Below are 72,089 nucleotides of genomic sequence, written 5' to 3'. Positions count from 1 at the left end.
ATCAACGTAAACAACTTCCTCCTCTAACTTGCAATCAAAACGATGGATCCATGGGAGGGAGACAGATTTGTTTGGGACTGTTAGTTTTGGACTATTAGATGGTGTGAGAGGGAATCTCAGGGTCAAGACCTTAGCTGGAAATGAATCAGGAAAACCAATTGCTACAGTACTTCTGGTACCATTACAATGGATCCAGCCCAGCCTAGAACTGGGCAGTTAGATACTTTATTTCCTTGTGTGCATATTTTGTTTAACTTTTGTGGCTGACACTAACATCTCTGAAAATACTTTTTTCCTAACATTGCTAGGCACCAAATAGTTACCCATATATATTATACTATTTGATACAGGTATATGGCTACAGCACAAAGATTCAGCCATGTAGCTAGTTAGAAAAGCCCTTGGACAATTCTAAGAAGAAAATGTATCTCTCGCTCATGTGTGCGAATGTGTGTAGTTTTCATGGAAATCCAGAACTTTCACTGTACTCTATCATTAAAAAGTGGAACTAAAGTAAGGCACTAAATTGGTCAGATGTCAGCATTTAAAACACATTTTGAAATCTGCCTGTTTTTCAGTCTTATGTTCATGACAGAATGGTTACTCATTTCTCTAACATTATATTTAATGGCCTTCACATTCTGCTCTGCTCAGTAGGGGATATTCACTTACGCAACTTGAAGAGAGAAATGGAAAATAACGACGACAATAAAGTAGCCTTTCTACCTGCCATTGACAGTTTTCTGTTAATTCACATGTGTATCCCACACCATCGCATATGCTCCACCTGCCCTTTTTCTTTCTCTTGCTGGTTTGTAGTCAGTTCTGAAGTACCCATTACGGAACCATTTTCTCACCCAAAGAAGGACTCTTGGTTTGAAATTGTGGTTTATGATTTGGTTTTGGTAAAAACTTGTACCACACCTTTCTACATTCTGCCATTGCATGGTCTTTAACATGCTACCCCTCTGCCATTATATATTCTGCAACTGATACTCTGCCTTTTCTTTTTCTTTTTTAGTACATCACTTAGTTTACACACCTAGGTCAACCTGCACACAACCTCAAGTGCTTCTTCTAGATTGATATCTAGTGATAGCTGCCATGTTTCTGGAGCTACATGAGAGAACCAGGTGGTTATAGATCAGGCATCCCCAAACTGCGGCCCTCCAGATGTTTTGGCCTACAACTCCCATGATCCCTAGCTAACAGGACCAGTGGTCAGGGATTATGGGAAATGTAGTCCAAAACATCTGGAGGGCCGAAGTTTGGGGATGCCTGTTATAGATCATTAGGATGCTTGATAATGTAGCAAGGAGATTGGTAGCATGAAGGTGTAGGCCAGGCATCCCCAAACTGCGGCCCTCCAGATGTTTTGGCCTACAACTTCCATGATCCCTAGCTAACAGGACCAGTGGTCGGGGAAGATGGGAATTGTAGTCCAAAACATCTGGAGGGCCGAAGTTTGGGAGTGCCTGGTGTAGGCCAAAGAGTAGGTGAAATGGAGTGCTGTGGTGGGAAACAGAAGTGGAGGAAGGGTGGAAGAAAAGCTGGCGAGTTGTCTTCTTTTTCTTAGGCGAATACTGTAGCCAAGTGAGATTGTCTTCCATGGACATAGTCTTAACACAGGTAGGTAGCCGTGTTGGTCTGAGTCGAAGCAAAATAAAAAAATTCCTTCAGTAGCACCTTAAAGACCAACTAAGTTTATATTTTGGTATGAGCTTTTGTGTGCATGCACACTTCTTCAGATACCAGGTATCTGAAGGTATTCTTCAGGTATCTGAAGAAGTGTGCATGCACACGAAAGCTCATACCAAAATATAAACTTAGTTGGTCTTTAAGGTGCTACTGAAGGAATTTTTTTTCTTTTACAGTCTTAACAGTGTGTCTGTAAGTGACTGTGGAGGCCAATTCTGGATCCACACGTCCTTCCAAAGTGGAGACATAAGTTTCCGGACAGGAGTTGATCATGGTGAGGGTTTGCCAAACATGCCATCTTCTTAGTACATTTCTCCCTTTCATCCTGAGTTCGAACGTCTTCAAAGTCCATGACATCTTTGGTAAAGGCTGTTCTCCAACTGGAGCACTCGCAGGCCAGTGTTTCCCAGTTGTTGGTGTTTATCCTGCTTTTTAAAGATTTGCCTTGAGAGAGTCTTTAAACCTCTTTTGTTGACCACCAGCATTACACTTTCCATTCTTAAGTTCAAAATAGAGTACAGTGGTGCCTCGACTTACAAATTTAATCCGTTCCGAAGGCACCTTCGTAAGTCGAAAAATTCAAAAGTCGAAAAACGCCATTGGAAATGCGATTTCCCATAGGAATGCATTGGAAATGGAAAAATTCGTTAAGTTGAAGTAACTCTATCTAAAAATTTGTAAGTCGAAAAATCCCTATCTAAAACCACCACGGTTTTCCCCCGGTTGTCGAGTCATTCGTAAGTCGAGGTACCACTGTACTCTATTTTGAACATCTGAACAACATGACCAGTCCAATGAAGTTGATGTTGAAGTATCATTGCTTGGACACTGGTGAACTTTGCTTCTTCCAGTACACTGGCATTAATTCCACTGTCTCCTCAAGTGATATGTATAATTTTTCAGAGACATAATTGATGGAATCTTTCGAAGAGTTGGAGATAGCTTTGTAGAATAGCTTTGTAAACAAGCATCTTGGTTTCCCTGCGAATGTCCTGGTCCTCAAACACTCTGCACTTCAATTGGGAGAAAGCTGTGCTCGCAGAGCTCAGGCGATGCTGGATTTTGGCATCAATGTCGGCCCTTGTGGAAAGATAACTGCCCAGATAGACGAAGTGATTGACACTTTCCAATGTTACACCCTTGAGTTGGATTTGTGGTGCTGCAGAGGGGTTATTTTGTACTTGCTGGTGCAGCACTTTGGTTTTATGGATGTTGAGCGATAGGCCAAACTTTTTGTAAGCTTCTGCGAAGATATTTAGGATGGTTTGGAGGTCATCCTCTGAGTGTGCATCTGAGTTGTCATCAGCTCTATGACGGAAGTTATGGTACAGTGGTGGTGAGAGAAGATGTCATTAAAAGTAGATGGGGAGAGAGAGAGAGAGAGAGAGAGAGAGAGAGAGAGAGAGAGAGAGAGAGAGAGAGAGAGAAGAGATGGAACCCAATGGAAGAAAAGTACAGCTAGGCTGAGGGATATCCCCCCCACTTTAATTTACAAACCACCCTTCATCCGCAGATCACAGGGTAGTTCACAACATAGTGGTTACATGTTTTCCCCACAGGCAACCTAGATTATCTGGTCAAATAATTTCATATAAGCCCCATAAGAATGGGGAAAAGGTTCAGGGAGCATTATTTTCCAGTCCCGTGCTTCTTATATCTTTGTATCTGTTTGTATTTCAAACACTGGCTAGATCCTAATCATGGATTTCCTGTATCCTGTCTCATTTGAACCTAAGGCACCAGCCCTTCTCAGATGTTATCTATGAGGACTGACTCTACAGTGGGAGGATGGCAAGCTCAGCTGCCCACGTGGAGAGGGAACCTCTCCAAACATTCCAATGACTGTGTAAGATAGAGGCTGAAGGATGCTCATCCTCCCCACATGGGTTCAGTATGCCCTGCCTGAAAAAAAGCTACTAGGTAATTCTAAAAAAGGGGGGGAAAGCAGGTTGTAAACAAATCAGTGTTCTCTCTCTCTCTCTCTCTCTCTCGTATTATGAGTTATTAGGTCATCAAGCAGGGATGCATTTCCGCCCTCAATGCTTCTTTGCTTCAGTAGTTATACAGTAATTGGTTTGTCCTTCCACAGGCTCTTCGTCTTCCCCATCAGCCTCTCTTGATGCTGGACATAATAAAAGCTACACCCTGAAGAATCATGTAATCCATGTCACAGAAAGGATATTGGGATGCAGTGACTGAGCAAACACTCGGGTACAAAAGTTCAGGGCCAATTCTAGACAGGCTTTTGAAACATGAAGGAACGGTCAAGCACTTGATAATTAAAATTGGTTGTGGTCTCAGTCTCAACCTTGACTTTCTGTACACTTCCTTGAGTATAGTATTAGTACTTTAATCAAGCCTTTGAGGACCATCCTAGATAATGAAGGAGAAGTGTGAATGAATACATCATTATCTGTAAATTTCCACAGATATAAGCTATGGAATCAGGGCAACACACACATTTTTCAATTGGTAGAATTAGCAGCTGGGTTGTAATCTGTTCCATGCATGTCCAGGTCCATAGCTGCCAAGTTATCCCTTTTTTAAGGGAAATTCCCTTATGCTGAATAGGCTTCCTCGTGAGAAAAGGGAAAACTTGGCAGCTATGTCCAGGTCCCAAGATGGATTCTTTCTTTCTTTCTTTCTCTCTGACACACTTACACACACAGCAGCTTTTTGAATGTTTTAATATGCCTATGTGTTCATCCTGTTTATTTAGTCCTGATAAATAAGCTTTAGAATTCAAAAACCTTATATTTTGATGAGTTGATCCCCCCCCTGTGGATTTATTCTATTAATATTACTTTTGAATACACACCTAATATTATGGCTCAGGGGGTTTACCTGAGAGCCAAATTCTAGGATTTCCCCAGATGTGCTGAGATGTGAGCAAAAGATATACCCAATCAAACACCATTAAGTTTAGTAGAAACTATCATCCTAAAATAATGACAACAGAAAAATAATGTTGTTTACAGTCAAAACATCTATTTCCCTTGAAGTGATAAACTCACTTTGCATCTATTGACTAGGCTATCAACTGATTCAAGAATTTTAGACTGCAATCCAATGCTCACCAACCTGGGAGCAAACCCCAATTGAACTCAGTGGGACATGTACAGGATTTTGCTGTTAGTGGGTTAAACATGTGCCTTTTTATTACTTAATTCATCTCTTGAATTTAAATAAATTTGTACATCTTCTAAACCATGGGTAGGCAAACTAAATCAGCGTATTTTAACATGAGTAGAATGTGTCCTTTTATTTAAAATGCATCTCTGGGTTATTTGTGGGGCATAGGAATTTGTTCATTTCTTTTCCAAAATATAGTCCCTCTGTCCCCCCAACAAGGTCTGAGGGATAGTGGACAGGCCCCCTGCTGAAAAGTTTGCTGACCCCTGGTCTAGACCTTGTTATATATGCCTTTAAAAATATTGATGAAATACACTCTCATCTAATAAAACCAAGAGTTGCCACTTACCTTATCAGAAGGAAACATTTAAAATATTTTGTTCACCGTCTGTTGTAGTCATACAACAAAATAGCCACCTAACAACTAAACAAGTGCTTAATTCAGTGCCGCACCAACTAAATTTTGCTCTCGTTGATTAAGAAAGGCTTATTATTCAGGTGGTTAATCTTCAAATTAAACCAATTAGCAATTGCAACATGGATTTTCCAGAACCGTACGCAAGATTGATTCCACAATGAAAAAGGTAGCCCACTTTGACTTCAACATTTTTGCCAGTATAATTAACTGGCAGTCTGTCCCGAATAATGTAGCAAGATACCCCCATGCATAGTGGCAGGAAATTTGGTCCCAAATGTTTAAATGTTGGCTCAGCTTCATAAATAAATAAATACGTGCAACCAGCTAGTGAAGAGTCTAATGAAACATTCCCATCATCTGATTGTGACACCTCGTTCAAAGGGATAATTGAATTATATCCATTATGCACTTCTGATGGCATGCTGCTGATAACTGTCGGGAGACAAACACCTAGCAGATGAATTGCTTGATTGTGGCCACCCAGTGATGAAACAAACCCATATAACTTATTGTCGCATTAAAAAGCTGCTATTAGACATCACGATATCTGGAAAGGATGGAGAGAAAGGTTGGATGGAGCACAGAAGGCAGAAATCACACCCACTCTTGGTCTCTTTTTTTCAGACTGCATACACACTAAACTTTTAAAGCACCCCTGGGAACTGTAGTTTGTTCAGGGTGATGGGAATTATAGCTCTGCGAGAGGTAAATTACAGTTCCCAGGATGTGTGTGTGTGAGAGAGAGAGAGAGAGAGAGAGAGAGAGTTATTTATACTTTTCAAATTTATACATTTCATTAGATTTACAATTCATTTATCATTTCAAAATTTGACTTCCTTCCCCCTCTTTCTGTGGTTCCTTAAATTTATTTTTTAAATATCTTCTGCATATCCAAATTCATTTAACTTGCTTGTTTTGTTATCTTCTATCAATATATACTCATCTAAAACTGTAGGTTATTACAATTACATCTTGTGTGTGTGTGTTTTAAAAGTCTACACCAGGCATAGGCAAACTCGGCCCTCCAGATGTTTTGGCACTACAACTCCCATCATCCCTAGCTAACAGGACCAGTGGTCAGGGATGATGGGAATTGTAGTCTCAAAACATCTGGAGGGCCCAGTTTGCCTATGCCTAGACTACACAGCCTCAGTGTCAAAGAACAGGCAAAGGAACCATTTTTACTATCTGTGACCTTTTAGATGTGGGCAGGGTGTTTTTAATGCATCTCACTTTGCACTTGGTTTTAATGTATCTGTGTGGGGTTTATTGTCTCATTGGTTGGTTGTAAGTTGCTTTGGGTTGCCTTGGCCAAGATAAAGTGACCGGCACATTTAATAAAATAATAATGAAAATAATCTTTTAAAACTACAAAACTGTTTTGGTAGTAAAGGAAAACTAGGAAATCTACTCATGCAGGAGACTTGAAGTCTATTTCACAATTATAATAACTGTGATCTTTGAGACATGGGAAAGAGATAATAAAAATATTAAATAAATAAATAGGTAACAAAATTCTGTAATGCTTAAAAACACCCAGATACCACAATTGGAATAACAGACACTTTATCTCTGGCCTTAGCAAAGCCCATGTGAATTTGCAGTCTACCCAAAGGCAAACTCCTGGTTGACTGTGAATTTTGTGAGGAAAATTGTATTACATAAGGTAAGAACATTGTTTTATTTATTTATTTGGTTGGTTATTTAAGTTATTTATTATCCTGTTTTTCAGCTAAAGCTCTCAGGAGCTGTCTGTAATAAAAGAATAAAACACAACAAAATAATATACAGTAGGTCAGATAAAACTTCAGGAATAATTCATTGTAAATGAATTACATTTAACAGTGTTCTGTACATTAAATCTTTTACCACCTTTTGGGTCTCTTTCTTTGGGACTGAAAAAAAGATTTTGTGGAAAGCAGAAATGAAAAGGATGCAAGATGTCCAAGATATTTAGTAACTCATATATAATTTTCTAAGGGACCCAGGTGGCCCTGTGGGTTAAACCACAGAGTCTAGGGCAGGCATCCCCAAACTTTGGCCCTCCAGATGTTTTGGACTACAATTCCCATCATTCCTGACCACTGGTCCTCTTAGCCAGGGATCATGGGAGTTGTAGGCCAAAACATCTGGAGAGCCGCAGTTTGGGGATGCCTGGTCTAGGGCTTGCTGGTCAGAAGGTCGGCAGTTCGAATCCCTGCAACGGGGTGAGTTCCCATTGCTCGGTCACAGCTCCTGCCCACCTAGCAGTTCAAAAGCACAACAATGTGCAAGTAGATAAATAGGGACCGCTCCGGCGGGAAGGTAAACGGCGTTTCCGTGCGCTGCTCTGGTTCACCAGAAGCAGCTTTGTCATGCTGGCCACATGACCCGGAAGCTGCCTGCAGACAAACGCTGGCTCCCTCGGCCTATAGAGCGAGATGAGCGCCGCAACCCCAGAGTCGGACATGACTGGACCTGATGGTCAGGGGCCCCTTTACCTTTACCTTTATATAATTTTCTGCATTGGCTTTTAAATCCCAAATCTATGCATTTGGTAAAATTCAGCTATCTGGAAATGATGTGTAGCTGTAGGATTAATCGGCTCCACCTCCTTGTGGGGACGCATTGCAGGCAAGCCAGCAAGCCCCCCACTCAGCGTGGGAGGCGGGACTGTGTCCCGCCTTACACTGGGGAAGCCCAGCCATGCCAATTAGCCAACCAGCCAATCAGGCGGCTTGGGGGGGGGCATGGCCAGGGCCAACTTAAACCACGGCACGACGTTGAATCACCCCTTTTCAGTGTCCTTGTGTCTTTATTCTCATGGGGGTGGCTTGGGGCTTTGACACGCAACTATATGGTCAAGTATATGATCCACCTGCCCCTCAATCCCAACCCCTTTTTTGGAATCTACAAGTTGCCATCTCTATTTCCCTTCGGGGAATGCATTTTGAAACATTAATTTGCACAGGTGCACAATGGGGTTGTCGCAATATGGTGTCCGCAGGTGCCAGGGTGCCCAAGTGTGCCTCCTGTGATGCCCACGAAAGGTCTTAGGAAATATCCACTTCCCAAAATCCACAACGTGCAGGAGGCTGTTTGCTCTTCCTCCTCAGTTCATATGTGCACTCACATTTAACTGGATTCCAGAACTAGACATCCTCCCTCCTTCCCACTCTGAGAGATGCAAAGAGCTTCTCTCTGTGAAGTCCTCTCCTTTGCCATTTTATGTCTAGTCAACTCCCCAACGCCACCCAACCACCACAAGCTCAAATAATGTGTGAATGGAGAATGAGAGAAAGGACCTTTCCCTACCTATCTCATGTGAAGCAGGCCCTGGTATATTGCGGGGGGGGGCAGAGCTAAAGGAAGCTGTACAAAACAGTTAAAAGATAATTCATGCATCCAGAATATTTTATTCCTAATAGATTCAGTGTTGCCCTGGAGCGTGGTTATATATTGACATTCTTTGTTTTTGTGAAGATTGAATCTTTTACTTCAGGCATGCTCTATATGCAATGAATCAGAGTTGCAATAATAAAGCAATATCCATGTCTTTTGATTCAGCTGACTAAACTGACTAAATTATTTGCATTTCTAATTACTAAGCTAAATATACCATAGGAAGCTTAGTAATTGCTCACCTAGGACCTTGGAGGGAAAGGTTCAAATCCACACTCAGCCATGAAGCTCACTGGGTGACTTTTGGACCAGTCACTATCTCTCAGCCTAACCTGCCTCACAAGGTCGTTGTGTGAGGATAAAATACAGGGGAAGGGTGGGGGAGAGCCATATATACCACCTCGAGCTCTTTGGAAGAAAGGTGGGATATCAATGTAATATATAAGTATAAACAAAGAAAAATGAATTCTGAGGTTGTGGAGAGCTCTATAATGTTATGTGGGGTTGCGCTGGGGGTTGTAGGGGAAATCGCTTCAAATCGCCTCCCCTCTGGAAACCTCTGCTAGATCTGGGTCCCTCTTGTGAACAAAATAAAATGGGCTATTGGCTCCAATCCAATATTTTTATTGCATTGCCTCAGCAAACTCATGTTCCCAGAAGGCATTTGCTAATGGAATGAGAACATGGTGGCAGAGAAAGGAAGGGGTGAATTGCCTTGTAACATGTAATTCTGCCATTAAATGTTGCAAGGTCTTTCAAGATCGTAGTGCCTATATCAGGAAAGAATGTCCTTCTGAAGTGCTCTGCGTCTTGTACTGATGTGGTGTATGTGTTCAGTACGAAGGTTAAACTAAAAATACGCTCCTGGAATTACCCTAATCTATACCTGTTGTCCAGACATAGTTGTGCAACTTCCTTGCGCTTCCCTGTGGGATGAGAAAGGGGAAGCTTAGCCTGTACTGTAGGACCGGTTAACATTCTGGGGAGCCCAAGCAAGCTCTTGGGATTTTGCAAGTTGTGTTTTCAGATGACTCAGCAGGGAGTTTCCCCAGCTTTATGCAGTCATGCCTGTAAACAGGAGCCTTGGTTCATTGGAGTCTTAGCTGCAAAGGGTGTGGTGTTACAAAAGCCCTTTTGAACAGGGTGGGGATAATGTGGCTTTAGATTTCACCAACTTGCGGAGGATACGAACTCTTTTTATGGTATTTGGTCAGTCACGCACAACAGTGATGGAAATCTGAATTTTTAGGGAGCAATCTTAACTCCCACCCACCCCTGGCAGAAACCACACTCCCTCTGTTCTTGGACTTTATGCTGTTCCCTACCAACAACAAATACTGTCGGGGGAAGGACTCCTCCACCCAACCCAACACACACACCAACGCTGAATTAGCAAGGTTTGATTGTTCTGCCTGTCTCTGCCTGTCTCTCTATGCGTATTTGTACTATTATTAATTATTACTGGTTTTCTATCCAACAACACATGTCTATTCCGCCCTTCTTCCTGTAGGACCCCAGGGTGGCACACAGCAGTCACAAAACACAAGTGCAATTAAACGACCGTTAAAATAGTAACTAGAGCCTATAGAACAACTCAAAAGCATGAAGTGGTTTGCACGCAGTAATACTTGAGATTAGAGCAGGCGACAAGGTGCACCATCCCATGTGAGAATTTATCCAGCCAATCCCAGTGCTAGTCAATAATACATCTACATGAAAATGGGTGAAAATCTACGATCCTGCACAAATGCGCCTCTACTTGCACAGAGAACACGTTGAAATGGAGAACTGTAGGATGTCAAATGAGCCTCAATTGATACTCCTGCAACTTCCCAGCAGGAATTTCATTGGGTTGCAGGCTGGTAGTAAGAGGAGTTCTGCTCATGCTGGAGGAAGAGGGTGAGCTGAGAAGACAATTTTTGTCAATTTCCTCCCTGTGACCCATTGAAAAGCAGCACTGGAGAGTTGGGGGACCCTCTACAGCAGCACAGGATGTTGCACTGTAGGATGGAGAGGGGTGGGAATGGGAATCAGTAAACATTACCTACCCCACCACTTCTTCCAGTGAGAAGCATCTGCTGGATCCTGGATCCCTGTGCAAATGGAAGGATCCCTTCTAGAGCCATCTTGTTATATGGAACGGATGAAAAAACAGGTCGGAACAATCCTGGATATAATTGTTGTTTCCCTGGAGAATTTGTGTGTTACACACCATGAAACTGACCGACATCGCATTCAGGACAGGCAAGCGAAGATTTCATACAAGGCCTAATGAAATGTATGGGATTCGGTGCTGCTGGCTACCACCGGTAACTTAGATACGCTGATTGTCTCTAGTTTACGTGGCTTTGAAGCAGGATTAGATTACATCGGTGGAGGATAAGTCTGTCTGTGAACAAGTATGAAATAAAAAGGGAGCCTACTGTTTCAGAGGCAGTTTGCCAATGAACACCAGTTGTGGGGAGCATAAGGCTACCTCTGGCTACTAACCATGATGACTATGTTCTGCTTCCACTGTCATAGACAATAAGGTAAAGGTAAAGGTAAAGGGACCCCTGACCATTAGGTCCAGTCGTGACCGACTCTGGGGTTGCACGCTCATCTCGCATTATTGGCCAAGGGAGCCGGCGTATAGCTTCCAGGTCATGTGGCCAGCATGACAAAGCCACTTCTGGCAAACCAGAGCAGCACATGGAAACACCGTTTACCTTCCTGCTGTAGCTGTTCCCATTTATCTACTTGCATTTTGACGTGCTTTCGAACTGCTAGGTTGGCAGGAGCTGGGACCAAGCAACGGGAGCTCACCCCATTGCAGGGATTCGAACCGCTGACCTTCTGATCAGCAAGCCCTAGGCTCAGTGGTTTAACCACAGCGCCACCATAAGCCTTCTCAATCCAAGTTTCTGGAGACCATAGTAGAGGCAAATGCTGTTGCACTCACGGTTCTGTTTTCAGGCTTCCCGTGAGCATCTGGTTGGTCACTGTGAGAACAGGAAGCTTGACTAGATGGGCCCTTGGTCTGATCCAGCAGGACTCTTCTTATGTTCTTGTGACAATCCAGAAAAACAGTACCCTTCATGCTCTACTTGTGGGCTTCCTGGCCACCATGTGAAAGAAGATATTTGCCTTTGGCCTAATTCCAAAGGGCTGTGCTTCTGTTCTTAGATTTCGCTGCACAAGGGCAGTCATTAGACTCATCTCCTGGAGCTCTTTTCTAACATCTGAATCCACCTTAGGAAAACAGGCACACTTTCCACATGAACAGCTAAAGGCTCACCCAACCCAAACTGGAATAAACAAATACGTTCTTTCCTGGGCCTCTCATAGTGACTCTGCAGTCAAGAGGGAAGATTGCACATGAAGGCATTGAGAAAGATTCTCATTTGCACTAATAGCCTCTGATATTATTCTGGGTGTTTGCCCTAAGGAATCAAAGTCAACTTTTATAACTAGTATGGCATTATTAAGATGGTGTTTTGCACATAGGAAGAAGGGAGGGCATGCCTACTCCAAGGATTACAGTTGTCTGAACTGGAGGCAGCCTGGAGATGTATTTATTTCTTTGCATTTCTATCTCTCCTTTTCCTCCAAGTACATGGAGCTGGAGCATGTGGCCTCCTTTTCCTCATTTAATCCCCACAACAACCTTGTGAGGTAGGCTTGGCTGGGAGACCAAGATTACCCAGCAAGCTTCATGGTTGAATAGATATTTGAACCGTGGTCTCCCAGGTCTTTGTCCATCACTTGAACCCCTATCCCACATGGGGTCCCTTTCACTTGCTTCACAGCCACTGCCAGGATTTTGTGGTGGCAGCGGCAGCAATTCTGCAGGACATATCACTTTAAAAAATGTGTTTATTACATTTATACCCTGCATTTCTTCTGAGATGGAACCCAAGACAGCATACATGTGGTTCCTAGGCAGTCACCCATCTAGAGAACCAAACCTGCTTAGCTTCAGCAAGGTGGTGGCCTCATGACCATGCCCTGGGACACCATACAGAGGATGTCCTGGGAGAGGTGGAGGCTAGCAGTCACTGCACAGTGGCTGTTGAGAAGAGTTGCTGCCACCATCTGGGAACCATCCTCCCAATTTCACCTCCTTCTGAGAGACATCTGCAAAATGGGACAGTGAAAATAGTGCCATTTTGGTTCAGCTCTAGGGATGCAAAGACACCTCGTATCTCCCTGCAGATCTACTATGGAACTAATGAAGCTTAATATTCAGGGCCCCTAATCCTGGAAGGGCCCCAGAAACGACTTTAATCCATATTGCTTTAAAAAAACTGGGTCTAGTAGACCCAATTAGAGTCTAACAACTCTAATTGGTTAATTTTTTGTTGTATATATTCCAACCATCCCAAAATTTGAGAGTCAGTAGCACATATATAGTAAAGATACCATGATCTGTTGTGGAACATCCCCACTGAAGAAGATAACAGTGGCTACTCAGAACCTGGTTCTGCTGCATCATATATAGTCACTCATGGCCCTTAGACACTTCCTAATAGAGGTCAAGGTTGCCACCATTCAACATGGCAGATGGCAAGTTCACTTTACAAGTAGGGCAGAATGAGTAGTGGAACAACAGGCTGGTTGTGAACACCCCCTAATCATGGATATCTGATCTTTGTTTTAATAGTTTCATTTGGAGCTGGGAAACAGTTCCGGTCATCATTAGAGTCATGCCTTGCATTGCATAGGATGCATGTTTTAAGAGCGGATGTGACAGATGCACACACAAATCCCCAGGGACTTGGAAGGGGAGGAGCAAGACAATTAGCTGCTAATGATACACAAGAGAACCAGAGATAAAGACCTCAAGAAAAGGCAACCAGCATTGCAAGATCCCCTCCAGCTTCCTGCAAAGAAGCCTTCTTCCAGAAGTCAGAGCCTGGTTTACTCATTGCTACTTTTTATGTGATGGATGCAGCTCAGGGGTGGAAGACATCTTTCAGCTTGATGGCTGTATTCCCTCATGAGCAACCATTCCAGTGATGGGTGTGACAAGAGGCAAAAGTAGGCATGGTCAGATGCAAAAGGGGACATGGCAACAAATGGAACTCTTAACTTTGTACAGTCGGCTACCTTCCAGCCATGCAAAATCTCTGTACCCCTGAATCTCTCCGTCCAGGCATGCAAAAGCCATTGTCACTGTCCACCCAGGGAAAAGTCCTCAACAGGGCTTTGGCGCAGGGGCAATGAGGAATGTGACCTGGGGAAGGGTCTGGAGGACTGAAAAGAGAGGGTTGGATGGCTGCATTCAGCCCCTATGGCTTGAGGTTCCTGGCACTTGGTGTAATGTGTAGCAAGGCTCTGGGGTAGAAAATGCATGACTTGATTAGTGAAACAGCTAATTATTTTCTTGCTTTTGATCTGGAGAGCTCTGGATTGTTTATTGTTTTCTTTCACAGCCCATTCCCCTGCTTCAGCAGCAGGGATTGAAAGAAACACGGCATCCGATAGGGAGAGGGAAAACAAAAGCATGAAGCTGAATTTACATCCTTGCTCTCACGTGTTCCCGTGTTGCAGAGGGTTGGACCAGATGACCTTTGGGATCCTTTCCAATTCTATGAATTCAGTGAGGATCTAAATCACTGGAAGCTACTCTAACCCTCAGTTAAATCACAGGCTCACCCTTGCAAATTTTCATATTGTCTGCATCTTTTCGTATAAAAACAGCACTTTAGAAAGGCACCTTCTCCTATTCATTTCCAATCCATATATATATTAGAGACAAACAGTGAATGGGCGAACCAGCACTGGGGAAAATCATACTGCCGTATGGAAGAAAAACTCCAGAGTTCTACAGAGCTGTAAACATAGTCTCCACTGTGATCACTGAAGAAATACAACAAATTAGAGGGTAAAAAAATGAGAAATGAATTGAATATGACAACAATGAATGGAAAATTAAATGTCAGGCTGTCAGAAGTGACATGGCAAATGGAATGATTTTCTTTTCAATTGCACATCTCTATAATCTAGAGCTTATTGGTGCTAGTCCAGAAAAAGCCATTAGTACTTAAGTCCTATTGAAAGATCAAAGGGAAAATTAGTCACAACAAACTGAAGTCCGATTGATTTACGTAGCATGATCAATTTCAGAGATTGTTTAGCTGGAACTTTAGCTTTTGCTTTATTTGCATTTCATTGAAATTGTGTTGTATGCTTTTATTATTTTATGTAGGCTGCTTTGGAAAGAGTTTTTGCCTTGAAAACCAGCTGACAACTGAATAATGAATAAATAAATGGATGTAATCCAAGCATAACTAAAATTCCATTTTCTTTAAAATAACCTTGCCATCTCTTTGGCTATATACGCACCATACATTTAAAGCACTCCCCTCAAGAATCCTGGGAATTGTAGTTTGTTAAGGAACGGTAGGGGCAAACTACAGTTCCCATGATTCTTTGGTGGTGTGCTTCAAATACACGAAGCGTACATAACCTATTAGGTTTGTTGAAGGAAAGAATTTTTAACTCAATTAACTGTACAGTACATATCACAAATTTGAACTCTTGCCCAATCATGAAGCTCCCATCTAGACTGGGCAGCACACTGCAAACTTCTGGGGTTAGTGATATGCATATAACCTTTCCTGAACACTTGGGATTTAGATGTGGAAGACATTGAATAAGTTGATAGCAATGTAACCTTTTATTTTGATCTACTACGCCAGGGATAGCTCATTCAACTGAACAATAAAATGAACTGCTCCTGGGTCTAAGCAATTAGACTTAGCTTGCAAACTTGCTTTTAACCACCTGGAATAATTTCGCTCATTTATTTCCATTACGATTGGCCTTTGGAATGTTTTCATTACACATTTCAATTGAGATGCTTAATTATGGAGAGTTGTTTTGATTGGTTCTTTTAAAATGTGACATTTAAAGGATGGAACAAACTCCTTCAGAATGGCAACAGAACAGTTTGTGAGTCACTCACCAAACCTCATGCAGCTCACCAGGGTGGCCTACCAATTACTGGATACACCAAATGACCATCAAAAACAGGAACCGCAATGATAGGGCTGCATCTAGTCTATTCATCAGATAATGTAATTGAAAGCCTTTTTTAGTAATTAAAAAGTGGCCTTTTTAAAAAATGGGGGACAATGAGAAAAAGTATATTTTTTTAAAAAAAAATAGAGGTGGCAATTGACATCTTATGAGAAACATGTCCCTTTTTTCTTATACAGAAAATAAAATTCCATTAGGGCTCAGATTCATGGCATGTAGTCGCAAGGAGTTGTGTGTCCAGTACTGTGGACACAATTTTGTGGCACTCCCTTCCAGTGGAGGTCAAACAATCCCTGTTGAACTTCTTGTATTTAACTGAATGCTATTTTATTTCAGCAGGCTTTTTAATCGAATTCTGGTTTTATAGTTTTAACTCATTTTTAGTCTTGCTATACTATACCAGGTCTCCTGCACACTGCTTAAAAATGCCCCTGATTATCTTATTGTTGTTGTTTAGTCGTTTAGTCATGTCCGACTCTTAGTGACCCCATGATTATCTTATAAATGGCTGAAATAAAGATGAAATAAATAGCATGGTACCCACACTCTCTAAAAACAAATAATGATCTCTCTTCCTCAGTGGCTTTCATTGTTTCTCTGGAAATGCCATCCTTTATCTCCCCTCATTTTACAGACAACATTGTTGTCATTCCAATGCATTCTCCATGTTCATAGAATTGTAAAGTTAGAAGGTAACTGGGGGTGGGAGGGGCATTTGGTCCAACCCCATATATTTTTCTATACCCAAGTTATATTGTTATGTAACATACAGGGTGTCTAGTGTGATCAGGCAAAGCATTGTTCGAGCTCTTAAAGGCTTTAAGTTAAACGCATCTTGTGAGAAAATTCAGTCACTGAGTGGCTTCTTGATTAGTGTGTGGAATCAAAGAAGCGGCAAGCAGGAAAAGGTTAAACACAGAGACACCCCACATCTCTGCTTCACCCCCTCCCCAGAGAATTTTGTTGCATTCATTTGTGTAAAATGGGTAGTTAAGCCCTGAGAACTAGGGAGCTCTCCTCGTCTCTATCCTCTCTGTGGGTCGTTGCCTGTCTGGAGCCAGCCATGACCAATCACTTTGTCTCACATAGGCTGAGAATTGGTCTTCATGACACTAAACCATGGTGCATGAGCCTAAACAAACTCTGGTAGGTTTCAGAAGAAGCCAACTTTTAATCATGAGTTATTGGTGCTGGCTTGCTAACCAGTGTGTGTTCTAAACCAGGACCCCCAGTTTGAAGATAACACCAAACTGGGATTCTTTTAAAGTGAAGCTATGCTGTACCAAAATCCTCCCAGTCACACATTGGGAGGAGAGCAGGAAGGAGTATGCAATCCCAATTCACTCATAGTTTAATGCTAAACTATGGTTTAGCACTGTGTGTGAGCATGACCATTATTGCTTACCATGTGGAGGGAAACAAGGAAGAGCCACTAATCAGTGTGCACATTATGGGATGCTAGCGCACGTTCATCTCACACTAACATTCAAAGCTAGAAAGTACTAAAATCATTTAATAAAAAGTTTCTTAGCCCCTTTGTCACTATGCAACATAAATTGTGATGTCTAGGAGAATTGTGGATGTGGGCTTTCTATTATCTAACAAAACTCTGCTATAAATCCTCAGATTCAGAAATAAAGTTCACTTCAGGGGGAAAATACTTTGATGTCTCATTCATAATGTAAGGCTCCCCTTCCCTCCTTTTTGGAGCTGAAAAATCACAAGTGGATTAAGGATGTAAACCAAATAATTGCTAATAAAACCTTTATATCGCCAAACTATGAACAAAACTTCATTTTAATGGCATGGCTTTAAAATTTATTGCTGCATAGTTATGCAAGATGTTATTGGTCTTTTTTTCACATATCTTTTAAAAAAGAGTTTTATACTTTTAAAAAAATGCTAAAGGCCATAAAATACAATTTTTTGAGAAAGCAAGTTGGGGCTTTTTAAGGCCAGCAAGCTCTTGCCTATAAATTCTCATTCTCTAAAGTCTGCCTCCCCTCATCTTTAGATATATACAACAAACAGCAATAACTTAATGGTTTGTTAAACATAAGACTATAATAAAGCTAGTATGAGAATGGGCAGACTGAAATACAGTTGTTCTCTGCTTCCATAAATGAGCACCATCATCATTTTGAAGCAGCTACTATATTAAAAAAGAAAGTGATATGTGGGTTTTCTGATCTGGAGACGGTTGCCTGCAGCAGGATCCAAACACACTAACAATGTATGTGAGCATCTCCTGCACTGAATAGAAAGTGGTTGCAATTATCTTTGAAGGTGAGGGGTATGGCTTAGAAAAAGATACAAAGGCCAGATAGAGAAGCCTGCATTTGCCCCTTAGAGCTGAGGTTCTCCTCTTCTGCGTTATGGACATGTATACTCTCTGACATTAGTCCCTAACTTCTGGTTTCTTTCCCCTAGCCACAGTTTGATGTGATGTCTCAACTGGCCAGCCATAGCTAATGACTTGCCTTTAAACTGTATTTTGAAACCATGGTTTGAGTTGGGCTTACAAACCATGGCTGGGAGCAAACAGTAACAGGGAGTTTGTTTTTATATATTTCATAAAACTTATATACTGCTTGATTGTTTGCTTTTTTAAAAAGCAAAAGTTTACATAACAATAAAACAATAGTTGCCAATTGGGACGCGATGACAAAATATGGTTGGAGAAAAATGGGGGAGCTCATGTATAAGAAAGGAGGAATGGTGAGTTTACCACATTTTTGCGAGCTTCAAGCCATTGTTGGAAGAATCAGGTTTGTGATATTTCAACTGTGCCAATAAAGCATATTTACATCCTGTTGATTTTTATCCAGATTTACCTATCTGCTAGATTGTGCACGTTAACTTAAGCTCATTCTCTTACACTTTTTAAAGGATAGGCTTTCAGATTAATGGCGCCAACTCAAATACTACACTTGTGTTATGGACAACTGCAATTACAGTATTCTCCAGTCATGTGTTACTTTAGCATATGCATACTACTGTCGCTGCATGTGGCAATATACATGTAGCTGCTGCTGAAAATGGAAGCCTAGTGGATATTGTATTGGAGGGGAGCAGCATTGCTTCTTTCGTTTACAAAAATATAGCAAGTCCAGCATTCAGAAAACGGTATATTCCCCCAACAGAAGCGCAACCTTGAGAGTAGACATGCAGACTGCATGTAAAAAAATTAGTAACCAACGAGCATTTATTGTGCATGGAAGCAATTTTATGGAAAGAGTGGCTCTACCTTGCATGTTTTGGCAGGGTTTATAAAAGAATGTTTATTGCCAGCACTGAGGTGAGTTACACCTCAAACGACATAAAAACGCAAATACGTATCAACAGGTCGGATTCCCAAACCTATGCTGAACCAAAGTTATATACATGTATAGCAGTGTTCTAACTCCCGTAGTGATCTGAGTTAAGTTTTACAAAAGCTGTCCATCAGTCTGTACTTAAGTATTTACAGCAGGTATATTTTAAAAAATAAAATTAAAAAAAATCCACAAGTAGGTTTCATTTGTTTTTGTATATAAAATTCCCAAACTTTTGCATAATTCCTCGCAACTTGTTTTCATTTGGGTGCAATGGGTGGTAGACACCAGGGTTGTAATTAGCCACCTGGTTGCTCCTTCCGTAATTATTCCTAGAGGCCTTGCTATTTGTCTCCGGATAGTGAGCGCTGTTTTTCTGGGTGCTGCTTGCTTGCTGAGTTCCTGCTGGCTGAGCAGAGCTTTCAACTTTGCAGAATGGCTCAAAGCGACTGTAAATACGCCTATCACTCAAGCGCGGTCTTATTAGCTCATCGTTTGGCTTGGTGCTCGATAGACGAGGCGCCGCTGCACTGACCCTGTGTGGAGGAATAGCGGCCGCAGTTGGTGGGGGTACCCGATCCCGGCCTGCATTTGCACGCAGCTCCCTGACATCCTGGTACTGAATTTGCTCGGTGTTGAATCTGGGAGCAGATGGGTCCCCTGGAGGTACTTCTAACAGCATATTTTCTATTGGTTTCACAACTGGCCCCCTTTTCATGTTTTCTTCCGATGGAGGTTTTAGAGATTTTTGAGACTTTGGTGATTTTGGAGGCTTGGGAGATTTGGGGGACTTGGGAGATTTGGGGGACTTTGGGCTGACAGCAATGTCCTCTTTACTCTTATGTAGGCTCCCTTGTGAATTAGATGAGGAGTTTCTTTTTTTCCTGGGAGAACATTCCACCTTTATTTCAGCCACTTTGGGTCTTTGGTTTTCTTCACCTTCTGACACCAGAGTGTCAGAACTGCTACACATTCTGTAAAAAGCAGGCGCTTTGTTTTTGGACAGGCTCTCTTTCTTCTCTGGTGTGAGATTCAGCAACGACCTCAGTTTCTGCGACCCCTTTTTCAGGAAACTTGGGGAATTCTTGTTCTCTTTCTTCGGTGAGGCATCCTTCCCAAGGTCATCTTTGCTCAATTCAGCTAGTACAGCCACAGAGATGGACTTTGGGCTGGTGGGGGAGCTGGCCTTTTCACTTTTCAGGTTATTGCTGTCAGGTGCTAGATGATTGGCTACATCGTACAAGCTTTTAGAGTTTTGTAGGTCCTCCTCTAGAGGTGGCTTTAGAGCTGCCGGTTGTCTGAGTCTATTCCTATTTAGCGTGCTGTAGACATAGCTGGCTGCCTCTTTGTTATTCCCAAGATCCAAAGCAGATTTCGAATTGTCAAACATTGGAAAACTTCGCCTTTTCAATACGCTTTCATTCTTTAGAAATTCTACTGGTCTGCTTGTGCTCAGAGTTGAATATAGGTAGGGAGGCTTCTCTCGACCAACTGGTGGAGTTACACTAGGTTTCTTATCTTCTGAAATGGGCAGGTTGTTGTTTTTGACTACCTCAGGTTCCAGTGGGACATATGTGCTTGGTTCTGCCTCAACGTCATCAGCTCCATCTTCTGGTCTGGGAACATGGTTGGGTGTCCCTTTGGGCGTCACACTGCCCTCTGAACCAATGATAGTTGAATTAGAAGAACTGGCACAGCTGTTTACTTCTTTCTGCTCTGGCAAAGTTGGCTTAAAGACAAAGGAGGAGCGCAGGCGAGAGTGAGCATAAAGGGCATGGGCCTTGATATTTTCTGCTGCATCAAAGCCCTCACACCTATCACCTATCCCTGAGCCATTTGAGTCTGCTGGAAAATCTGACTGGTCATTTAAATACGATTCAATGCGCCAGTTGCGCAGGAAAGATTTTGTGGTACGTTCAAGGGTCGGCATTCTCTGCTGTAGGTAGCGGATGTGACTGTCCATTCCATTGAAAGATCTCCGTACAATTGAGTTCCTGTCTGCAATATTCAGCTTCGGCTGTGGAAGCCGGTCAACCAAACTCTGTTGAGGCACATTGAGGTTTTTGTAACTTCCATGCAATGAAGATACAACGCTGAGACTGTCAGATGGCACTTGCCAACCATGCGGTTGATTATTTGCCCGGTTCACTGCCCTGTTGAGCATCATGTACGGAGTCCTTTCTGGTTTCTCTCCTGCATAGCTATGCCTTTTCCAATGTTCATTTACTTCATTGGACTGGTACTGCTGGATTCTACTCTGCATGTGAAAACCTGGAGCAAACTGTGGTTTCTGAAAGAGCTGCTTTCTAGGACCAAACGTGTCATTGTCATTTATTCCATATCTGCCTTGTTTCTTCAGAAAGCTGGTGTCTAAGTTGTGGGTTTTGTTGGCCCTCCCAAAAGGGTTACGCAGGCTAGAAGCTGAAGCTAAGGAAGACTGTGAATGCTGGTAGGCATCGTTCTCCCAGAGTGCTCGGCGGCTATTAATTCTAACTAACTCTGGAGCAAATGAGCTGGGAACAGAAGAACGGGCGTATAGTGTCCTAAACTCTTCATCAAAAGATTCAACCAGTTGTCCTGTAATAACCTGGACCATGCTGAGGTTTGCTTTCTCAAAGGACCACATAAAGCTGAAAGATGAAGAAATGACAATTAGCAATCCAAACCAGGAACAGGCAAACACTTGTTAACCAGTGGTCAAGTTACATAGTGATAGGTTTCTGTATCAGAAGTGAAACCTGTTCTCCTCAGAAATGTGCACAGGGATCGTATTATCAGTGATGAGTCACTGATGATTAAAGCTGAAGAAGCATATTGAGAATGATACATATTTTTACCAACACAAGCTATAAGTAGAGGTAGGTAGCACCTGCCATCTGTGCCTTAATATCTTTAAAAAAAAAACTGACTTCTCTCCCTTCTTTTAGATTACCTATGTTTTCTCTTAGCCAAATATTAGTTCCTCTTATCTGCCACACACAACCTTCATCTCTTCATATTTGTAACCCAATATGCCCTCTCCAGCCTTCTTACATAGGGCAAGGACATTGATTATGCTTGACCAAGCATAGGCAAACTCGGCCCTCCAGATGTTTTGGGACTACAACTCCCATCATCCCTGACCACTGGTCCTGTTAGCTAGGGATCATGGGAGTTGTAGGCCAAAATATCTGGAGGGCCACAGTTTGGGGATGACTGGCCTATCCCTGTGCTTGACCCATCTATTCCATCCCCTCTATAGAGTTAGCCTCACAGTTGCTGGTCTCTGTAAATAATCTTTCACTCCTATAATAACCCTGATCCTGGCTCTTCATTCCCTTACTAGAAAGGTTCAGTTGTCCCCATGACACACCATGTCTCTTGGCCAGTAATGTCTTAAGGGTATCCAGCGCCGTGGTGCAAGAATCCTCCAGCGCCCCCTCACGGCGGCAGTAGCATGCGGCTGAGGGGCGGAGATGGAGGATGTCAGAGCATGGACGGCGCGCACCACCTTGCATGGGGCTGGCCTGGGCGCAGACCCCACCTCCTGCAGAGGGGGCTGCTCAGCCTCCCGCCCTGGACTGGCCCCTCCTTGGCCCCTCCCTCCAGCGGCCGCTCCAGGACGCGGTGGTGGCGCGTGGCCATTGAGCTTCCTCCATGAAGCAGAATCAGTGAAACTCCTGCCTAGAGTGGCAGCAGGCGCATGATGCCACTCTAGGTAGGAGTCTCACTGATTCTGCTTCATGGAGGAAGCTCAATGGCCGCGCACTACTGCCGCCATGGGGGTGGGGGGCACCAGCAGCAGCTGCTCCCAGACACCAGTTGTTTAGCACTCCTTCCGCACCCCTGGTGGCCAGGCGCCCTGGTGCCTTGCGCCACCCAGCCCAGGCCTAGAGACGGCCCTGCTCTTGGCCCAAGACCACCCTAGCACATGTTCCTCCTGTGGACAAGAACACACAGCAACGTTATACTGAAGATATATAAATTATATCTAACATGATGTGCATAGCTTCTTACCTATAGGTACCATACATGACTTTCTTACAGTCAATGAGAAGAAATTTTTGTTCCATTTTTCCATGGAATTTCGCCCCTGACTTGGAGTAATAATCTTGTCCTTTTACTGTGCGCACCCTCATGTTCTGAAAAAAAGATGAGAAATTGTATGAAAAAGTCAGAATGCATTAATATAAACAAATACAGAACAATTTACTGCCTGGCCCTATGCCTAGTTTCAAGTTCTGAGTAAAAATCAAAAGGAGGCTTAACCCCAAGCAAGGACGCAGAGAGTTGCAGCTTTAAACACTACCTGTGCTGAGAAATCCAAAGCATGTTAATTCAGAAAAAAAATCCTAGTTTGTTTAATTGGATTAACTATCTAGTAATTGGATTTAAAACACTTCACAGTTCTTATTACATGTAGAAGGAACCCTAATCTCTTTAATCCAGACAACACCACCACAGAAAGAGGTTTTCATATCCATATTAGTTAAGATGGGACCATAAAAAAGTGTGTGAGAGAGAAAGATTGGGAGAGAGAAAGTGAGAGTGAGAAAGTGTGTCTGCCTACCCAGTGCTTTTTTTCTGGGGGTATGCATACCCCTAAACATTTTGTGAATCTTTGTACTTTTGTCCATTAACTGTATTTATTTTCCCCAATTTGAGCTATAAAATGGTGATTTTCTTGAGTCAAAATGAGAGTACCCCTAAACATTTTTTAAAGAAAAAAACACTGTGTCTGCCTATAGCTGAGGCTGATCACAAGGTTTATCAACACTTATCTTTCCTCTGCTCTTTCCAGGCTGCAATTTAAAACTCTGAGTACAAGTGCCTTCTTTTTTGGCCCCAGAGTTTTCCTCACCAAAAACAAAAACAAGAACGCTCTTCAAAGTTCTATCAGAGGAAACATCAATCTGTGCAAAATCCAAATTGACTTTTGCTCTGATTCAGCTTTAGAGAGTGGGTTTTTGCAGAGAAAGCTTAGGGAAACAACAACAAAAGGACAATGCTCACACACAGAGCATTAAAACACAGATCTCTGCCTGGAAAGAATGGGGCAAAAGGTAAGTGTATATAAACCCACAATGCTCTGGTACTGCATGAATAGAAGCATATTAGAAGAGTCCTGCTGAATTAAAGGTTTCTCTAGGCCAGCAACCCATTTCCCACAGTGGTGAACCCCGTCTATGGTACCCCGTAATCAAGGCATGAGGGCAATAGCATACTGCATCTATTTCTGGAATGGTCCTGACTTGTAGGCAGACTGATAGCTTTACCCTCCATGAATCTGTTTGATTTCTTTTTAGAGCCATCTATTGGTGGTTTCCGCACATCTTGCGGAAACAAATTCCGCAGTTTAACTAGTCACTACGTGAAGAAGTCATGTCAGTCCCACCCTTCAGCTTCATTGGATCACCCTGGGTTCTAGTATTACGAGGAGAGAAACTTCTCTATCCCCTTTCTCCACATCGCACATCATTGTATACACTTCGCTTCCATACCTGCCTCCCCCCCCCTAAACTAAACATCCCTAAACATTATAACTTTCGCCATAGAAGTGTTGCTCCAGACCCCAGATGACTTTGGTTGCCCATTGCTGCCATTTCCCCCGCTCTACGATATCATTTTTTTAATGGTGTGGTGACCAGAACTGACTAGAGTGGGTGATATTCAGAAAAGCTGTACTCAGAGCAGACACACTGAAATAAATGCAGATGAGAAAATCCATTGACTTCTACCTTGATTTAGTCAGATATCACTCATAATTCCAACTGTGGTCACATCATTGATTTATATAATGGCATTATATCACCAGCCTTATTTTCAATTCCTCTCCTAGGGCTCTCTAACATGGAATTTCTCACTGCCACATACTAAACCAACATTTTCAATGAGCTATCCACTGCGACCCTGATATATGCTTTTCCTGGTTAATCACCCCATTATACAGCATATTTTTGACAGGCAAAACATATTTGCTCTTTTGGTTACCATAGGCTTTTGATCAAATGAAGGGATCTTGCTGATGGAAGAGGAGTTGTCACTTTTGCCAATTCCCCCCCTTCCTCAGCAGCTTCAGATAGCACCTCTGACACTATTCTAGAGAGTCTCTTAACCTTATGAGATAGATTTTCAGCGAGTGCAAAGGTGTGATAATTTCTCCCCTATTTTCTATTTTTATTTATTTTTATTTTCTTTGTAAACCACCCTGGAACTGTGGTATGTAATTTTTTGCTGCATAAAATAAAAATAAAAATATTATTTTATTAAGGTTTGCATCACTACTAAGGAGCTTCCCGCAGCAACTAGTGTTGCTTCATGGGTTCCACCCAAATAATTGGTCAACTGCAAGCCTGCCTAAGTCACCCTGATACATTATAATTGTGCACAATTTGCTACAAGAAGCACAACACAAGTGACTTATAGGAGTAAAACCAACACAGCTGTGTGTGAAAAAAACAGGAACCTATTTAAAAAACAAACAGGAACACCCTCAGTTAGGGGAAGTTAGGTCAGATCAGTGCAATGATACCACAGTATCCAATTAAAATTTGCACACATGGAGATACAACCTGTTTTGTCTCTTTGCCAGTATAAAACCTGTATTTGTGAAATGCCCTTGTGACAGCTTGAAGGTGGAATCCTTATGATCCTCCATTTGAAGATCATAAAACATTTCTTTTTAAAAACCAGAGAGCCGACAGAACATGTGGTTTCTGTTCTAATCACACAGCACTGGATTCTGGTTGCCAAAGTTCTTTAAGGAAGGAAATACACCTTCTGCGTGTCTTCAAAGGAATGGATGCAAATGGATGGAAGGGGGCAAAAAAAAAAACCCTCCAATTCTCCTTGCTATTCTCACCCATGTTACTGACTCAAGGTTTTGTTTGGCTCTTGGGCAAGATATCTTTAGGACAGCAGCCGCAGCTCCACTTCAATGGTAATTCTCCTGCCCATTCATTTGCTCTTTCCCTCTGGGCTAAACACACACTACTTCCAGAAGGAAAATGAAGGCTCCTGGCTCCTTCTTTTTGTTCCCATCATTGCTCACTTCCTTGCATCAACAGTTTTAAGCAGCTTGCTCCTTGGAGATCTTAGGTGCACTGTCTGCCCATCCCAGATAAAGCCCATCAGACTGCATGCAATTACAGCTGCGCACCTTTATCCTGCTCATGCTTGCTCAGAAAGAAATCCAATTAATTTCAATGGAATTTACTAATGAGCTCTTGAGAAAGGGTGTTAAGTCACACTCCTTAACCCACTTATTGGAGGGTAAAGCTCAAATTGGACACAGTGTGACTTACTTCCAAGTAAACACAGATAGGATTGTGCTGTTAGAAAAATCTCGCTCTCATGTCAGTATCACTGCAGAGGCAGCTTTTAAGGTGCAGTAGGATATTTGCAAGCCCCATAGAGAGTTTTTCCTTACAGACACTGCTCAATATTCATAGATTGCTGCTGTATTCAGTTTTTGCAACTGACATGTCAATTTATTATTTTGGAGCGCTTGTGTGCTAAATATTTTCCTCTCTCACTGAACAAATTACTTACCCTGAGTCTTTGAACTTGACAGCCTTGTTTCTCTGTCATCTTCAGAAAGTGGTTGAAGTTAGATTCATCAAGTAGAAGATACACTGAAATTCCCCTAGTAGATGCTTCTACAATTTCTTTAAAAATATCCACATCTGTAAACATATCCATAACGATGGCAACAACCTGCGGATAGCAAAAAGTGTTGGTAGCATTTAATGTACTGATGATGATAGCCATTATGAAACATTACAGAATTTAAAATATGCACCCTACACATAGAGCTTATGGTTCATTGCAGATGTCATTAGCAACACTATGTACTGAACATTTCTTTCTTCCTCATACAGGAAAATGGAAACTGGTTGTTTTCTAAATTATTTGGCTTAAATTTCATTCACAAGCAGTGCTTTTTTTCAGCCGGAACTTGCTGGAACTCAGTTCTGGCACCTCTCAGGTGGGTGCCATTGCCATTATAAGAGAACAAGGGAGGCATTCGTGGTGAGTTCTGGCACCTCTTTTCTAGAAAAATAGCGCCATCAAGTATATGTTTACTTAAGTCATAGGACTTTAAACCCCCTCATACTTATTCCAAGAAAGTCCCACAGAACCCAGAAGGCCTGACTTATAAAGACATAAGCATTGCACTTCACACCCAACTGGCAAGTTGATATATTGTGGCACCTTAAAATATTAGCACATTTATTGTGGCAACAATAGTTTTAAGGTTTCGCAAGACTATTTTTTGTTTTGTTTTGTTTTGCTGCAATAAAATACTGCAGCTACTCTTCTGGAGCAAATTGTACTGGTGTCGTAAAATTTTCATTGGAAGACTGAGCTGAGAAAACTTCACGTTAGGGAGTTTTTGCTGTCCATAGCCACCAGGTGGTGGTGATTGTGGGGAAATGGGAAATGCTGAATTTTACAGAAAAAAGCACTAATGAATTCTCTCTTACACATACAACAATAATACACATTATAGGCTGATATGGAGAGAGGTTGGAAGATTTGGGGTGGAGGTCGGTTTTCCACTTACTGCAAGATACACAATCCAAAGAAGGTAAGAAGCTAGATTGCTCCTAAAATCATTGTTTGTATTTTTAAAAAGACTAACGTTGGCAAAAAACAAAGGACTTTGGCTGTGAACAAATCTTATTCAAGGTCTTTTTTCAGGAACTGAGTGGGCAAACCACTTTAGCAAAGGTTGGGTGACCCAACTCTCAGAGCTAGATTGAAAAATGTCTAGACTTGCTTGTCTAAGGATGTAGATTACTGTACTGAGGCTGGAACAATGGGGCTTGGCAACAAATATGGGTGAGGATCATGAGAATAAGTTGGGGCCCCTACAAAGAATTGACATTGGTTGCCTATAGTTGTACATTTAAAGTGCGCCCCCCCAAAACCCTACAACCCTAGGAATTGTAGTTTGTAGCTCTGTAGAGGTTAATTACACTTGCCAAGATTTTTGGGGTAGGTGGTGTGCTTTTGATATGCTTAAAATGCATAGTGTGTACATACCACACTGTCAACACATTCAATGCCCAAAATTTCACCAATGAAAACAGGTTCCGTTTGCCTTCGGCTTTCTTGGAAGAGTGCTACGCGCACTATTTTCCTTTCTCCGCACCCACCCATACCAAAACACATAAATATGAGAGAGAGAAGCTCCACTGGGTACAAGAGGCAGAAGATATTCAGTAAGTGAGGCAGAGAGATTTACTATTAATTTATTAATCCATTATGGTATTGCCCACTAACCAAGCCTTTCAGATAGACCAATCAAAACCATGGACCAAGTTTGAATAGACAATCTAGAAATCCTCTGAAAAAGAACGCTTCAGTGACTCGCAACTTGATTGTGCAGACATATACAACAAAATACTCTGGCAGAGGACGCTGAGCAGACCATCCTGCCAAATGGAGAGCACAACTGCTGCCCTGGCTCTGGCTGTGCTTTGACACCACTGAATCACCGGGCTGAAGCAGCAACTTGTGCAGAGTTTATTGCTTTGTTGAGGAATGCTTTTTGAAAACCCTCGCAAGGCCAGTTTATCAGTAAGCTTATCTCATTCAAAGGCATTTTTCAGATAAGCGACCTGGAAACCTTGTGTGCCTCAGTCTGTTTGGCCTAGTGATGTCAGCCTGAGAGCCTCTCTCGGCTTCTGCTGTGCTTGCAAGCTGCTGTAAACTGAGAGGAGACGGGTTGGAAGAGGAGAGATGAGGAACCTGGAAGCCCTCAAGGAAGAGTTGGGGCCTGTCCTGTGATATTTTTCTAAACTGAGAGAGAATGGGCAGTGACTCATCACTGTAACAACATAGCAGAATTAGGCCTGAGCAAGATGACCCTCATGGGCATTGCATAAATATATGGCAGGTTGCAGAGGTGAACAATAGCCTGGGGGATAGAACAAGCACAAGCCAAGGTCTGTGTCTGACACAGTGATACAGGGATGTTTTTAGTCAGGAAGGGGAAGGAGCGGTTACCTTGCTCTTTCTTTACTCATATGTATGCCCTTCACCACAGAGCCTACAAATACCTGAAGAATAATGCCATACCACATGATGTCTGGAGCTACCCTGATGGCAGTCAGTACTGTAGGCCCAAGTGACTGCAGCATAAAATGAACAGGCATATGCCACCAGCAGAGTTGTACTTAACAGGCAAACTTGGTGAAAACTGGAAAAGCAATGTGTTTGAGAGGTACCAATTTTGGCAGCACTAGTTTGATGAAGCAGCAGGAATAGGTAAGATAGCTTTCAGGATGTTCCAATGGTCCTTGTATTGGTGTGTCGCTGAGTTTCAATCTTCATTGCTGCAAGGGCCACTGGATTATCATCTTTGTTACTGCATAGTCAATAAGAATGATTGACTCCTGTGTAGAAACTGCCACTGATACAGGGTGCAAGCAAGGAGCAAAGAACACTTTGTGTTAATTTGGGGCGACGGATGGGAAATTTGTGAAGCTGGAAAATCCACTTTAAAAACTCTGTTGAAACCTCTTTGGAACGAATGGAGCTTGTTCTTAATCATCTGAAAATCACAACCAGCTAACACAGCATAGATTATTAGTCAGACTTCTGACTGTACAACTGGTTGTTTGTAAACAGCAGGGAGCATATCTGAATGGTTCCCCTGCATCTTTCGCGTGAGTTTGCAATATAAGTCTGCATGGAGGAGTGAGAGAGCAATAAGGCAAAAGATTCAAGCGTTATTCATTTATTTGTGTAATTATCTCCCTCCAAGGAGATTAGAGCAAGATTTTAGCTTCATGTCAACCTGAGGTATAAACTGAGAAAATGACTTGGGTGAAGCAGCTCAGCAAACCCCATTCTTCAGATATGATCAGCAGCCTTGCACCAGATAGATAGATAGATGATAGATAGATGATAGTGCATCTCAGGAAACATGTCATGACAAACCAGGAAGGAAACAAATGAGAGGTTAGGGATAATTAAAACTATTGAACTATTAAACTATTAAAATTCTGCAATTGAATGATTGCAGAGTAACAACATCTCAGCACCCTAGATTTGTCTCTTCATAGCTCCTTGTGGAAATATGTAAAAAAACAAAAACAAAACAATGCTATTGCTTTGAGTCTGAGTGAACAAAATGTTTATGCATCAAGCTCTAAACTATACAAAGCGTTTTGTTAAAAGTTTCTAAAATGAACATTTTTCATCATACCCCCCCTCCTGAGTAGAAACACCAGAACATTCATTGATAATAACAGTTATATATTAAGGAACTTAAACAAGAAAAAAATATACTGCAACTTCTGTTCATAGAGTTCAGCTCTGGTCCGTATAGGAAAGTTCCATTTTACTCATATCTTTGTCATACACAAACAACAAACCACTTCAAATTGCTCCTCTACCAGGTATGGGAAGCCTTTGGCCCTCCAGATGTTGCTGAACTATAACTTTCATCAGCCCATCAAGCATGGCCAATGGCCAGGGATGATGGGAATTGTAGTTCAGCAACATATGGAAGGTCCAATGTTCCTCACCCCTGGCCTATACAGAGAAGCCACAATTCAAAGTTCAACAACTACATTTGGTCCCACTGGAAGGACAGATCCTGAAGCTGAGGTTCTAATAGTTTGGGCACCTCATGAGAAGAGAAGACTCCCTGGAAAAGACCCTGATGTTGGGAAAGATGGAGGGCACAAGGAGAAGGGGACGACAGAGGACGAGATGGTTGGACAGTGTTCTCGAAGCTACCAACATGAGTCTGACCAAACTGCAGGAGGCGGTGGAAAACAGGAGTGTCTGGCGTGCTCTGGTCCATGGGGTCACAAAGAGTCAGACACGACTAAATGACTAAACAAAAACAAAGCAGTATGTTTGGACCCAGAAAAAAAAGTATCAATTTTCATCACATTATGGACTCACCAACAGAAGCTTCCATATATGATGGCAAACATTCTCAATGGGAGTTAAGGTCATTTGGTGTCCTATTTTCATCATTTGATGATACTGAGAGTCAGAACATTGGTTTATTGATCCCAGTATTGCCTACCCCAACTGGCAGCAATTGTCTCTGGTCTCAGATAGGCTTCCTGGGAGCTAGTCTTTGGAAATGCCAGTGACTGAACTTGCACATGTAAAGCTTCTCCTGGCCTTTTCCTCCATGATATTTATTTTGAGAAGGGCCTGATTCGAGGTGGAATGGACCTTCCTACAGCTTTAACACCTTTGGTCATGATCAGCTGATAGCAAATAATAACCATGGCACGTGTGTAAGAAAAGGATGCAGGTGGCGCTGTGGGTTAAACCACAGAGCCTAGGACTTGCTGATCAGAAGGTCGGCGGTTTGAATCCCTGTGATGGGCTGAGCTCCCGTTGCTCGGTCCCTGCTCGTGCTCGTCGGGAGATATGGCTAACCCGTACCATCACCTCCGACCCCCATGGGGAATTTGGCAGCTGCTAGGGGAGTAAAGCAGTCTCCCCACCCTCCTGGGTTGACGGGAGGGGCTGCCGCTTAACCCACCCCGATCTTTCGAGGGGTGGGGGGCCTGTGCGGAGCACCCATGGGGGCCGGAACTCCTGGAGACCACCCTGTTCAAGTGTGAGTTCCATGATTTAAGAGGAATAATTAGATTTAAATTAATGGACATGCTTCAAAAGACGGGGGAGAAGATACTGCCGGAAATTCCGGCCTCTGAGAATCGAGGGAACACCACATTAAGAAAAGAAGCGGCTTTGTCATGCTGGCCACATGACCTGGAAGCTGTACGCCAGCTCCCTCAGCCAATAACGTGAGATGAGCGCCACAACCCCAGAGTCAGTCACGACTGGACCTAATGGTCAGGGTTCCCTTTACCTTTACCTGTGTAAGAGGTTGGAATTGTTTGCCTGTGTGTGTCTATAACTATGCAGTGCCAATGCAATTGTTCTTGTACTAGTAATAATTCTTGCTGTTACTGTGCTTAGCTGTAGAGCAGCCTCCCCCCCTTTGACCTTACAGAATAGTGCTACAATAAGGTGTAATTTGCAATCGCCAACTGTAGGTTCTAACCATATTCATTTGCTTCTTATTTTCAGGAAACCAGTAAGGGAAAAAATTGTAAACAAAACAAAATAATTTACAAGGGTTGAAATCAGTGTTCACTGCATGACTGAGTGTCGGTCATGACTCACAACATCAAGAAACCAATGATCTCTAAGTCCTTGGGACAACACACAGATCAGTCAAAATCCTATTATCTTACTCATTCAACTTAGTCAAGCAAAGCTGCTGACCTTGTCTTCTACCTGTAGCTACCATAAAGGAGTAACATTCCACCTAGAGAATCTGTAAGATAAAAGCTGAAATGTGGGCTGCTACTGGAAAAGCCCCTGGTCTTCAGGCATGCAAATGTGCTTGTAAGCACATTGTGGAATTACTTCTGTAATCATGTAGCACGGTGGACTGATTAGCCAAAGAGGGGGAAAGAGACAGCATAAAACCCCAAGGAAATACAGAGCTTGCCATGCTGATTTCCCAATATTTAACAGGAAAGACTGTAATCTTTAAACAAGGATCTAATCTTCTGTCAAATGGCAAAAAGTTGTGGTGCTTCTGCCCTCTAGAAACAGAACATAATTCTGAAGTGTGGTTCTGCCAAATACAATGACAGACCCTCCCCCAAGTGTCCCTATTTTCCAGGAACAGTCCTGGATTCACAGAAGCCATCCTGGTTTCTTATCCCTGAAAGTCCTGCTTTTCTTTAAAGGTAAAGGGACCCCTGACTATTAGGTCCAGTTGCGGATGACTTTGGGGTTGCGGCACACATCTCACTTTATTGGCCGAGGGAGCCGGCGTACAGCTTCCAGGTCATGTGGCCAGCATGACAAAGCCGCTTCTGGCAAACCAGAGCAGCACACAGAAACGCTGTTTACCTTCCCACTGTAGCGGTACCTATTTATCTACTTGCACTTTGACGTGCTTTTGAACTGCTAGGTTGGCAGGAGCAGGGACCGAACAACGGGAGCTCACCCCCTCGTGGGTATTCGAACCGCCGACCTTCTGATCGACAAGCCCTAGGCTCTGTGGTTTAACCCAAGATAGGCATTAGGCTTACTGAAATAGGCATTGCTTGTTACGTTGCTATTGCCAGTGCTTTTTTTCCTCTAGAAAAAGAGAACTCACCATGTTCTCTTAGAATGGCAACGGCGCCCACCTGAGAGGTGCCGATACTGAGTTCCAGCAAGTTCCGGCTCAAAAAAAGCCCTGTGCTAGCCGTGATTTTACAAATATTTTGGCAATCCACCCCACCTTCACTGTTGCACCTTCAGAGCTGCAGGCTTCCTATGACTGACTTATTTTACAAGAGCTATAAATACAATTCCTGACATCTGTATCGACTTTTGCTTAAAAAGTCCCCCACCCCACCCTTAGATTTTGACAGTATGTTGTCACTACTGTTTCCCCCCCACACACACACACACATGGGTAGCCTCCTCTTCATGAGAAGACTTGTGCTTTCAGGGTCTGGGGATGAAGGTGGGATCATCCCTAGAAACCAATTCTCTGTCCTACGGTAAGTATTCTAAACACAGTTTGGGGCGAGGTATATACTTTTTCTTAAGCAAAACAAATACCCCGTGCAATTAAAAAAGAACAAAGAGGAATGTTTTGCTATTATTGTAGATAAAGTAAATACAAATGGGCTTCTTTGGGAAAAGGGTGGAATATTGAACAATATTAAGATAAACAATAAATGTTTGATTTATGGAAGAAAGGGGTAGGCGAGGCCTTTGTGAAGTCCACATCCTGATTCTGCCCAATTGTAAACAAATCATGCCCACCCCAACAGCCTTCTATTGTAAAGCAAGGGTAAAGAAAGTGCTGTAAAGTAAGTTTTCAATCACTTTAAACTAAGTAATAGTGTTATGGGCTTTGTACAGATTTAACATGTACATTTTATTTATAATTATATTTTATTGAAAAAAATCAGAAGAGAAATAAAGTGGAAAAGGTGAAGAAAAATCAAAACAAAAGAAAAAGAAGAAAAGTGTTTGAAACTGATACAATACAAAATATAGGTATACAGTCATACCTTGGGTTGTGATCGCTGGGGGTTGCGCGTTTTCGGGTTATGGATGCGCTGCACCCAGAAGTACCTGAACGGATTACTTCCGGGTTTCAGCGCTCGCACATGCACAAAAATGCTAAATCATTCTTTGCACATGCACAGAAGCACCAAATCCCATGCCTCCCACATGGATCACATTCGCAACCAGAGGTTCCACTGTATAAGTAGTTTGGAAAACTCAGCAGTGGCCAGAGGATTGGAGATCAGTCTGCATCCGAATCCCAAAGAAGGGCAGTGCCAAAGAATGCTCCAACTACCACATAATTGTGCTCATTTCACACACTAGCAAGGTTATGCTTAAAATTCTACAAGGCAGGCTTAGGCAGTATGTGGACCGAGAACTCCCAGAAGTGCAAGCTGGATTTCGAAGGGGCAGAGGAACCAGAGACCAAATAGCAAACATGCGCTGGATTATGGAGAAAGCTAGAGAGTTCCAGAAAAACGTCTACTTCTGCTTCATTGACTATGCAAAAGCCTTTGCCTGTGTCGACCACAGCAAACTATGGCAAGTTCTTAAAGAAATGGGAGTGCCTGATCACCTCATCTGTCTCCTGAGAAATCTCTGTGTGGGACAGGAAGCTACAGTTAGAACTGGATATGGAATAACTGATTGGTTCAAAATTGGGAAAGGAGTACGACAAGACTGTATATTGTCTCTCTGCTTATTTAACTTATATGCAGAATTCATCATGCGAAAGGCTGGACTGGATGAATCCCAAACCGGAATTAAGATTGCCGGAAGAAATATCAACAACCTCAGATATGCAGATGACACAACCTTGATGGCAGAAAGTGAGGAGGAATTAAAGAACCTTTTAATGAGGGTGAAAGAGGAGAGCGCAAAATATGGTCTGAAGCTCAACATCAAAAAAACTAAGATCATGGCCACTGGTCCCATCACCTCCTGGCAAATAGAAGGGGAAGAAATGGAGGCAGTGAGAGATTTTACTTTCTTGGGTTCCATGATCACTGCAGATGGTGACAGCAGTCACGAAATTAAAAGACGCCTGCTTCTTGGGAGAAAAGCAATGACAAACTTAGACAGCATCTTAAAAAGCAGAGACATCACCTTGCCGACAAAGGTCCGTATAGTTAAAGCTATGGTTTTCCCAGTAGTGATGTATGGAAGTGAGAGCTGGACCATAAAGAAGGCTGATCGCCAAAGAATTGATGCTTTTGAATTATGGTGCTGGAGGAGACTCTTGAGAGTCCCATGGACTGCAAGAAGATCAAACCTATCCATTCTTAAGGAAATCAGTCCCGAGTGCTCACTGGAAGGAAAGATCCTGAAGCTGAGGCTCCAATGCTATGGCCACCTCATTAGAAGAGAAGACTCCCTGGAAAAGACCCTAATGTTTGGAAAGACCGAGGGCACAAGGAGAAGGGGATGTTAGAGGATGAGGTGGTTGGACAGTGTTGTCAAAGCTACCAATGTGAGTTTGACCAAACTGTGGGAGGCAGTGGAAGACAGGAGTGCCTGGCATGCTTTGGTCCATGGGGTCATAAAGAGTCGGACACGAGTAAATGACTGAACAACAACAAAAAGTAGTATGATTATTCTAGCGGGTATAAAATTATTAACAAGTCATTGTGCTTTTTATAAATGAATTCCAAATATTGTTATATTTAGCCATACACAATCTATGTCTAAAAGCAATCCGTCTGTATGTTGCAAGAGTTGTCATATCTTCTACCCATTGTTCAAAGGGGGGCATGGTGTTATTTTTAAGTATCAGTTTTTTGGCTGAAGTAAGGGCACAAATAGTCCTTTTACATTGACCCTCTGACAAACCACATATTCAACATTTTCAAACACTGGAATCTTCCTTTTAAAATATAAAATAGCTTGTACACAATATTGTGTATACACTGTTCAGAAAAGTTCAGAAGTTCATAAAAGGCATCAAGTAGGGGGAAAAAATTAAATTCAAGCCTTCTGGTGTAGGCTTTGTATTGTCTAGAATTGTGCACATTACACAGCGGAAAGTTTAAAAAGATGACTTCTTTTGATGATCTTCTATGATGACTTCTGCTCTATTCAAAACAAACTGTGGAATTTCATTAAATGCCCTAAATGTGTTAGCATCCCTACACATGATGAGTCAGTAGCGGTTTCTGCAAGGGCATCCAGGAAGGCCTCGCTGAGACAGAGAGCAGTCAGTGTGGGTTTTTCCTATGAAGTCACCTCTGACCCAGGAAGGAGCCAAGCTGCAAAGGTAAAAACAGTGGTTGCCGCCGGAGCCAATCCCATCAGTAGGAACAGATTTAGCACATAGCCTTTCCTTGCCAATGATACGCAATGGCAATCGTTGTCCAGCAACATGGTGGGGAGCAGAGGTACCCCACACCTTTTTGGGGGGAATGCTACTCCATACTGTGAAACAGTCCTGTGGAGCTACTACCTACCAGGCTAGAACAGAGGTACTTCTCCTCTCCAAGGAGTGGAGTATGGGAGAAAGGAATGCTTCCTAGGGACCCAGACACAGAGCCAAGCACGCTACCACATTCAACGCATCTTGGTATTTAATATGCAAAGAAATGCAAGGAGGAGCAGTTGAATTGCCTGCCAGTTATCAGGGTAAGAAGTGGGTAGGTGGGCTAACCTTTCCTCTCCTGGAACATTACACAGGAAAATGTTTGGGTATTGTGATCATTTTATATTTAAGAAGTAAAAGTTTATTGTTCACCATATTAATGCATACTGCCCTTCTGGCAATGCACTCGAGGTGGTTTACAATTTTTATGTTGTGAACCACCCTGAGATCTTTGGGTGAAGGGCAGTCTATAAATTTAAGAAATATTAATCATGAATATTAAAACCCTTCATTGGTGCCAGTGAGAGACTTCTTCCAATGTAAATAGGATCTGCAAGGGAGCAATTTTCATAAGGACCACAGCAGCGACAAAGGGATTAAACTCGCCCCCTCCCAATCCAAATACTGTATACCCACTACCCAGCAGCTATTTGTATTTTTAAAATCATGTTAATTTTAAATACAAAGAAACATTTAACACTCTATTTAGTTTGGCCCTAATCTATATCACTGGATACGAATCTGATAGCAGCCAGATTTGCACCTTTGAAGGTGACCCGGAAACTACAATTAATCCAGAATGTGGCAGCTAGACTGGTGATTGGGAGCAGCCGCCGAGGCCACATAACACCGGTCTTGAAAGATCTACATTGGCTCCCAGTACGTTTCCGAGAACAATTCAAAGTGTTGGTGCTGACCTTTAAAGACCTAAATGGCCTCGGTCCAGTATACCTGAAGGAGCGTCTCCACCTCCATCGTTCTGCCCGGACACTGAGGTCCAGCACTGAGGGCCTTCTGGTGGTTCCCTCGCTACGAGAAGCCTAGTTACAGGGAACCAGGCAGAGGGCTTTCTCGGTAGTGGCACCCACCCTGTGGAACGCCCTCCCACCAGATGTCAAAGAGAAAAACAACTACCAGATTTTTAGAGGACATCTGAAGGCAGCCCTGTTTCAGGAAGGTTTTAATGTTTAATAAATTACTGTGTTTTATTTTTTCTGTTGGAAGCCGCCCAGAGTGGCTGGGGAAACCCAGCCAGATGGGTGGGGTATAAATAATATATTATTATTATTATTATTATTATTATTATTATTATTATTATTATTATTACTACTACTACTATGAAGTCTTGCCATGATGGTTTAGCTGCCTTAGCTCATGCAGCTAAACCAGGTCAATTTGCTGTCTATCATGGACAGACCAAGGGGAAAGAACAAAAACCAATACCACTTATTTGCAACAATAACAAGGGGGGGAAATTGCAAGGTACAAATTTGGATGTTTTGATGCTCACAGCTCCTTGGCAAGACATAATCTATACAAATTACCCGTCATCTCTGAAATGGAAACAAAGGGTCATTCCCCCCCCCCCAAGGTGGTGCCATGAATATGCATGGTGGTTACTAAACTAGCAGATATTCAATGCCACCTCACCCCTGGCTGGCTTTAAGGAAAAGTACAGTGCATTTTTCAAAGTATTTTCAACAAAGACTAGCTACCAAGCTTAAGGAGAAGCTGCCAGAAAGCATTTCCCTTCCTAAATAAATATGTGTCCTCAGAGGGACTATATTGCCGGAGGGGAGAGGAAATTGAGTGGATAGGAGCATACGTGCTTAAAATGAAAAAAACATTTCTGGAAATAATTCACAAAGGTGACAGAAACTGGATTAGGAAAACACACACAGATGCTAAATTGCATTGGTTGGAAATCGGTTGTGATATTTGAAAAACAGCCAGGGCATGTACCGCCTGTAAATGGAGTTCAGGGGCTACCAGCCTGGACTTAATTATTGAAATTCAGTAACTCATGGTGTTTTATTCCCCACTGAACATAAATTACTCTTAACATGAAATCTCAGCATCTGATACTCATGGGTCACAGAGATGTAGTGTGGAACTGCTTGGATTGTAATTAAGTTTTTAACATAACAAAGCCAAAAAGAAATGCTCATGGAGTCCAAAGTAAGATCAAAGTCTTACATTTGTGGACAGTGTATCTAGGAAATAAATAGACTATTATGGTAACAGCATGAAGGAGAAGAAGAGTTTGGATTCGATATCCCGCTTTATCACTACCCAAAGGAGTCTCAAAGCAGCTAACATTCTCCTTTCCCTTCCTCCCCCACAACAAACACTCTGTGAGGTGAGTGAGGTTGAGAGACTTCAGAGAAGTGTGACTAGCCCAAGGTCACCCAGCAGCTGCATGTGCAGGAGCAGGGAAGCGAACCTGGTTCACCAGATTACGAGTCCACCACTCTTAACCACTACACCACACTGGCTCTGACAGGTAAGTACGAAAGAAAACGTAACTTTTTTTTAATCAACATTTTTACTACCTACTTGTATGTACAGTGGTACCTTGGTTTATGAACTTTAATCCGTTCCAGAAGTCCATTTTTAAACTGAAACCGTTCTTAAACCGAGGCGCACTTTCCCTAATGAGGCCTCCCAACGCCAGTGCCCTTCCACCATTCGGATTCTTAGACCGAGGTAAAGTTAGCAAACCGGGACACTACTTCCGGTTTTGCGGAGTTCATAAAATGAATCGTTCTTAAACCGAGGTACCACTGTATAGTCAGAGGGGGCCTTGTGTACAGGTCTCGTAATCTACTCAGCCAGAAGAATAGGTGGCTAACTGGAAGTCTAGCAGACCAGTCCTAAGTGACACTGCTTTCCACTGATTGTCATTAAAAAAATGAACTGATGCAACCTTTTAAAAAAAAGCATATCTAGGAATTAAAAATAATCAACAGCTGAACAAAACACAATTGGTCTAACAGTGATATTAGGCTTTAGGGGCAATCACAGCAACGTGGAGCCATCACTGATAATAGACTGAAAAGCTTAAATCTTGTATCTGGGCCCCTGTCAAGCAGCAACAATTAAACTTTTTCCATTTGTTAGTAGCTTAGCTTTGTGTTTAGGCAAGATTTAAGTGACTGGTCTAGTCGTGTGTAAGCTGAACACTTGCATACTCTTACAGTGATGCAAGCTGATCCAAAAACTAACAGAGGATGACTCCTTGGACAATAAGACTGCATAGGTTACCAATTGTTCAAATCTCACAGCATTCTTTCCTTGTATCATCAACACAATCACTAACAAACTCCTGGGAGTGCAGACGCATCATTCTCTACGGAATGATCATTTGAAACAGGCTCATTTGCTTTACAAATGTGTGTGTGTGATAACTATTTAATTTGAAGTCAATTTGTAAACATTTGGAAATCCTCAAAAATTATAATGGGGGGGGGGGACCTCACAATGAAGGAGAGTCCATTACCTCCCAAGGGAATCATTTTCACTGTTGGGGGGGCACTTAAAACAGTTTACTAATTTATTTTCAAATATGAAATAACCACTAGATGAAGACATGTGCCATATTGCTGAATTTGTTCAATTATGTTTACTACTGGTGCATAGAGTAAGTGCTAAATTAAATCCCAGAGTGCACGAGTGCATAATTTTTATACAGTATGTGCTGAACATTTTGAATTCTGAATATAACTTTAGCATACTCAGATGTCCTCAGTACTGAGGAGAAATTGCAATTTTATTTATTTTATTTTTTAAAAAATTAAAGAGCTAAGCACTCCAGTTTAATATAGGCTCACTTGAACCTAACCAAGAATATAACAACCATTTGGGGGGGGGGCAGCAGGGGACAAAGAAGGGACAGTGGTGGACAGGTGGCGAAAAAGAGGGAATAGGGTGAGGAGCAGTAACGGGTTATTTTCTGATTAAGATGGTCCGAAACTGGAACGTTTTATGGAGCTGGTTGATACACCTGGGAGATCCGGAGTCCAGGGGAAGGGGGGGTAGAATTAGATACATGTAGTTAAAGGTTATTATGATAGAGGAAATAATATTTGAATGTATGGGGAAAAAATTGGGGTATAAATTGTGAGGCTAAAGGAAGAATTAGAGATGGATGGGAAAATAAATTTAGATTTAGATTAATTAATAAATTATAGGTTGAGGATAGTTGATGTTTTGTTTTGTTTTTCTGTGTGTAGATTTAGAATTGGTTGTGAAATAATGGAAAAATTGTGTTAGAACAATTTAAGATGATAAAGGAAAATTGCTTAATTTAGATTTAATGAATGGACCCAGTGTGGGGGGAATCGAGGAAGTCCACAATGTTAAGTTAATGTAATGAATTGATATGTTGTTGTTTTTTTGATTATGTTTTATGTTTGCTTTTTTGTTTTTGTTTTTGTGTTGAAATGTTTGAAAATTAATAAATATTATTGGGGGGGGGGGAGAAAATATAACAACCAGCTACTGTACTATCTACGATCCTTGTCTGTAGAGATTGTCTAATCTGTTCCCTATGTGTGATAGATGCACATGTTCAGCCCTGTGGATATACAAAGCACTGTACATGCGGGAGCAAGGCCTTTGGAAGTTCTGCATGCAGAGTAGCATGGACAGGAGGGCAAGAGAAGGATACAATGAGGTACAGTATTACCGTAGCATGGACACTTGCAGGATTTTTTCCTGGGGGGGCGGGGTAAATACTGCAAACATGCATCACTAGCATCAGAGAACTGGCCTACCATTGCTGGAAGAAGCGATGACTGAGCTGCAGTGAGGTCTGAGTAGACCTGGCCTCTGAGAAACTACGGTAGTATTCCAGGTCAGCCCCATCTCCCAGTCCTTTGTTGTTTTTCACTGGGTAGAACTGCTATTCATCTATCGATTGACCTACCTCCTGACAGTGTCCTTTCCCTGGTTCCCTTCATTCCCTCCAGTCCTTAATTAATTGCCCTGCTGCTAAAATAAACTTAACACCCACACTGCATTTCCTCAGCATACATACACACACACACACACCCCAAGATAAACAACACTGGACTATACTTCATTGTTGACATATACTATTTTAATTTCCCCGTCCACCCAGTTAAATACTCCACAGGGCTGATATAAGCTCCCTCAGCCACAACCCTATCCCTTGCAATATGAGATAATAATGATGGACTTTATCCGCATTGGTGCTTAGCAAAGCAATTTTTTTAATGTTTACAAACTTGGAGAAATAACTTCTGGGGGGAAATGTGAAAGAAGATTTGACTTGGAAAGGTAATGAACTCCCACTATTACTGCTACCTTTCAGTTTTGGGAGAGTCACGCACTTGCTCCTTGCTCACCAACACCACCAGCAGAATATGGACTCAGCTATGCAGCTGCAAATATAATGTTTTAAGAAGAAGAAGAGTTTGGATTTGATATCCTGCTTTATCACTACCCAAAGGAGTCTCAAAGCGGCTAACATTCTCCTTTCCCTTCCTCCCCCACAACAAACACTCTGTGAGGTGAGTGGGGCTGAGAGACTTCAAAGAAGTGTGACTAGCCCAAGGTCACCCAGCAGCTGCATGTGGAGGAGCGGAGACGCGAACCCGGTTCCCCAGATTACGAGTCTATCGCTCTTAACCACTACACCACACTGGTGTGTTTTAAGTGCACTATACAAATGTGGCGCTAGGTGGTGGTGGTGAGCTTATGGCAAATTCAATATATTTTCAAAACTTTTTAAAAAATCATTTTCACAGCAGTTTTTTTAATCGATGTGTCTAGATTTCACATGTGTGTTGTTTGTTTGCTGGGAGGTGGAGGGAGGTCCTCCAGACCAAATCTTCCTGCAGACTCTTTTCTCACACACATATTAGGGCATCAGTATATAAACTAGGCTAAGGTGTGCTCTCACAGTTTTGGGTCTACACTTAAGTGATATTCAAGAGAGTTTGCAAATAATCCTGTTGAGATGATGAAAAAAGCAATTTCTCAATCCAGTCTTCCACACCCATCTCCTGCAACACATTTCCTTCTACATACAAAACATTTCCTTTTAATATAGAGGCAGAGATTTACAATGCTTAAATTAAAACAGTATATTTAGTATGCACTAGACTTCAGAAAGTTGAATGCCAAGGCTCCAAAAGGCAAAAGGAGATAGTTTTCCCCCCAATAAACCAAGCAGGTTTTGTTTTAATGGCTTGTTATGCTGAAACTTAGATCTGGCTAATTAAATCCAGCTAAATTAAAGCAAGCATAAGTAGCTGTGTTTTTGCAAGGGCTTGCATCTCTTTCAAGTCATATCAACCTGACAGTACACAAGTTCTGTCATGACTCCAAAAGCGCGCACACACATATTTATTTTTACAGACAAGTTCAATGCAGGTCCAGCCTATTCGCAATCTTCACTAGCAATCAATGAGACTCTTAACTGATCAGAAAGAAAAATTGGCCTAGCCTACTTTTCTCTGAAGCTCGGTGTGTAGAAATGAACAGATGAAGGTTTTCACAGAATGGAGGTAAATGCTTTTACCATTTGCCAATTGCACTGTCACTGTTTAAAAAGGATAGCTAAAGGCCAGATAAAATGTTAGCAACCCATGCACAACTGCATTTGAAACAAGAAACAGTTTTTTCAGATACTGTTAAGCTGGCTGTCTAATTTAGGCTACAATCATAACACTTACCCTGGAGTTAAATCCTACTGAACCTAATGGAACTTGCTCTGCTAAAAAGCATTCATAGGATGAAGCAGACCTTGCCAACCTGATGACTAGGGCTGGGAGATATATCAATAGCATAGCATATCATTTTCATAATTGTTGACCTGGCAATGTATTGTGAATAATGGTGTGTGTTAGGGCTAGGTGATATATACAAAAATCACGATGTGGGGAAAACTGGGAAGCCAGCCAATGCCTCTATCCTTACTTCAGACATCGTGGCATATTGTGATGTTTAGCTGGTGATATGCAGTGATGTTGAAAAGCAGATATCGCTCAGCCCTACTGGTGACCTTCAGCTGCTTTGGAATACAACTCACATCAGTCCCAGCCAGCACAACAGGAGGGCAGAGGGTTGATTAAGGCTAGGATCATAAGACAGGTATGCCTGTTGTCTTTGTCCATGGAGTTTTCTTGGCAGGGATACTGGAGTGGCTTGCCAGTTCCTTCTCCAGGTGGATCACGTTTAGTCAAAACTTTCCACTATGACCTGTCCATCTTGGGTGGCCCTGCATGGCATAGCTCATAGCTTCTCTGAGTTATTCAAGCCCCTTCGCCACGACAAGGCATTGATCCATGAATTATGGTGCTGGAGGAGACTCTTGAGCAGGCATCCCCAAACTTCAGCCCTCCAGATGTTTTGGACTACAATTCCCATCTTCCCCGACCACTGGTCCTGTTAGTTTGGGATCATGGGAGTTGTAGGCCAAAACATCTGGAGGGCCACAGTTTGGGGGTGCCTGCTCTTGAGAGTCCCATGGACTGCAAGAAGATCAAACCTCTCCATTCTGAAGGAAATCAGCCCTGAGTGCTCACTGGAAGGACAGATCGTGAAGCTGAGGCTCCAATACTTTGGCCACCTCATGAGAAGAGAAGACTCCCTGGAAAAGACCCTGATGTTGGGAAAGATGGAGGGCACTAGGAGAAGGGGACGACAGAGGACAAGATGGTTGGACAGTGTTCTCAAAGCTACGAACATGAGTTTGACCAAACTGCGGGAGGCAGTGCAAGACAGGAGTGCTATGGTCCATGGGGTCATGAAGAGTCGGACACGACTAAACAACTAAACAACAACAACATAAGACAGGTTAGGCATGGCAGAACCTAGAGCTTTTCCCATCTGAAGAGGGGAAAACACTGGAGAAAGTAGTTGGGTATCTTTAGGATTCATGGGCTGTATCGCAAGGAGAATAAAAAAGCTGCTTCTAGCAAAGTAGGGTATGTGAGTGGAGATGTGAAGGCTGGAGATAGTTTTCATTGAGATAGTTTTTCGTGAGTGCCCGGAGAACCAGGCCTACTTTTAATCAAGTTATGGTGAAATGTTTTCACGCAGTTTTCCACTCCTAAGGAGCAGAGGGGATATTTAAGTGCATAAGAGGAACCCTACTGGATCAAGCCAATATCTCTCTAGTCCAGCATCCTTCTTTCCCACAGTGGCCAACCAGATGCCCCTTAGAAGTCCACAAGACAGATACAAAAATAATAGCCCTTTCTCAGTGTGGTTTCTCAGCTACTAGCATTCAGAAGCATACTGAATATGCATGTTCCCTATACTCATAATGGCTGATGCCCACTGATAAGCCTATACTCCAAGGAGAGACCCAATAATCCTATAAGTGGCTGAGAAATATTTAACTATTTAATGTTGGATGTCTCTTTGAAGGCTTGTAGGCAAGATGTACATGTGTGTAGGTATGTTATGCCCGAGTGGAGGAGGTGCATCATTCCTGGCATGCTGTTATTGCTAAATGGTGCCAATTTTCATAACATGTGAGGTGGTCAGTTTGCAAAGCAAAATTCACTTCCATTGCAGAGCACAGAAGACTGCGAACTTCTGCTGCCCTTGCACCAATCACAATCTATCACTCAGAGGGGGAGAGAGGGCCAGGGATTCACACTGAAAATTGAAGTTGTCTGGAGGGGTCAAGAAACCTAAACTGATGTGCCTTTGCAAATACTACGTGGTCTGCCAGCCTCACATGTGGTAACCATGTAGCAGATATTAATAGAGACCTCAAGAAGAGAGGCTTTAGGGCAGGCACAGGTAGCAAATACAGCCGGCTTCACACTGGTCCTGAAGTAATCATGAGCAATTTTGCAACATTTGTTCTCAAAGAAATAGAGAAAGAGAAAACTCCAATTAAAAGACACAGTGACCTCATTCCAAAATCTGAATTACTACAGAAGGCATCAACAGCAGATGTCTGTACACTTTGTCATAATTACTCAAAGAGGGGGTGGGATTAACGTTCCGAAGCAAGTGTGTCCAGTATTGCACCCAGGGCCGGTGCATCCATTTAGGCGAACTAGGCAGTGGCCTAGAGCGCGTACATGGAGGGGGCGCAAAACCCCTGCGCCACTGCCGCCCTCCCACGGTGCACACTCGCGCTCCTCCCGCCTATGGAGGTCCTATGGAACACACACCAAAAGGAGAGCTCAGCGCCCTCCTGCCTATGGAGGGGACGTTGTGAGCTCCTCAGCAGCTGCAACAAGCGAGCAGTGGCGGTGGCAGCGCCCGTAGCTGAAGCCTTCAGCTATGGGCGCTGCTGCTGCTGCCGCCACTGAGGAGCTCACAGCATGCCCTCCATTGGCGGGAGGGTGCTGAGCTCTCCTTTTGGCTTGCGCTCCTCCCACCTATGGAGGGGACGCAGGGGTGTCAGCGGCGTTGTGCATGGGGCATAACACATGCGTCATGATGCATGTGCCGGGGGGCGCCAGAAGGTGATTTTGCCTAGGGCACAAAAAGTCCTAGCACCGGCCCTGATTGCACCCCAGAGCTGTGCACATACAAGGGACTTGTACAAATGTGGAGTCAAAATTAGAAAGATGACAATACTACTTCATCTCAGGAACTGAGTCAAGTCAAGTTAAGGGCTTATATTGACTTGCATTTTTGTTCTATCAGAACAATTTTCTGGCCACAGTCTCTCATTTATTGGGTATGATTATTATGTCCAGTGTAGCTTTTTAAACATCTTGACATAACATATTTATCATTAGTTGGAAGTTGCTTACAGTAATGCTTTTTTCCGATCTGAAAGCAGATTTTTATTAAGCTTTGTTGCAATAAAAATAAAGAGGGGAGGAAAACAGCCTCTAGTTTTTGTATTAAAAAGAAACATCAGTCCTCCTAAAACCACTGTATCACCCTACTAACTCTCTAATAGCACCCATCTATACCAGACTAAAAACTTAATAAATTACCATAAATAAATTATCATATGGGGAAAACCAACAGAACTCTCTCTTGCTTGGAATTGCCATGGACTCACAAAACAATGTTTGATACAGTGGGTGAAAATCTATTGGAGGCATTCAGAACTTGAGATTCCTACTCTTTAAGCAATAGTTTAAGCACACACCACATTTATTTAGTTGCCATTTTGGTGTTACATGTTTTCATTTAAGAGTAAAGAATTCCCCACTCAGAGCTTCCAGCATTTTGTTTAACTTCCATAGCTGCATCAATAGTAACAGTGGCCAAAGCCATCATAAATTCCTTAAATGATATTGGTCTTAAAAAAAGAAGAGAGATCCATCTTTTAAAAATTAAATAAAATCAGAACAGTTTTTGTGAGCTTGGAGTCACACAGTTCCTTTATATCAGCAGTTTGTGTTGTTCACTGTATGTCTTCATCATATTCCCCATTAGAATATTAATTGCCAAACAAACTGGATATAACAGCCCTGATAATGAACGCTGCCATGCTACCAATTGTCCACCCACTGTTTTCAGACTTCTCATTAGCTTCTATTTGATTATATGTTGGAAAGACGGCTCAGCCCAAAACTTCTCTTTTCACAGTGTGACATGTATCCATTTTCAAAGAATTAATAGATGCCACAATGCTTTTCAGCAAACATACCCACATTCTGAAGATAGGTTAGGTCCAGTTGTGAACGACTCTGACTGTTAGGTCCAGTTGTGAACGACTCTGGGGTTGTGGCGATCATCTCGCTTTACTGGCCAAGGAAGCCGGTCCCCGGAAGCTTCCGGGTCATGTGACCAGCATGACAAAGCCGCTTCTGGCAAACCAGAGCAGCACACAGAAATGCCATTTACCTTCCCGCTGTAGCGGTACCTATTCATCTACTTGCACTTTGATGTGCTTTCAAACTGCTAGGTTGGCAGGAGCTGGGACCGAGCAATGGGAGCTCACCCCGTGGCGGGGATTCGAACTGCCGACCTTCTGATTGGCAAGCCCTTGGCTCTGTGGTTTAGACCAGAGCGCCACCCGCATCCCTCCCACAATCCCTTAGATCTGTGCTATGATATAAACCAAAAAAAAAAAACCTCTCCACCAGTCAGTACAATATTTTAGTAGCTGTCATCTTCATAGCAAAGGGGTGATGAAAATGTCTGCACTGGTATAAATTGTTATTTTCCCAGATCAGCAATTAAAAGTTTAAGGAAAGGTTTACCTTGAGGCAGACAGTTCTGGCCTTTTCAGAATGGTCTCTGGTATAACTGTGCTCATTGGTTTTCAATTTATTTTTTACATTGCTTCAAGGTCAGTTTTTCAACTTATTATTTGTTATTGCGTGTCCTTTTCCAACCATGAAAAAACAAACATATGCGATTTGTTTCAAGTTAGGAAGTTTAAAATTATAAACTTGCTTTTTTATACAAAGTACCCCGAGGAGACTGCTTTATATTAACCCCCCTTTTTTCCTTGATAGATGCCATCTCTTTTGGTCAACCATTATATGAAGAAAAGTAACCAATTTAAACTCATAGCTTCACCAAAGGGCATGGGTGGGTTCAACCCTTTCTTGAATACCTTAGTTTTTTTTCTTCAAAAAAATGCTATTTATGCATATGCACAATAGGAACAAGGCTTGGAGGAAAACTGGGGGAAGAAAATGCTACACAATGGGGGAACAGAAGATATGAAGAGGGAAGAAAGGGTATTAAAATAAGCCTTTAGGTTGCTGAAGAGCGAAGAACTAAAAGCCTGCTAAGAGCAGACCTGCATGCTGTTGCTGCTGTGTCAGCTGAAAGAAAACAGAGCAGGATGGTGCTTGCCCTGCTCCTTTAGGCATGTGGGTGAAGACACAAATTCCCCTTAAGGAAATGAGTTCTTTACACAAAATTCAATGGCTTTAGCTTCAGAAAGTTCCAAACATGCCTCTGTGCTGGCACAACGCCTATGTTTATAGAAACTGCTATCTGCATTTCAAAAATAAAAATTTCTAGGGCAGTCTATTGGCCAATAGCAGCTTCTGAGGGGCAATTTTGCTTGAATCCCTGGCAGGGTGAGAGTTAAAATTCCCTCCCCATTATCTTGAGGCAACTCAGCCTTCCCTGCAACAGCTTTTTACAAAACATATAGTTGCATGAATGTAATGAATGCTACATGTATCTAATTCAGCCCAAGTTACAGTTTCTTAAATTATTGCAAAAAGCATAAATGTGGAATGTAGAACAGTCATTGGAAGGGGCTGTTTTTATTCCAATTCTCATTTAAGGTGACACATGTGCTCTTCTGAGCTGGGTTACCAAAAAAAAAAAAAAAGACTTCGCTGTTTTAGTTCACCAATAACAATTCATTCATTTGAAGTTCTTCAAAGGGAAGTTTTCTTTACACAGATTATAAACTGCACTGGCACAGAACCCAAAAGAAACTAAATCAGAGCAACTGATAATTTCATGGGGAGGTTCTATAATACAAGACTCAAATAAACCTCTTTCTTCACTTTCAAGTCTGAGCATTAACCCAGTTGGTCAATCCATCCACACACAACATTGACAATGGTCTTAAAGCTGTAACTTAAAGACAATGTTTTTCACTTTGTGTTGTAGTGACTGAAGTATACTGTAGTAGCCAAACAACCTTTGTTCTGTCTCATCTGTAGTCACTTGTCTGCTAGTAATGATGTCATCTGTAGTCACTTGTCTGCTAGTAATGATGTCATTAAATAAATTGTCCTCTTAAATCCTACAGAAGCAGCTTAAGAAAATAATGACTCAATCCTGAGTTCCATCTGAGTTAAAAAAATGTTGCTAGTTCCATTTATTTCACAGGAAAGATCTAGCCCGGCGGTTCCCAAATTGGGTGGTGGTACCTTCTCAGAGGCACTGGGATTACTTGGTATTCCACTAAGAGGGAAGAGGGCAGGAGGGGGGGGTATTGGGTTGTTAATGGCTATCAAACTTTGAAAAGCTGGTATCACTGGATCAAGGGAATCAATGTTGTTGAATTTATTAAGTTAAATAGTTTCAATTGGATTTTGAATAAATGTGGCAATTAATTGCTATTTTATATATATAGCATCTTAAAAAGCAGAGACATCACCTTGCCGACAAAGGTCCGTATAGTTAAAGCTATGGTTTTCCCAGTAGTGATGTATGGAAGTGAGAGCTGGACCATAAAGAAGGCTGATTGCCAAAGAATTGATGCTTTTGAATTATGGTGCTGGAGGAGACTCTTGAGAGTCCCATGGACTGCAAGAAGATCAAACCTATCCATTCTGAAGGAAATCAGCCCTGAGTGCTCACTGGAAGAACAGACCCTGAAGCTGAGGCTCCAACACTTTGGCCACCTCATGAGAAGACTCCCTGGAAAAGACCCTGATGCTGGGAAAGATTGAGGGCACAAGGAAAAGGGGACGACAGAGGACAAGATGGTTGGACAGTGTTCTCGAAGCTACCAACATGAGTTTGACCAAACTGCTCTGATCTAACCCATGGTTTGCATCTCAAAGTATCCGGCACGAGTAGAAAATCACTTCTTCACCTCTCCCAAAACAAATAAAAGTTCCCTAGAAGGCACAGGAATGCTATGTAGGCTCAAAGCAACACAGAAGGAATGAATATGCCCTTAAATATTAAAGCACCAGGAGGGAAAAGGGAGGTAGCAACAAAAATGCAAGAAGATGACATACGGGGGGGGGGGCACAAATAAATTTTGCACACATCTGTCAATACTTTGGGTGCTTATGGTGGGAAGGAGCTATAAATGAGTATGAGTTAGTAATACCTTTGAGAGAGACATTACACTTTTAGCTAGCTATATTCTGGTATTTCAAGTTTATGTTGCAAAGCCAAACCTGGACAGCCATTGCCAATAATGCATCTGTGTTGCCCGCAAGGTTATCTGCTATTAATACTACTGCAGACCGGATATAACTACACAAACATTCGTTTCCTCCGAAATTAGTTCACACAGAATTTAAACATACAGTACCACAATCAAGGAACAAAAATGTAGAGTGATTACATGAGCCGTATTGCTTTCCTGCTTCTCCCTACTTGTACAACTGGTTGTTCTCATCTTCCAAACTTCTACAACCCATGCAAAGGAAATCACAATTAAATCCCATTGATTTTGCTACAGAAGTGGTAAACTTCCTTCACTGAAATGAAGGCTGTATTAAAAATGTGTTTAGTAGTTTGAGAAAATAAAGAAACTGGGGCCAAATGCCAAGCTATACTGGAGATCCATTTTTGGAGCTCCGCAACTAATTTTCTCTTTGTAAAGGCATTCATGGGCCCCTCACTTTAGACTGGGGGCACAGTACATGGAACAGTCTAACCAGTCTTCTGCTATGTTATCTTGATAGTCTGCAACCACATTCAGCTGCAGTTAGTCACAGCTTACCTATGGAGGGGGAAACTTGTGGGCTTAAACATCTCTCTCTCTCTCTCACTCTCTCACACACACACACACCGATCTATATCAGCAGCTGCTTTTTCAAAAAGAAAATCGTTTTGAAAGTTCTAACACCAGAGTTGGTGGTCTTGCCCCAGAGTTTCTTTTTCTGCTTGCTTCTCCGTTTCTTGGTTATATTTACTACTACATTCCTAATTTATTTTACTTCAACCATTTGTACGCTGCTTAATCATCGTCATCGCAAAGCAATTTACAGGAGGTCCAGTACAATAAAAATAAAAATGAGTTTCAACTATTAAATCAGAATTAAATTTAAAAGCCCAGCTGCAATTGCAACAGAAAGGGAGTCTTGATAACCATGCTGCCATGATGGCTACATTCTTATGCTTCTTTCACAGAAGTTCAAAATCTGGGTGGAAGCATTTTAAGTAATCTGGCAGATAAAAGTGTCTCTTTGCATTGTTATGAACTTCAGTTTCACATTGATATGAATAATGAAATAATGATTTAAAAATATCACTTATCTATTATAAATTAGATGCTTAAAAAAGAAACTGTACAAGTTTACCTTTCTTGCTTCTTTTACCATCTTCCTAATAGTTTCCTTTATTGTAAAAGGTTGTATTCGAGGGGGATGGAAGAGCAACTCAATATTTGTACCACCATTAATTCCAGGCATTACATAAGGCCAGCCCAAATCAAGATTAGGAGCTTCCACATCTGATTCCATAGGCCAATATGTTCCTGAGGAAGAGGTATCATCAACAGCATTGTCAGTAGCACAAACTGTGTTTTGAGGGATTTTCTGAACTGTGTTCAGTATATAATTGATTTCATCATCCGCTAGAAACTCTGCACATCTCTCCTTGGAAAGAAATTCTTGGTAAGCCTCTGAACCACTTTCAATTAACACATCAATGGCAAGCCTGTAACATTCCTTGTAGTGCGGTTCAAGATAGTTGTCTGATCTACAATCATCATGTAAGGATGACAGCAGAGATGAGGTTTCCATTTCCACAGTAATTTAGGAGCAAGGCTTCTTAAATGTCCATTCATGCACTATGGGATGTATCTGAGAACAAAACAGAAACAAACAGTCATTAGTGTGCGCAACAATATTTACATTATTTTAAGCACTGCACAGATATAGTGCGAAGCCAAGAAAGAGGGAAAAGAGCTCTCTTACTTTATCATCACATTTCTAACAGGAAAGAAAGCTTGACATGCATATTGGAGCCCGGGAATTAAATAAGGACTTTACATGTGAAAAACCACAATGAAGATAGAAATTTGCACAGTGACTGAGAGCGTATCATGGACAGACTGACCATTTTAGTCTCTCACTGATGGCTATTTTAACACATGCACATTGCAGCCATCACTGTTGTCTTATTACGAGTTTATCATCATTTGATTATAATGTCTATCAAGGCTACTTCACAGATCTAAGTTGGTTCCATTACTGTCCTGTCCAGCCTCATCTCCCATCATCCCAAGCACCTGCTTCTTAGAAGACTAGCTTGAAGGCATTCAAACAGTTGGCGATGGCTGCAAGTAGTAGTAGATGGTATCCAGTTAATGTCTGGAATTGCAGTGGCACTTGATGCCCCTCTGATGGGCAATGCTTTTAAAAAAAAAAACAGTGTCCTTCTAAAAGGCAGGACACAAAATAGACAAGGCATTTTAGAAATGGTTAATAGAGACTTTATTACAAGGGAATAGGTAGGATGGCTGGGAACAAGGAGAACTATATCGCCACCTGCGAGTCTGCAGAATGAGCAATTGCCTTCCAGCTACTGACACACCCAGGTCTCATCAAACTTTCCAGACCTCTGCCAGCCTGGTTTGGGGAGTGGTGTGGTCTGAGTCGGCTGTCAATCTTAACCTAGAGACCGATAAGGAAGTATAACTGTACCCTTTTGATCCGGTTGTGGCATTTAATGTTGCTGAAATGTTCATGACAGTGTCATGAGACTTCACAGGCATGTTAAGAAACATTTGGTGCAGAGATTCCAGAAAATTAAGACAGGAAGGTGCTTGTCGTTCATCCATGATATTCCCTGTGAAGTCCCTCGGGGTTATTGCTGGTCCCTAAACATTAGATATAGACAGGGCCAGCCAGGACATTTTGCCGTTTGACACCACCAGCAAAAGAAGGCCAGAGAGCTGCAGATGACATGTTCCTCGGTCACCACATCTGCTGCTTGAGGTGACTGACTCATTTTGCCTTATGTCCTGGATTTAAGAGCATCTGGATGTATACTTCTCTGTGATTTTATACATAATTGACTGTTTTTTTAAACAACAACAACACATATTACTGTTGTTGGATGCCATTAACAGTGAGAAGGAAAACCTTCAATGGTTGCAGCTCTACACACATTTATCTGAGAGCAATTCACATTGAACTCAACAGAACTTCTACATAAATTTGCACAGAATAGCATTGTAGAAACCCGTCCTTGCCTTCTCCTTTTCAAACACGTTCCACCTCTCATGCCTCCTGTACACAGTTTATAGAAAAGAGATACAACTCATCCACTGCTCCCTAGAACGTGCCCTTGAGTTTACTGCACTCCTCTTTCTTTTCCCATGCTGATCTAATCCATTTTCTGCTTGCCTCCACAACAAACCTACATCTCGTCCATGACTAATTAGCAGAGAAACGCTCAAGAACTGCTTTTCTCCCACACCTTCTATCAGACATTGAATCAGCAAGGTGGTTATAGGTATCCACCCTGATTGCTCTCGAAAGCAGCAACATATATCTGTAGCGATATCAAAACTTGTTCATTAAGTCTTGCATTACAAGCCAAAGCCGTAATTCTCTTATTGCCACAAGAAGAGATACCAATTAGGGTTAAATATAAAACCCACATTTGTTACTAATCTTTTATAGAGTTTAAGAAAGAGTCTACATTTGTGTGACTCGCCTTTGCAGCAGGGAGAGGAAGTTCTGTTGAACAAGTGCCAACAGGACAACTTCGTTGGCTACATCTTCTCTCTCTCTCTCTGTCTGTCTCCACACACACACACACACACACACACACACACACACACACACACACACACACCCCTTATGATGACAATACACTTGATATATCAGTTGCTGAGAAAGAAAAATGCATAGAAAACACTGTGCTACATTTGTTACTAAACAAATGCAAATCGCTGATCACGCTGCTCTCTTTTAATTTATTTCATGTATCTCTCACCTTTCCTCCAAGGAGCTCAAGGTAGTGTACAATGTGTACATGGTTCAGCCCTTCCCCATTTTATCCTTACAACAATCCTGTGAGGTAGGTTTGGCTGAGCTTTTAAATCCAATTGCTAATGATTTGGCACATTAGTACAGTAAATGCATACCTTGGCCATTGGGCATTATCTGATTGGCTAGTCTTGTGCACCCATTGAGAATGCGATCCAGTGCTTGTGGAAGACCAATTAGCTTTGGTAATTTAACAGAGGTGCCATCTATCAGTGGAATACCAAGATACATGCAGGACACCCTCAAGACAGCACTTCCTTCTACCAACATAAAAGTAGCCAAGAAGGACAGCTCAGGTCCAATAGTCACTGCAGAACCCACTGGCTTAGAACATTTCCTCCGGGAAACACCCATGGGACCCAAGAACAAGCTTTGACTGATTCGAATACTAGGAACTGTTTTGCATATATAACTCTAAAACTATAATCTTCGTATTCCCATATTGAAAGGCCCCAGCAGAATTCCCTTATGAATCATTCTCTTATGAACCCTCTTGCCCTGAAAACATTTTCTTAACAGCTCTCACTTTCTTCCCTTCTGAGATGCATGCAGCCTGAAGTCAAAGCCTAGCCAAACCCTGCTCATGTAGAAAATTTCTATACCACTTAATCAAATGGCGACTCCAAGAAGGGCAGAAATAAAAGAGAAATTCCACAAATCAATAACAAGCAAATATCCAATAATATATGTGTCTGGGTAGACTTGCCAGAACAAAAATAAATAAAAGAGAGAGTGTTCAACAGGCACCTAAAACAATATAACCAGGATTTCTGGCTGATTTCAATTGCCAGGGAGTTCCAGAACACGGCAGTAGTTTCCTCAGAAATAGACCTTATGTGGGGTACAGATTGAAGAAACCAAATTGGCACATGTGTGGCAAGGCAAGCTGAGTGCTTAAATACTACAGACCAGGCATAAGCAAACTCCAGCCCTCCAGATGTTTGGGACTACAATTCCCATCATCCCTGACCACTGGTCCTGTTAGCTAGGGATGATGGGAATTGTAGTCCCAAACATCTGGAGGGCTGGAGTTTGCCTATGCCTGCTACAGACCCTCTTTTATATGATAGGGTAAAGGTATTTTTTATTAGTATGTATTGACTGGTTAGACAGTCAGGATGTGAGCACATTGTGACAACTGCAAATTTTTACTTATTACTATAATTATACGGGTTGAGTTGTATTTTAATCAACTGTTTGTTCATTCAGCTTTTGAAATTTATTATTATTATTATTTGCTCTTAGCCTTTATTTTGTTTGACACCTTGGGTGGGCTAGGTTCAGAATGGCAGGGGAAAGCTTTAGCTGTAGATTTAAGATCTGCATCCCAATTACCGTAACTGGAGAGGATGACAACAAGCTAAGACTTCAGCACTCTCAATTACAGAAGTGCTGGTTTCAGTACAGGCCACACAAGAAGTGCCATCTCTCTCCTCCCCAAGCCAAATTTGATGGAGTTTAATGATTTTCTCTCTCTTCAGTCTTTCTCTCTCTTCTATTTTCAACATCAACATGAAACTCTTCTAGTCTCTTCTAGCAATAAAACCCAAAAGCAAACGAAGATATTTCTTCCTGAAAGCCAATGTCAGCAAATATTTTTCACCAATTTCATCTTAAAATGTGTTTAGTATTGGGTACTTAATTTCACTTTTGATATATTAAATATTGCCTTTCTTTAAATGCATGCACAATGACTTTAATTATTACATCAGGAATTTTTACATGTAAGAGAAACTGTTCCATTCTTTCAGGATCTTCAAAGGATTTGTATTACATAACTTGAAATGTAAAAAATTATTATTATTCAGTTAATTGGTTAAAAACCAGCCTTTCCGGGCCCTAAAACTGGCAACAGATGCCCTGCTCACCTGCTCACCGTTACAATTCAATATGTTTGGGAGGTGAGGTACAAGAGACTGGGCCTTTTCAGTAATGGCCCCATCCTTGTGGAATTCTATGATGTGGCTCCTTCCTTGATTATCTTCAAATGGACCTGGTATACCTGGCTGTTCCAAGGTATAACTGAATAAAACTGGTGCTCTCACTACAGTGTTTATATGGCATGGTTAATTGCTTTATGTTTTAACTTTTTTATTATTTTAATTACTCTGAGAGTACCTTTGGCTCCAGAAAGACAGTACAAAGCTATATTAAATAAATACAGCCTAACATGGCAGGCACTGTAGTATCACATCATCAGTTTTGTCTGGATTAACTTTCAATTTGTTCACCAGCCACACGAAATCTCTAACAACAGTGAGACAGTCCTTTTTTTAAAAAAACAAAACATCAAACTCAAGAGTTTCTTTTGGTCATTATTCCAGTTCTTCACAGATTCCGTGAGGACACCTGGAGATTAGTTGGAATTTACCTTTTCCCCAATCCTGCTCCCACCTACCAACATGTTTATGTATTAATAATCTGGGAATCACAAGTGGGAAGAGTGCCGTTGGACGCAGGTCTTCCCTGCTGGCCTCTCATAGGCATTTGTTTGGCCAATGTGAGAACAGGATGCTAGATTGGATGAGCCACTGGCCTGATCCAACAGGCTCTTTTTATGTTCTTGGTCAATGGAGCAATCAACTATAAGAACACTCAGCTCAGTTTAGTACAGATCCATGCAGGCATCCCCAAACTTCGGCCCTCCAGATGTTTTGGACTACAATTCCCATCTTCTCCGATCACTGGGACCACTTATCTAAGGATCATGGGAGTTGTAGGCCAAAACATCTGGAGGGCTGCAGTTTGGGGATGCCTGAATCTACAGCCATAGTAATAATCTAGGTGCTGCTGGGTTCCAAATCTCATCAGCCCCAGCCAACATGGCCAGTGGGTCAAGGATGATGGGAAGCGAGCTTGGCAACATTTGGCAGGTCACAGGTACTCCGCCGCTGTCCTGAAGAGTGTGCATTTGTAGGAGAAAATAGCTACTAGTAGTGTCTATGATAGAAATAGGACTGGGCGATATTCTGCTTTTCAACATCCCGATATATCACCAGCTAAACATTGCGATATATATCACAATGTCTGAAATACGGATGGAGCTATGTAGAGGCATTGGTTGGCTTCACGTTTTTTCTCACATTGTGATTTTTCCATGACATACACACAAACATCATGAAACCAGTTATCATGATATGGACCTGAAACCAGATTTGGACGATAATATTGCCCAGCCGAAATACACATCATGATTTGCGATATATTGCCAGGTCCAAAACTCCGAAACCAGTAACACCATATGGACTTCAAACCAGTTTTAGATGATATATTGATATATTGCCCAGGCCTAGACAGAACCTAGTGAGAAAGTGTAGGAAAATAGAATTACTACTTTACCCAGGCTGAAAATTCAGATTTAATACCAGTGTGGTTTTTCAGTGGTTAGAGACAGTGTAATACTGTACAGTGTTGCACTAGGTGGAACTAATTTAAATCTCTGCTCAGCCATAAAGTAATCTTTGGCCAGTTATACACATTCAAGACTATCTTACTTCACAGGTGAAAACGCCACTCTTATCTTCTTGGGGAAAAGTTGTGCTATAAGTGTGAGAAGTAAATGTTTCTTACACAGAATACAGTACTAGCAAACTTAAATTTCACCTCACTTTGGTTTGGTATAGACCAGGCATCCCCAAACTTCGGCCCTCCAGATGTTTTGGACTACAATTCCCATCATCCCTGACCACTGGTCCAGTTAGCTAGGGATCATGGCAGTTGTAGGCCAAAACATCTGGAGGGCCAGAGTATGGGGATGCCTGGTATAGACTCCATAGAGACCATTACTGACATCAAACAGATCCTCAAAAACATCAGCTCATCTATTAGCAATTGAATACACAAATGTTTTAGCTTGTGAACAGATCTGTGCAAACTGATGGCTGACATCCCTTTAGCGTTTTGTGCCTCACACCCCAGCATAAGCAATGTGCACTGAATACAAAAAGCAAGCAGATATCAATATAGATGGAAATGAATCACATTTGTATATGTTTAAGGCAGCAATCCCACACACATTATCTGGTAGGCAGATGTGTTACCCACATTATACTGCATGTGGTTAAAAATTGGGATGTGAAGAAAAATTAATTACATGGCAGTTATTAAAATCACTGAATTAAATCCAACAGTTTCCTCATAGATTGGTGTTGGTTATTTATTGATCATTAACTAAATTAGCTGAATTACTAAATTAGTTGAATTACTGCCCAAAACAGCATACAGTACAAAAAAAATCCAACAAAATCAAGTTATGCTTAGACCCTATCTACCAGTCAGTACGGGGTCCAGAAATGTCTATAATGAATGAAATGGAAACTACAGAGCACAGCTGCATTATAAAGTCCCTTCCGCCATAGGAGGAGGGGAGATTGTGGGCACCATGAAGCCTACACGTGATGGGGGAATGGTTGCCATTCCCCCCAAGCCCATTGGCCGGTTCCCAGGACTCTCCAAGGGGGCGCGGCTCACTGATTTAAGCAAGCGTGCGGCAGGGAATCGGCCCCTCTCTTTTTCAGGACCCCGAGCTGCTGCGTTTTTTGCTACTGGATCGTGCTGCAGGCCGAGCCGCCACTGCCGTGCCCTTGGCCGCTGCCTGTGCCACGGCGCTCCCTTGGCGCATCCAATCAGGACGCTCCAAGGGGGCGCGGCTCACTGATTTATGCGAGTGCACAGGAGGGAATCAGCGCCTCTCTTTTTCAGGACCCCCGCCCACCCTCCCATTAGGCAGGTCTCTCCTTCCAAAATTGCTATGGACCTCAGTTGGTCGCCGTTGAGGGACCTGATAGGAATTTTCCCACTTGGCAAATTGGCTCTGGCCAGGTGGTTTTCGCCTGCCCCCTAGCAACTTGTCACAACTTTGGTTTTGGTGGTAGGCATTTGATTATCTCTGAAAAGTTACAGGTGGGGGGGGGAGGTTGCTGCCATCACGCCCCCCCCCCAATGCTGAAGGGTACTCCCTTAAGGAGTCCGGGGTGTGGCCATGTCCGAAGCCGTGGTAGGTGAGGGCCTAAGGCACGCCCCTAGTGGTGGCCCCAGGGTGAGTTCCTAGTTGATCTGCATTGCAGGGCTCACCCAATGGTGGTTAACCCTTCACAGACTGCCAGCAGAGCGGGCTGGAGTTGGATATAGACGGTTAGATCCAATGCCTAAGCCAATACCTCTCTGCATCTGTAATCAATAAAGTTGTGGCCTTCTACGCCCATTAACCTTATGCAATGTGTCCTGTGTCTTTATTTATTCTGGGGAGGGTTCGGGGTATCGCCACACAATACAGTTCAATAAAAACATTTGCCACCTCTTTGGGTTCTGGGAGGTGTGTGGAACAGCTGGAAGCAACAGCTTCATCACTGGCCTTAGGCAAGTTACTAGGTCTCAGGCTAGCATCCCATCTGCTTTATGGGAATAATAATAATTAACCCCCACACACACAAATCCTCTATTTTAAAAAAATCAAAATATTAAATTGCAGTGTCTTTTACCTATGGTATTGTAGCTGATCCCTGGAAGAAGTTGAATGGAACCAATAAGTACTTTTATAGCTGGATCAATGGTCATAGTAAATAAACTTGGGCTTTTTCACAGGGTCAGATACAAACTCCATTGTTTTGATCATAAAACAAATGTATGCATCCCTGTTAAAACTGATTTACACCACACCTGTCTTGCTCCAAAACCCACACCTTGGAAAATCCCCTGCTATTCTTCACAAAAGACCAAACAAGAAAAGCAGCAGTTTTAAGTGATCCACGCATATTAGAACGTTCTCAAATCCCCTTCTGAAACATAATACCCCACCCAATTAGGACATTATGAGTCTTGCTAAAACAATGCTTCATTAAGCAACAATAACTGTTCCAGACACAAGAATGGCATTAATAACACAACAAAGAAATGTCTACTAAGACCTACCCAAACCTACGGCACTGTTGAGTTAATTACTATATAACACCAATACTAATGTACCACAACTATAAGTGTTATTTCATCCCTACTGTCTTTCTTCACAATATGTTATTTAAAAAAGAGAAACAGTTCTTTATAATAGAGGACATTAAAAAAATATCTCTAAAACAAAACAAACAGATTAGTAATATCTGTTTAAAGCAGAATTTTAACTTTTCGAGTCCACGGCTGCCTTGACCAACTGCATTCTCAGGAGCCCAGTTACCCCCTGCCTGAATAGTTGGCAGCCTCTCACCCTTTTTCGGACACCCTCCCTTATGGAGTGTTCCCTCAGCCTCCTCTCCTCTACCCTCTTCTTGGGAGTCCTCTGGGCAGCTGCTGCTGCTGCCCTGGTCTCTGAGCTGCCCCACCCCCACCCCCCAAAGAGAGGTTCCTCCTTCCCACAAGGGCCTGGGATTCGTGTGTCCATTCCCAACAACAAGGGCTGGCTGGCTGACTGGCTGGGCTCCCTCGCCCTCTTGCTTGCTTACTCCAAGGCTGCCTCAGCTCATGGCAACCAGCACCCCATGGCCAGCCCCAGAGGCACCATTCACCTGGGGAGCTTGGAACCAGGGTTGCTGCAACAAACAGCCATGCAAGCCTTTGGGAGGCAGAGTTGCGAGAGGGCATCAGAGGAGGGAGGGAAGGAAAGTGGGGCAGAGGCCAGTGCTGCCCGTGGCACCCCTGACCATCGTTCAAGGCACCCCAGGGTGCCACGGCACAGTGTTAGAATCATAGAATCGTAGAGTTGGAAGAGACCACGAGGGCCATCCAGTCCAACCCCTTGCCAAGTAGGAAACACCATCAAAGCATTCTTGACATATGCCTGTCAAGCCTCTGCTTAAAGACCTCCAAAGGAGGAGACTCCACCACACTCCTTGGTAGCAAATTCCACTGCTGAACAGCTCTTACTGTCCGGAAGTTCTTCCTAATGTTTAGGCGGAATCTTCTTTCTTGTAGTTTGAATCCATTGCTTCATGTCCGCTTCTCTGGAGCAGCAGAAAACAACCTTTCACCCTCTTCTATATGACATCCTTTTATATATTTGAACATGGCTATCATATCACCCCTTAACCTTCTCTTCTCCAGGCTAAACATACCCAGCTCCCTAAGCCGTTCCTCATAAGGCATCGTTTCAAGGCCTTTGACCATTTTCGTTGCCCTCTTCTGGACATGTTCCAGCTTGTCAATATCCTTCTTGAGCTGTGGTGCCCAGAACTGGACACAGTACTCCATGTGAGGTCTGACCAGAGCAGAATACAGTGGTACTATTACTTCCCTTGATCTAGATGCTATACTCCTATTGATGTGTTGAAAACCACTGGTTTAAAGCAAGGAAAGTATCAAAAACTCTGATGCAGAAGACCTACTGCCCTATATTTAAACATGTATATTAATACATTGTCTACCATTTATACAAAAAGGGAGAACAAATGTGATCAGATTTTTGTTAGGGGCAGGTATCCATATACGTTAAAAGCATAAAATATTATGGCTTCAATTCTAAAGAGACTTGCTTGGGAGTAAACACAGTGGATACAGAGGGACCTCTTTATAAACATGCACAAGAATGTGCAGTAAGGCCCCAATTCTTTAAATGTTTAGTAGGAAGTGGGGCCTACTGAAATCAGTACGACCCACTTCCAAGCAAGCATGCACAACAGGCTACTGCCTAGTGATCAAGCTGCAAAGACCACTTATAGTACATGGGAACAAAGTCAAAGAAAGCGCTGAAATTTAATACGCAACATTGTTTTATTTGAAGCTTAGGTGTCTAATGGGAATGTATTCTTGAATCAAACTGCTCATGGAGAAGTTGCTCAAGGCATTTGAATTTAATGGAGATCACACTAAGATTACTGTCTTAAACATTTCCCCCCCAATGAAGCCATATTAACTTACTTTTTGAATCAGGGATTTCATCTCATTAATACATATAGTTCTTTGATAAGAATAATACAATTTCATTGTTACGGGCTCGATTAGCTACAGGTTAAAAGTGCAAGCAAATATTGTATATGGGAAATATTAAAAGAATCCAGGAGGGGGGGAAAACACAGCACCCAACATTCCCCTAGTTTTTGTGCCTTGTTCAGTGTGGTATAATGTAACAACCAAAGAGTGTATTTTGGGGACATACTGATGTCCTCCAACCAATTTTTTTAATTTAAATAAATTAAATGTATAACCATAACAGTGTCATGTTGTCTCTGTTCTCTAGGAGGCACTAGACTTAATTGTATTGGGGTAGAGTGGGGTGGAAGAGAAACAGGATGGAGGTAGAGTCGGGTGTTTCCTGTGGCTGTTCTGTTTGTGTTTGAGAAAAATAGCACAGTTCTTGTTGAGCTTCCAGATGACTGTGTCCTCCAGGTATCCAAGACATTTGGGACATGCAATTTAAAAGTATGCATGTACATAAATGCCCACATAAGACGTACAGTCGCCTTGAGAAATGGCTTAAAAGTAGGTATGCAAAACATAAGGCACCTTGAGAAATATAAGTGGACTGCAAGTTTGAATGAACAGTGGTTTATGCATGCCTCTCATCAGCCAGCCTTAACTTTGTTTTACATTACTGCTGTTTTTCTAAAAACTCTAAGGACACCAGCCCCCCTCCCCACAATTCTAAGCATTCCAATGCTCTACCCATTTGACCTCAAGGGTTTTTACTATTGAAGTTAATCTATCCACTATCACACAATATGAAAACAAATTATTATTATTTATTACATCTGTATACCGCCCATCATCTGAAGATCCAGGGTGGTTCACAACGTAAAAATACAAAACAAGAACACGAAATACATAATGAAACAGAAACAAACCAATAACACCCCCCAAACACAGCCAAATACCTGGGTATTGAGGAACAAGTGATGTGTTGCAAAATTAGATGGCTGTTAGCATGCTAGCAACCAAGTAAAGATTTTTTGGGTTGATTAAGTGTGTGGTTTTTAATTATCAAAACCTCAATAAAAGTGCCTTCGTGAGACTATTGATTTAACAGAGGTTGAACTCTGCGACTAATTCTGCTTCTGCTCCTGTCGTGGTTGGTGGATGAATCTGATTTTAAGAGCAAAACAAATGCACTGTAATACTAAGAATCGCAGGTGGGCAGTGTTGTTACGCTCGGGTTGGGCCTGCCTGCTTTCCAAAGACATCTGTTTGGCCACTGTGAGAACAGGATGCTGGACTAGATGGGCCTTTGGCCTGATCCACTGGGCTCTTATTTCTGATGCACAGGCAAGGCAAGGGTTGCTTTCTACCAGTCCAGTCTTTCTACTATTACTGCTTGCAAGCTAGACTCAGATGCTGGAAGCAAGCCCACCATGTTTGAATGACTTTCTCCCAGGTAGCCTTACAACCTGAATGTACACCATAAACCATGTAGGTTTTGCATTTGCCTTCCAGATCAATTACCCCCCCCCCAAAAAAAGACAAATGTAAGCTTCACAGGTGAAAACAGCCTGGAATTCTTAACCCTGTTCTTTTCCACATGAAACACATCAAATATTACTGTGGCACTTGAAACAGGAATGATTTTTATCTGGTGGGAAGGGAGACAACCAAATCGCGCCAACTCTGCCCTTCCCAGCATGTGGCAGCTCTTCTTCACCTTATCCTTACTCCTTGGTCTCTCCAACCATGGGTGCCCAGATGATCTTGGACTATAACTCCAATCTTCCCCAGACAATTTAGCCAATGGTCAGGGGTGATGGGAGTTGTAGTACACCAACACCCGAGATTTAAGGTTGAAGAACAGAGCCCTAGTCAAAACTTTGTTGGATAGTTCTCTTATTTTCCTGTCCTGCCAGCCAAGTCCCTCAAAGATATACAACCGGGTGTTCTTTCTTTACAAAGCAACGTCCTTCGCTTTTACAAGACCATGAACTCCAGGGCTTGCGCCGCGTCCGTTATGGGCTGGAGTGAGAAAAGCCTCCTTGAAGTCGCGGTTTTATTTTCTCCTCACGTCGGAAGAGCAGCCCCTCAGCCCCGCTGTTTCCCATCCATTTTAAACTAGGGCCCATGAGAATGTCTCCTTGGGCACTTGGGCAAACAAAAAGCACTGGAAACCGGAGTCAGACCTTTCCTCCCTGTCAACAAAAGGAGGGCCGTCAGTGGAGAGGAATGTGAGATGACCAGGCGCGCATCAGCTTCTGTTCAAAAAGAGAACGAAAAAGGGGGGACTAGGCAAATTGGAAACTCCCTCCGTTGCCTGCCGTGCCCTTTCAAGAGAAACTCGCCCAAACTGAGGGCGGAGGGGAAGGCTGGAAAAGAAACTCAGGACCACTTACTTTGCTGCGTCCCCGCGCGCGTGGCCTTCGTCCCCTCGGAAGCTTCGCCTAGCATGGGAATTGGCGCAGAGGCAATTGCGCGCACCGGGGGAGAAGCGGCGAGCTTCAAGTTGCAACACGGCTCCCCTCCTCGCAGGTATTTCCCGTCCTCCTCGCGCTCGCTCTCAGGAGCGTTGTGGGCAGGGATGGGCGTGGAAACCAGTTCCAACATGCTCGAGAAGTGCAAACCCAGCCCTGGCGGCCGCCGCCAAAAAGGAAAGAAAAGAAAAGAAAAGCAGCAGCAGCAGAAGTGGAGCAAGAGCTTGGTTGAACCCAAAGGACCCAGCCCTTTCCCGAGCAAAGTACATGCCTCCTTCCCATTGTCAGCTCAGCAGCTGTTGCGGCTTCAGAAGGGCGGGAGCTGGAAGGGCGCAGAGGGCAAGAAGGGGTGGCCTCAGAGGAAGTGGGAGACTTCTTAGGGTCTCACCAGGGCCGGCCCCCTCTGTAAGGCCCACCGAGGCAGCTGACTCAGGCGGCGCCCCACTCCCACAAAGAAGCCAGCTCTCACAAGATTTGGCTTCCATCCAGGCATTTATCTCATATTTTTTTAGGTAGCACGATTGGTGCCTCTTGCCAGGGTTGCCATATTTCCGGACGTATGGCAAACCTCCTAATGCCCCCTTCACTGGAGAGGTTCTGGGTTCTGGTCACCTGCAGGTGCTTCTCCTTGTTTCTCTGTAGTGGTGCCAGAGAAGTCCTCTACTGCCTCTGCCCCCCAACAACAGCAACAATTTATTTATTTATACCCCACCCATCTGGCTGGGTTTCCTCAACCACTCTGGGCAGCTCCCAACAGAATATTAAAAACACAATAAAACATCAAACATGAAAAACTTCCCTAAACAGGGCTGTCTTCAGATGTCTTCTAAAAGTCAGCTAATTGTTTATTTCCTTGACATTTGATGGCAGGGTGTTCCACAGGGTGGGTGCCACTACCAAGAAGGCCCTCTGCCTGGTTCCCTGTAACCTCACTTCTCACAGGAAGGGAACTGCCAGAAGACCCTCGGAGCTGGACCTCAGTGTCCGGGCAGAAAGATGGGGGTGGAGATGCTCCTTGCTACCTGAGAAGCGAGGAGAAGATACTATCACTCCTCCTGTGTTGCTGGTGGCTTCGCCACTGGAAGCTGCACAACCAGTGCTATTTTTCTATATAAAAAAAGAGGTGCCAGAACTCACCATTAACTCCTGCCTTGTTCTCTTAAAATGGCTATGGCGCCCACCTGAAAGGTGCCAGAACTTAGTTCCTGTGAGTTCTGGTTGAAAACAAATCCTATGCACAGCTTTGGGTTCAGGGTGAGGGAATGGCAGAGGTGGCAGTTGCCAGGTGAGAAAAGCAATGACAAACCTAGACAGCATCTTAAAAAGCAGAGACATCACCTTGCCAACAGAGGTACGTATAGTTAAAGCTATGGTTTTCCCAGTAGTGATGTATGGAAGTGAGAGCTGGACCATAAAGAAGGTTGATCGCCGGAGAATTGATGCTTTTGAATTATGGTGCTGGAGGAGACTCTTGAGAGTCCCATGGACTGCAAGAAGATCAAACCTATCAATTCTTAAGGAAATCAGCCCTGAGTGCTCACTGGAAGGACAGATCGTGAAGCTGAGGCTCCAATACTTTGGCCACCTCATGAGAAGAGAAGACTCCCTGGAAAAGACCCTGAAGTTGGGAAAGATTGAGGGCACAAGGAGAAGGGAACGACAGAGGACGAGATGGTTGGACAGTGTTTTTGAAGCTACCAACGTGAGTCTGACCAAACTGTGGGAGGCAGTGGAAGACAGGAGTGCCAGGCATGCTCTGGTCCATGGGGTCATGAAGAGTCTGACACGACTAAACAACAACAAACCACTTGTGACTATTATTACTATTTCCATTTTACGAAAGGGGAACTGAAGCCGAAAGATAATGACATTCCTGAAACCATATATCAATGGATATGGGCTCTCAATAGAAGTTTTTATGTTTTGGATTAAGGAAGTCAGAGACACTTCCATAAAATTGATTTGTTTTAAAGCACTTCCTTCTTACTCTAGAACAGTAACATTCTACAAGCATACTTGATGCCCCTCTCACCAGAAAAGGAAGTGAAAGCTAACAATGGATAGGTGGGGGAATAAGAAGAGGGGGGAGGAAATAGGGAAAATATTTAATTTGATTTTTTTTTTTAAAAAAAGTGTATTTGCTTGAAGAGTTCAGTAGTTTTGAGGATGTTGAAATGAAAAGCAACTTTCTACTAACAGTCTGATTCTTATGTGTAGAGGAACATTTAATCTCTAGCAATCCAATTAAAAACACTAGCACCATTTAATTAAATGCATATGTAACATTTCCAATGCCAATTTCAGGAAGTGGTGCTTAATAATTCAATGAACAGGAGGCAAGGCAGTCATTCTCAGGTTTTTCAGCTGTGTTACTGGTTTTATAGGAAGCTTCCAGTAGATGACTCTTTAACAGTTTTACAGTTTATAGGGATGATTATTCAGAATTTGTAGTGGCGGGTGGAACCTAGGAATATGCTTCTGAAGGATTTCTGTTTATAAAAACCCATTGTGAGATATAGTTTGCCTGGCTATCTGATTGACATTCTTCTGCTCTGCTCTAGAAAGGATAGTCAGCACACAAAGGGGCTGTTTATTACTCAACTAGCAGCAGAGTTCTATTATGTTATTTGCGCTACAAAGAGTCTTTCAAAACACAGTGGACTACTAAGCCTGAACACCTTTTATATTCCATCTCCTCCTTTTTCTAATGATATGTGCCTTCTCTCTTTGTTCTGTGTTCAGCTTACAAGCCACAGAAGATGACACACAAGCCATAAATTACAGTTTCTATGTTTCTTGGTCCATGATGAGCAAACGCTTCTCTTAATTAAAAAACAAGCAAACGAGAATTTGTAACGGTGCACTGCTATGCATTCATTCAGGAGCAAATCCCTTTTAGTTTAGTAAGGCGTCTTCTCAAGAACATGGGTATAAAATTGTAGCCCCAAAGAGAGCAACCCTAATCCCTGATCTTTGCCATAGGACAAGGGCTAGGGTATGGTAGACGTTTGTGTTATCAACAGCTTCAAAAGGCCATTTCACAGTCAGCGAAGGAAACACCAAGCTAAAGAGTAGCAGTAATGAACAGACCACATTTTTGAGAATGAAGCACATGGCAGAGGCATGACTAATGGAAAAGAAAGCTGATAAAAGACATTACAAAGTAAATAACAATATTCCCACCAATAGTGGCATCTCGGCTAACTCGGCAGCTGCCTACTCTGACAGTTTCCTCCCCCCTCACTGGAACCTTCAAACATGTGTGCAAGACACAGTAAATATTAAAGGCTAAAATGTAAATCACATTACATGAATTTTGGAAGAATATCCCGGGGGGAAATGTTTTCAAAGCATTTTACAAAGTAAAATTGGACGGCAATATAAAACAGCCTATGTAGGGGCTCAAGGTCCTTTGCAGGTCCATCAGTTCTAGCATACCATATTATCTACCAAAAGCTCATAATATCAGGGTGTATTGCTATTGGCAGCTGTCATCAAACTTATAGTGGTACAGGCAACTAACTAGAGTTCTCTGCAGGGAGTTCCAAAATGGGCACAATAGGATCACTTCATTCTGTTTAATCTCTAGGCTAGGAGGTCACAGTTAGTAGTCTCCTTCAGATCGGTTTTGTATGGGAACATTCTTATTCTAGTAGTTATCCTTTGATAGAAAATGTTGTTTCCTGACCCTTTAGTGCCTCCTGAAATATTGCACTTTAAGCAGGGTGTGCCCAGGGTGTGCCTGTGGATTCAAAGAAATGCAAGAATTTAAAGAAACATTAAAAAAATGTGTAAATGGGAAGTGTAATTTGCAAGGTTTGGGGCTGCACACACACACACACACACACACAAACACAAACACACTGACACAGTACCTGATGACATCCAAACATACATAAAAGCCATTTCCTCCAACTCAGGAAACCTTGTTTTTAATTGTCACACCAAAGTCACATTTGATCTCCCATCTTAAGTTAAATTGGTGTCTGGTGGCCAAACATAGACAAAGATCCCCACCGCCATCTTGGGAACTCTCATATACTGAAATATGCCACAACAAACAGGGGTGGCAGGGATTTTTTTTTAATGGCCATTCTAAATGAATCATCAAATGTAACAATGTGTGTTAGAAGACATCTGAAGGCAGCCCTGTTTAGGGAAGCTTTTAATGTTTGACAGACTATTGTATTTTAATATTTTGTTGGAAGCTGCCCAGAGTGGCTTGGGAAACCCAGCCAGATGGGTGGGGTAAAAATAATAAATAAAAATTATTACTACATTAGCAGGGAGCTTGTTACAGAATACTGCAAGCTATGACATTTCAATTGGTTTCTAGTTAAGTTCAGATTTTTTAAACTCCATATTGAGCCTGTTGCTTGTGGATGGCATCTGTTTCCCCCTCATTTCTTGATATTTTTATTGTTTCTGTAGGGCATCACTCTTTATTGATGAGATCACTTTGTGCTAGTTTAGGCTAAATATTTTACATGCATATAAGATGGTTGCTTGCCTCCCAATGAGGTCAGGTTTATATAGGATTGTCATATTTCACATCGTGTCCTCCCTCAAAGAGGACACGTGTTGTGGTGAGACCTGGAGACTGACCTCCTGTGTTGTGGGTGGGTAAGATTGGTCAGCCACAACACCCGATTAGTAGGTCCCACAATATTGGGTTCAATCTGGCCAATGGAGGAGGTTGTGCTTGTGCCCGAGTCCAGGGGGACATCAGGGTGGCGTACATAGTCTGTTCCCGGCTTTCCGCCTATTCAGGTGTTCACCCTTGGCTGACCTATGCTAGTGCCCTGGGTCAGCGCTACCTGCAAGGGTGCAGGGAGCTAGTCGAACCAGAACCTATGCAACCACTCACTTTTCTGTAATCTCATGAGAAAAGTTGTGGCCTAAATTCTGCCAAAAACCAAAACTAAAATTTGAGTCAAGTGTGAATTTATTTAGGGAGGAGGTCTCTGGGTCTGAACATGCAAAAAGTAAAATTACTGACACCCGCAAAATAGTGATTCTAAGCTTTGAAAACTGTTTCTGCTGCTTTTTCCATCATGTTGCCATACATCTAGGTTTCCCCTGACATTTTGCAGATTCAGCAAAATCCCCCTCCCCCAACGCCATTTTTACAGCCGGAAACCAGGACATGTCAGGAATTTTCCTGACATATAGCAAGCCTAGGTTTAGAATTCTGTGCCATTATTATCATTCAGGGCATGGCAGTTTTGTTTGATCTTTTGCAAACAAACCTCTCCAAAGTGTTTTTTTTAAACCTTCGGAATTCTGAAACCTCCCTGTATTTAAAAATGCCTTTAGGCTGCATAAAAATTTCATAATCCATTCTTGTTCAGCAGTTGCTGAGAAAGCTGCCTTTTCACTTCTATTTTAAAAGCAATTAATGAAGTTGAAGGTTTCTTCATGTTACACTCAGGGTTGTTTTTTTGCTGTCCTCATAGGCGGCATAATTAGTTTTGCTTGGCTCTCTTGAGTTACATATACCTCCTCCTTGACAACACAATAGATTGGCCCAGACATGTTTTACTAAATTCCAAACATTTTACAATTCCTTTTCACTTTTGCCTGAAGCTGAGTTAATGAATTTCTATAATGCGTCAGAGAAATGAATTACTCTTCCCATACTCTGAGTATGGATTTGCCATTTTTGTTTGTTTGTTTGTTTATTTGGTCAGGTGGACATAGCTATAGGGGTCTGAAACTGCTAATCTATACATGCAACTTTTTTTGGATACAACATTTACAACCCCATGCATCCGAAGAATAATTTACCATATAGTCAGTGTTTACATACCAAGAATTTATAAAGGTGCCTGTACTCATCATGAAGTTGTTACAGTAAGTGCCACACTTTTAAAAGTGGGGGAAAAGAGGTGCCAGTACTGCGTATCCTTGAGTACCCCCAGAATAAAAGCACTGATCAAGATGATCATCAAAGAATCAAAAAGGTTAGCACAAAGTTTTTATAACAGAGTTTGAGTTGTACAATCCACAGTGAATAAGGTCAATAGCAATGGATGTCTGATTTTATTGCCTCCCCAAGAAAGAACTAAAAGTGATACAATATCATGCATTCAAGCAGGGGTGCAAACTTGAATATTTGATCACATGATGCAGTGCATGCACACCATTTGAATGGCAATGCCCATCAACTTTAGGCTGGTTGACCCCCTCAAATATTTTAGGGGGGGTCCTGATGACTCCTTGGGCCTTAGCAGGTGGCTCCTATGCATTCAATGATAGCTCAGTCAGTAGAGCATGAGACTCTTAATCTCAGGGTCTTGCCTTCCAGCCCGTTAGTTAAAATACCCCATTGGACAGTGTTGGACTAGACAGCCCTCGTGGCCCAACTCTACAAATCTTCCATTTAATTCAATCACTAAAAACAACTACAAAAAGACATGATCTAATTGACATTTGGAACAACAGAAGAACATAATAGGAAGCTGTGGAAGTCTTCTCCTGTGGAGAAGGAGTGGTGCCACTGGAAGATCACTTATGGTGCCAGAAGAACATAACACACCAGTGAGAAGCTCCACTGCCATTATGTCCTGCTGGCAATGTTCTGTTGTAAGCAGAGACTGAAATGGCAGCATTATGGAGCCAGGATCCACCAGCTCCCAAGCCTTTTTGCTCCCCTGATGTGCCTCTGAAAAGGGTGCAAAATCCTGGGTCAAGAGGGCAGTAATATACCTCCCACTGGAAGGATATTTTTTTTAGAACAACAACAGGAAAACCTTCCACTTCACCTCATGCATCAGCCACAGCTATCCAGCGAGGCTTGGGAAATGGCAAGAACGCCACAGGGTCGCCTCCCCAAAGACAATTGTTCTCTTGGTTGATTAGCAAGGCAATAATTTAACAACCAATATCATGAACTTTTGGATAGGTTATGCATCATTAATAAAGTCCCATTCGGAATGTGAAATCAAAGGAAAACCTATACAAAGGGAAGCGATTAGAATGATCACAAGGCTTATTTGCAGTAAAGTTATTTGATTAGAAGCAGAAATAGGTAGACAGCTGTAACTGCATTGCATATATAATATAAAGTCTCTTGCCCAGCATCTACATTGATAATTTAGTTTTTTTAAAAAAACCAATAAACACACATAGACACACAAAAATTTCAAATGCACACTATATCCTAACTGATAATAGCCTTAACATATAATTAAAGGGTGCTACCTCCTTAATTTGCATTTATATTATTTTAATTTGTTTTTTATAAAGATTAATGCAGACAAGATGACACACTGGCATAATCTAAGATACTAGATGAACAAGGCGAATACTCTGTACTTATTAACATCCATGCTGTATTGTTTCATATAACAAATGCATGGCATCCACAATTGCTTAACTCATTTTATCTCTTTCATCCCCCTTCCTTTTACTGCAGGTGCTGTTGAACACAGTCCCAGCCAGTATTGGAGATGATGGGAGCGCTCATTCAGCAACATATATCATATCTACACCATAATTTTAAATTATCCGGCTTCCCCAAAAGAACCCAGGGAACTGTAGTTTTAAGGGTGCTAGGAATTATTTTCAAGATTCTTTGGTGCAGGTAATTACTTAGTTCCTTACATCATTTCCTTATTTCATTACACGAGTTCTGTTTTTAAACAAATGGTGGTATTTAACTATAAGATAAGTGAACATGCAATGGAAGGAAATCGGTGATTTAATTTCCCAGTCTATTTAACACAGAATGGAATAAAGTGGACTGTCTTGTAAACAGGAATCTTTCAATGAAAGGCACAGTAA

The 72,089-nt window shown here is 42.3% G+C and overlaps 1 protein-coding gene across 1 annotated transcript; it reads right to left on the bottom strand.

The window, feature by feature from the left end:
• Positions 1-18,918: 18,918 nt before the first annotated feature.
• On the bottom strand, positions 18,919-64,473 carry SACK1B (scaffolding CK1 anchoring protein B). The gene is made up of 5 exons (XM_035109778.3): positions 64,227-64,473; positions 51,289-51,792; positions 26,497-26,661; positions 22,963-23,087; positions 18,919-21,596 (listed from the first exon to the last, which is right to left on the bottom strand). Exons 2-5 carry the CDS (start codon positions 51,730-51,732, stop codon positions 19,169-19,171), a joined length of 3,162 nt encoding a protein of 1,053 aa, XP_034965669.1. The 5' UTR covers positions 51,733-51,792; positions 64,227-64,473; the 3' UTR covers positions 18,919-19,168.
• Between the last annotated feature and the right edge of the window lie 7,616 nt (positions 64,474-72,089).

Source organism: Zootoca vivipara, chromosome 3 (assembly GCF_965207765.1).
Source record: "Zootoca vivipara chromosome 3, rZooViv2.hap1.1, whole genome shotgun sequence".
Taxonomy (NCBI): Eukaryota; Metazoa; Chordata; class Lepidosauria; order Squamata; family Lacertidae; genus Zootoca; species Zootoca vivipara.
This window is presented reverse-complemented; position numbering and strand designations above follow the sequence as displayed.

Excerpts from the sequence above, each read along its gene's own strand:
- SACK1B (XM_035109778.3), bottom strand. The coding sequence starts at position 51,732 with ATGGAAACCTCATCTCTGCTGTCATCCTTACATGATGATTGTAGATCA. Across the intron at positions 23,088-26,496 it reads GTCAAGTTCAAAGACTCAGG|AACATGAGGGTGCGCACAGT; the intron begins GTAAGTAATTTG and ends TCTTTTTTTCAG. Across the intron at positions 21,597-22,962 it reads GTCATGTATGGTACCTATAG|CTTTATGTGGTCCTTTGAGA; the intron begins GTAAGAAGCTAT and ends TTCATCTTTCAG.